This window comes from Haliotis rufescens, unplaced genomic scaffold, assembly GCF_023055435.1.
Source record: "Haliotis rufescens isolate VD_foot unplaced genomic scaffold, xgHalRufe1.0.p SCAF_16, whole genome shotgun sequence".
NCBI lineage: Eukaryota > Metazoa > Mollusca > Gastropoda > Lepetellida > Haliotidae > Haliotis > Haliotis rufescens.
In genome coordinates, this window is record NW_025963846.1 from 7122035 (window position 1) to 7194123 (window position 72089).

General features: G+C 39.9%; 1 protein-coding gene across 2 annotated transcripts; it reads left to right on the top strand.

Moving 5' to 3' along the window:
- The first annotated feature begins 8979 nt into the window (after positions 1–8979).
- On the top strand, positions 8980–58846 carry LOC124134055 (protein O-linked-mannose beta-1,2-N-acetylglucosaminyltransferase 1-like). Of its 2 annotated transcripts, none has more exons than XM_046498693.2 (26): positions 8980–9063; positions 11380–11525; positions 12539–12616; positions 13324–13365; positions 15787–15889; positions 16668–16726; positions 17126–17176; positions 17420–17501; positions 18123–18249; positions 18735–18804; positions 20239–20422; positions 21631–21740; positions 22552–22636; positions 24768–24894; positions 26441–26510; positions 27137–27235; positions 28695–28790; positions 29329–29405; positions 31069–31162; positions 31798–31847; positions 32149–32275; positions 34839–34971; positions 37662–37811; positions 45594–45758; positions 51598–51729; positions 52165–58846. In XM_046498693.2, exons 2-26 carry the CDS (start codon positions 11420–11422, stop codon positions 52271–52273), a joined length of 2526 nt encoding a protein of 841 aa, XP_046354649.1. In that variant the 5' UTR covers positions 8980–9063; positions 11380–11419; the 3' UTR covers positions 52274–58846. The 2 variants fall into 2 exon arrangements, with proteins under 2 accessions (XP_046354649.1, XP_046354639.1); XM_046498683.2 differs by having other exon boundaries at positions 8993–9063; positions 11385–11525.
- Positions 58847–72089: the final 13243 nt, after the last annotated feature.

Genomic DNA, 72089 nt, shown 5'->3' on the forward strand with positions numbered 1-72089 from the left:
TTTCCCCGAAAGAAGAGCTATTTGACATAAATAATATGAAGTCTGTTTTTATTATATGTATGTTTTCGTTAGTAGCATGTTATTGTCTCTCATAAATCGCTGTATGATTGGTCATGATCAAAATGTAAATATATATATGTTACGAACTTTATATTATATAGCTGTTTTATCATGAGAGAGACGTTCATAAAATAAGCTCTCTCTGTCTTTCTGTCTGTCGGTAGATACAGATAAACCAGATTATGATTGTGTTTATAAGTTGTATTTGAACTGTGCCCGGATGCTTGCGTTCTAAAACAAATCTTAGGAGCAGTTTTTTTGAGTGGTGTTGAACCTGAGACTATAAAACTATGGGATAATAAGTTCGTTTGCCCTCGGAGTTTATATTTGCATCCTTATCATATGAATAAAACTGCGATGGACCAATTTGTTATGAACTGAGTGAGTGAGTGTGGTTTTACGCCGCTTTTAGCAATATTTCAGCAATATCACGGCGGAGGACACCTGAAATGGGCTCCACGCGTTATACCCATGTCGGGAATCGAACCCGGGTCTTCGGCGTGACGAGCGAACGCTTTAACCACTAGGCTACCCGACGGCCCTCGTTATGCACTGTGATTCAAATATAGTTATATCACGTTGATAATAATATGGAAAGATAATATCACAATTCTGTCACATTAATGACAAATATATTATATTACGTTTAAATTTGTTATTAATATAAATATATCATAAACATTTTGTCAAAATACCTCATATTTTGGTACTCTGTCATTTGTGTAGGGATGTTCCACTTTAGACTCAGGTAAACAGGTAACAATTACTACTGCAATCAACATAAGCTAATCCCGGTTATAACAATGTCTTTCGTCACGATATGGCTGAAATACTGCCGATGTGACGTTAAATCTTAACTCACTCACTCTAACAATGTCTGACAATTGCGAGGTTACCTAGCGATCATTTACTATAGGTACTATAGCACCTGTGGAGAAGCGTCGCATTGGAATAATTAAGAAGTTGAAATCAATATGCAACCATGTCTTCAATGATATAACAGCTCCAACATTGTTTGTTGTTTAATTCCACACTCAACAATTTTCCAGCTGATATGACGACTGTCTGTCCAGAGGGACAACCAAATGTAGTATGTTGTTGGCAGTAAAGTTATCTGAGAGAGGCTTTTGATATTATGATTTTATGCTATATGACGGCGGTCTGTAAAAAATCGAATCTGGACCAGGCAATCCAGTGACTGACACCAGGAGCATCAATCCACACAATTGGGATACGAATTTAAGCATGTATCAACCAAGTCATCAAGTCTGACCACCCGATCCCATTTGTCGCTTCTTACATGTATCGGTTGTTAAAAACCCATTTTTCACGGGGAACAACTTCTAAAATCCACTTATAAAGATATTGTATAGAAATTGTTTATATCGTCAAAAACATATATTGTAAACCAACAAAAACGTTTTCTGACGTATTTATCATATACGAATTAGTGGTCGATTACGGCAATCGAATATTGGACCTGATTGTATTTAGTTGGTTGTGTACAAGTGTTGTATTAACATATAGTCCATGGTTGTATACTGACTGAATACTTCCCTCGGTCACAATACAAATTACCAGAAAATACAATTGAAGAGCTTAGAGCCATAAGGGCCAATGTCATGTGGAGTCTGTTTTGAGAAAAGTGATGAAAACAATATTATGCATGTTAATGAACCTTTGTTTTACCGATAAATTCCTAGACATTAACGCATTCTGACAGCAGAGATATAAATGTTTTTTTCAAAGTTTTTAATTTGTGTAAGGGTGGAAAGGGCTAATGTCTGTATTTTGGCGCTTTTTTACCCTCAGGCATTTGCATGGGATTATAATGTGAGATCGATAAACTACTACTAAAAGTACAAACACATACTTTTGAAATAATTTTAAATGATTTAAACGAATGCTAACTTTGTTAAAATAGTTGAAACATCATTATAGGTGTCCAAACTTTCAAAATCTCTCTCAGACAACCAGTCTCAACCACACACGGAAATGAGGGCTAAAACGGCTCAAATCTAGCAAAGTGACTTTGGCCCGTTTAGAACTTGACTTTGGCCCTTTTATAGAATTTTAAGTAGCTATATTTTAAAAACGCATCAATGAAAACATACAATATTTCTTCTACTATAGACAAGAACTCATAGATGTTATTTATGCAATACTATGCAAAAAGGGCCAAAGTGCATTTTGGCCCCTTTTAGCTCTAAGCTCTTCGATTGATTTATTTGACAGATTCTGTTCAGTAGTTAAACGCGATGACAAAGTAGGACGTGATGCCGAGTACTGGAGTGAGTCTCGCTGTCTTATGTTACCCCTTTACCCTGCATGTAGGGTACTGGTGTTATTATAATCACTAGGACTCTTGTCAATTGAAGAAAATAAAGAGAGTTTTACTACAGTAGAGTCCACCAATGTGTCAAACAAATCAGTGATATCTTTAGGCTGTTTGTATTGTGAGTGAGTGATCAATTGACTGAACAGTTCATGTATTTCAGAAATTTGGCTAATCTGTATACATCTGCATATAATCTGTACTGGCTTAACAGATCAATGAGTGAGTGAGTTTGGTTTAACGCGCTTTTAACAGTATTCCAGTTATATCGCGGCGTGTCAGCTTAAAGTGGGATGAAAGTGATGCAGGTCTCAGACGTTTACCACTTCGGCGAAACCCACGAAACAAACCTAGAAACATAATCGGGGCGTACCGGGATTCGAACCCACAATCATTGGTTTCTGGCGTGCCCAGCGAAACGCCGCGCCTTAGACGACTGGCTCTTAACAGACCAAGGGCGACTGTAAGATTATATGAATTATCAGTGTGATGACGTCAAGTGTAATGCTATTGATGTTAGACTAGGTAAGCAGGCAATTTACCGAATGTACTGATCTGACCTGACCTGATCTAAAAGTGATCGAGAGCCTGAATGATTGAGTTGTTTTTCGCCTCGTACATAGGTAGCTCGATAAGGTGAGGTGAGCTGAGGTAGGGTTTAACGTTCTAGATTATTGCACTTATATAGAGACGTGCATGTGCGTGTGCGTGTGTGTGCGTGCGCGACCGTGCGCACGTACTAATGCCGTTTTCATAGTGTACGCCCACTGAGTTACAATGCATCAGTTTATCAATACGTACTATCTTTCAATTCAACGTTTATTGCATGGTTTGTTTGTTGTTTATCGCTGAACTATCCTATCTATCTTACGGCGGTCTGTTATTGATCGAGTCTGGATCAGACAATCCACAATGACAACCAAGAAAATCAGGTATCGTCAACTTTGCTCCTGAAAACAGCATTTTTTGCAGGAAACACGTTTCTCATCAGTGTTCTTGATAACCCGGTTTGAATAGGTGATAGGGCAAGAGCGCACACGTATATCACTCTTGCACTCACATACAGTGACGCGAGCTGGTGAATGTCCTTTCATGAGATAGAACACGGCTACATGGATGTGGCCTTGACATTCAGGGCTATCTGATGACTGCACTCTTGTCTGACATTTTTGAAATGTATGCATATGTTTGCGAGGTCGATCGTAGATTACCGCCAATGTGGCGTTTCTCTTGTACAATACTTGAGTTATCAAAGGTTCTGTTATATACCTATGGAAACAAAGAGGAGAAACAATAATACACTCTTCAAAAAAAGAAACGCATAGTTAAAAAATAAGGATATTCATTAAGCGGATGTAAAAGTATATCTACACAGAATATGTGTGAACACAATCAAATGAAATTAGACTCAGTGATCGACAAAAGCATTGTCATTGTCAGCATTAATTCAGTTCAGTCACTGCACATGTGTAGCCACGGGGGGGTGTCATGGTCAGTACCTGGTCACACCACCTCTTGCAGCCGTCACTGCTCGACACCTCCTTGGCACAGATTGCACAAGTCGTCGGATTTTTTCGTAGGGAATTCTTCGCCATTCCTCATGTAAGGCGTTGGCGAGTTGTGCCAGTGTGTGGGGACGCTGGTGACGTTGACGGACGCGTCGATCAAGTTCGTCCCAAAAATGTTCAATCGGGTTGAGATCAGGCGATTTGGACGGCCATGGAAGGACATTGGTGTTCTCATTAACAAGGAAATTAACTGTTGCACGTGCTGTGTGGGGCCGAGCGTTGTCATGTTGGAACAGCTCCCTCTGGCGGTCCAAATCTGGGAGGAGGTGAGGACTCAGAAGTTGGTCTATGTATCGGTTTGCTGAAAGATTGCCCTGGACAACCACTAACTGTGATCTACCCGTGTAGGATATGGCTCTCCACACCATGACACTCCCTCCACCAAATCGTTCCGCCTGTCGAACGCAGTTCGGCGCAAAACGTTCATGTTCATGTCGCCGTTGGTATACACGTTGTCTTCCATCTGGTCGTTGAAGAAGAAAACGTGACTCATCGCTGAACCAAACGCGTCGCCAGTTCCTGAGATCCCATGCATGTACTCTGTTGCACCACCGGACACGTCGTTGACGGTGTAGACGTCGCAAGACAGGTCAAACTTTTGGTCGTCTCGCTCGAATTCCCACTTCCCTCAGACGATTTCTGATGGTTTGGTCGGAAATTCTTCGTATACCTGCAGTGTCCGTTGCTGTAGCAAATCGATTCCGAAGATGATGCAACCGGATGTACCGATCCTGAGCAGGGTGGTCACTCTTGGTCTTCCACTTCTGGGATGATCTTGAGTCGAATTAGTGCGGGTATATCGATCCCATAGTTGAGATATGTTGCTTTGGTGAACGTTGAAGTGTCTTGCAACGGCAGACTGGGACTCCCCTTCTTCCAAACGTCCAATAGCGATATTTCGGTCAGCTGCCATCTTCCCAAGGCAAGAGAGTTAACTGACTTTAAAAGTCCAGTTTCCACCCTTGCCGAACTAGGCTGGAATTACTGGGCTCGATCGGAGCGCCACCAGTGGCTATTACCAGTCATGTCCCTTTTAAGCCTCTCCTATGGACCAATCAGATTCCACCTCTCGTATCACTTGCGTTTGCTTCAAACAAAATGGTGGCGCCCGGTCAGGATGATATGATCGACAATCAAGATCTATATTCTGATAAAACGGGTTTTACATCGCGAAATGCATCAAATCACGTGAGCACCTTGATCAGAAACATGAAAACATTTGGAAAATAACTGCTGACAACGAGTTGGCGGTGAACATACTTTGCAAATCCTGCAATCGACCGAAATCTGTACGACAGTGTACGAACCGGATTTCGATTTCGGTGCGCCATTTTGATTGGACTATGCATAGACTCGTTAGTCCAGCCAAAATGTAACTCCATAATACTAGCCTAGTTCGGCAAGGGTAGAAACTGGACTTTAATAGTCAGTTTACTCTCTTGCCTCGGGAAGATGGTCAGCTGCAGTTAATCTTGGCATTTTTCGATCTCCGTTCACGTCAGAAAATTCGTAATGAACTGATGAATTTTGTACGGTCTTTTATAGTCAGTGTCTCTACTCTTGTTCCCAACATTTTGTACGTGCATTGTGCTGAAAACTTTTTCTGAAAGCAATTTACGTGCATCCTTTGCATTTTTGCTGATAAACGTTAACAAAAAACATTTTGAGATGTATTTGCGCGCAATGCACAACTAACATGACATGATTAACGGGAATCAAACATAAGAATTGTCTTTATGACGATTGCTGGGAAAAAAATCTAATTGGAATTCTCAAAACACCTATGCGTTTCTTTTTTTGAGTGTATTATTGCGTAAATATAATACTTTTTTTAATAAATCTATATTGCTGTGATATTTCAAACAACAGGAACTCGATGATAGCGTTTATATCATAATATATTGGTATAGAAAAAAATCACACCCCTCTATATGTATATTTTTAAACAAATATATTATGCTATACAAGCTATCATCGAGTTCCTGAGTTTCAAACTTAAATTTTGTTTGAAAAGGCGAAAAGACATATATTCTTTTTCTTGAGCGGGCATTTATCATCGTCATATGTTTATTTGCCGTAACATTACGTAATGACAGTTTCAGTTGGCGGTATCTGACCTGGAAGCACTATTTCCTGACGCAAAATTCCCATTAGATCGGGAAGCTTAATTTATGTATGTCAATAAATCCTAGGATTGCAGATTTTTCGTGTAATATATACACGGAAATCAAACATCAGCACTTGTCTGTTTCGAAATGTTCGTGCAAGAACATTTTTATCAGAGTTAACATAATCGTATGTTCTATTTTATATTATTTTATTCTGTATTTTATTTATGAGGTCGTTAATAAAGTTAAATAAACTTTGTACATACATTAAGTCTGTCATAACTCCAAAGGGAGGTGCTCATTTTATGTCGTTTTATGTTATGTTTTAGATGTAAATATGAGGAATGACTCAAACAATCTGTCTGTAATTTGAAGTTTTGTCTATGTTTTTTTTGTGAAATACCAACGTTGTACGGGATACGGGAAACATCAAAAGGGATTATGAATAATAAAAGCACTGCATGATGTATGTGTCTACTAAGTAATTAGATAATTTGTATTTTAACATTTAAGAAGAATGAAAGAGGAAGGAGTTTGTAAGATGAAAGGCCCATAAGCTATCACGGTAGAAAAACTGCTAAAAAATGTCCAGTCCAGATGATGATACTCCGTTCACCGAGGCTAGATTGTTTGAAAAAGCTGTTCTTCAAAAACAGAAGTCCATCTATGGGTCCACAACACTTTCATTGTGTGATGGACCAGGTGTGTGTAATCAACGATTACATTGTAAAACATGTGTTTAGATCCTATAAACACATACTTAAACACGTCCTAATGAATGTTTCGAAATTAGAGCAACGAGGTGGACTAAACAAGCCACGTCGATGACCTTGCGTCGGAATCGGCTTTATGACACTTATTAGAGGAAATACGACATTCGCTGTTTAGTATATTTCTCATAGAGAGTTGTGCTGCACGTGCTCTGTAACCACAATGTGGTATTTGGTCGTGCTTTAGGTTACTTTCAAAGCATGACATTTTTCGGTGAGGAAAAGATATATGCTAATTCGCCCCCAAATTCTAATGAAGTCATGGGCCCGTGAAGATCCGGGTTAGAAAAGGTCTTCAGCAACCAATGCTTGCCGTAAAAGGCGACTATGCTTGTTGTCAGAGGCGACTAACAGGATTGGGTGGTCAGGCTCGCCGACTTGGTTGATGCATGTCATCGTATCCCAATTGCGTGGATCGAGGCTCCTGATGTCAGTCACTGGATTGTCCGGACCAGATTCGATTATTTACAGACCGCCGTCATATAGCTGGAATATTGCTGAGTGCGGCGTTTAACAACAAACAAAATAACAAACATAAATCTTTGAGTCAACATTTAACGTTTTACCAAAGACGTATATAGACGTTTATGTACCTTTTTGGTTGCATCGACCTTGTTTCGGCAATATAGGGACGTTTTTTGAAGACTGAGCACATGATTGCAGGGAGGCATTGCAAACCAAAACTTGAAAACAGAATTGTACTCCATTCAGTTATCGATGTAAGTAGCGTTAGAACTCGTTTCCCCGAAGCCCTTCATAGTATCGTACATACCATTCAAAACGGACCAGACGGTTTGGTCATAGCGGCCAATTTGTGTGGTCAAAACGGAACAGTGAAGGATTGGATTGAAAATAACAAAACATCATAATTATGCTGTTATATACATTCACACAGTAACAAGAGGTTTCTTAAGTGTGGAAGCCTTTGGCCATTCTATCAGAAAGTGATACCACAGGCACTGTCTGGGGGCCTCTATACTAAACTCTTCAGCAAGCAACCCACTACCAAGTAGACATGAGAGGAAGTAGTAGTAGTAGTAGTAGTAGTAGTAGGAGCAGGAGCAGGAGCAGGAGCAGCAGCAGCAGCAACAGTTGTAGTAGTATTAGTAGTAGTAGTAGTAGTATAAGTAGTAGTAGTAGTAGTAGTAGTAGTGAATAATTAAAACATGACGACTAAAGTATAAATCAGTGACAGTTGCGTGATTTGTGAGTCAACAGATCAAGGCGTCAGTGTCAAACCTATCAATGTCAATACACCTGTCAGGTGAAGTGATGGGTGACAGGGTCCGTCTCAAAATACATTCGTCACTTGGATACGTACGTTTATCACACAATAGACGGCGTTGTCCATGCGACGAACCAGTCCTATTAACTTGATGTCACGGTCTGATGCAACTGAGGCCACCTAGCGAACAGTACCTAATTTAATCGCATACATCTGTTTTCATAAGCGTTTCACATAGTTACTTCATTAAGAAAGTAAACTTATCGATTGAATATATTTAAAATGATATTATGTTTTAAAGAAATTATAACCCTCGTGTTTCCGTATCGTAAGTTGTAATAATTGTATTATGCAAGCCTTTATTATTATTCCTAATATTAGATACTTACAATACAGAAACACACTCGACAAATAATCTCTATAATCTATCGTATCTTTTGTTTAACGAATACTCCGGGAACGCTGAAATGTAGTGCGTCTTCTCAATCGTACATTTCGCGCAGTATAATACTTTTGCCCATATGTCACCATTTTGGGTTTATTTCACGATTAGTATTTTGAAACTGACCCCATCGAACACAATGTCTCACTGCGCAGAGTATTTAGAAGTCAATCTTAATCGTATTAGCTACGCCTTGTTGATGAATGTATAAGATTTTAGATAATTGATTGCTCGACTATGTTCAATTGTTTTTAGCATTATAAGTACAAAACACATTTTCTTGCTTAAGCGCCCACGATAGAAATATCAAAGATCTACAACAAGGCTTCGGGATTTATAGAGTATAACAGTGCATGTAAGCGTGGCGAATATCAGAAACGGACCTGCAATCTTTGAATCTCAGAGACCTCTGGTTTCTGTTGAGTGTTCAGCCTCAATAATGTTTAGAGGTATGCAGTACAGTACAATTGACAGAGTTATTGCCCTTAGGAATGGCGACTCTTCCTTCGCTTTCTCCTCAGATGGACCTCAAGAGAACATTTACCCGAGTTTAAGGTATATATCTTGGTAATTTTACACAGCTGATGTTAGTTCCGATTGATATTGAAAAAAACAATTAATACTGGATAATTATATTGTGATCATTGATTGCTACAGGCTGAAATTATGCGAAACAGTCAAATCTGAAACCGTGAACCCATAAACTTCAAGATCAGCTGTGATTCTATCTTGTTTATTATTCCGAGATATAATCAGTTCAAATGGGAATTGTTTTAATTTACTTTCAATCGTTGAGCGTGCTGATATTTTGTCAGCTATTTTATCCCCTGATTTGAACTCTTTCATGTCTCTAAAGTAATGTGATAACCAGATAACACCACATAACAATATGTATGATACAGATACTGAGGGATGTTGTTTAACATATTCAGACATATTGGCCTCACACTCCGTCGCAGTGGTGACTCAGCATAACACCACTGCCACAGGCTAATTTGCATATCACTTGACCGGACTTTTCTCTTGTTTGTAAACAAACGCGCTTTTTCAGAAATCAGTATAGAACGGACTAATGCAAGTATTTGGAGGCACTTTACATATTGTTTTGCATAACTATATAGATATGCTACTACAACTGTGACAGTGAGTTGAATGACAATATATATTTATGCATTAAAGTGACCGTGTCGCTAGCTCTCCGTTGGGCTTCGATGACAGCACGTGGAGCCGTACAACCAATGTAAACATAGGATAACTACGCAAAAACAAGTAGATTTTTACGTATTTGCATACTTTCTCAATGAAAGTTAACCATTCTTTGACATTTGTTTATGAAAATGTGTAGACTTGTCAAACATGAAACGGATGAAAAGCGTATGCAATATCTTGAATGGACTGTGAAAGATGTGACGAATCGTCACATGGCGCTCGCCTGTGGCAGAGGTACTATGCTAGCTGGCTGCCGGCCGCATCGAACTCTGGGTAGGAGAGTGATATTGGCCTGTCACTTAGGAGATAAACATACTGTGTTTTCAATGTAGAGCTAGGTTACCTGGAGATTTAACCCCGCTAAATTGAATTTGGAACCGAACGCGCAGCATTATGACGTCATATCGCTCATTGTGACGCAGAGATATGACGTCACAGTAGTATATAGAAAAGCGCCAAAATTCCAAGCTCTCTCGTCTCCAAAACGTAAATACATTCCCTTTGTAGATTTCTATCGTGTTTTCAGCACGAAATGTATTGCCACACATCCTTTGAATATTGTAGTTACCGCATCTGTGCATTTTGTAACCTGTAATTGTAGATCTATAATTATTTAAATATGCCTACCGACAATGACTGAAAATAGTACTATTCTATGAATATTAGCTTCCGCGGTGATGCAGCCGTCAAACAAGCTGTTTCAATCAGAGGGGGTTTATTGTGATTTAATAGCCTCTGATTGACCAATCAGAATCGAGTGAATTCCAAATTCATGGTAGAATTCACCGTGTTTACAGGATGTTTTGTTTGAACATAAGGTATTGTTTTTACAAACACTTACCATGTATTTCATGGCTTAAATGTTATAGATCACATGTTAATCAGCATAATCACAGATCAGTTACCATGGTCAGTGTTTTACCATGTTCAAAATTTAATGTTGATTATGTTTTCGGGAGAAAGACATGAATAAAACTGTAGTACTTTGCACTTGAACATGTTTAACTTTACTTACGTCAATAAGAAGACAAAAACAGTGAATATATTTCATTGACAGGGATTATGTAAATTCTGTATCAGTGTCAGTAGTCTATGTTTGTTTGTCAACACCTGTTCATAGACATCTTCCCAAGGCAAGAAAGTTAACTGACTTTAAAAGTCCAGTTTCCACCCTTGCCGAACTAGGCTCGAATAAAAACATGAAAAGATTAGGAAATCCTGCAATGGACCGAAATCTGCATAACGGTTTACATACTTGATTTCGAATTCGTGGTAGAATGCAGTGTAAATCCTCAATCCACTGACTTTTCATGTGTCGATTGTTTCCTGTATTGACATGGTTCACAAGGCCTTCAAAAGGCCTTTATGCAGATGTTTGCCTTAAAAGGCCTTAAACTGAGTAATAGCTTGTAAAGACCTGGAATTCAGACAAAATGCCTTGAAAAGTTATGGAATTAAACAAAAATGTCATCTTGTTACATTTTCCATGAGTAATTGTTACCACCTATTGGTTAATATTATTAATACTATTTGGTTAATAATTTGCTGAAAGTGATTCCTTTGATATGATTACAATGACCTTGGTATATGCAAACAGCCTGAAAGAAGCCCTTGAAAAAGTTTAAATTTAGTACCTGATTGACTCTCCTACTTTGCTTCCAGTGTAGCATGAAATCAGAGGTGAGGAAGAAATTGTAACAAAATGGCCAAGAAGAGCAAGAGGAGATCTTCCAACAGCAGCAGCAGCCACGACACCCTCACCATGATGGTGCGGGGACTCCGACGACTTGTCATCAAGAAATTTGGAGGTGGGCTTTGTTTATTCAGAAATACTGTTTGAAGCGGTTTGAAAACCAGCTCACTCACCAACTCTGCATATAACGTTCTAAGTAGCAGATGCTCCTAATCAAACATCTCTATAGACATGACATAGACATGGCATATCACATGAGGAAACAGTTTAAAGGCACATGAGATAACTTAGCCTTATGATGACTGGTTGACTCAGTCTCGTTCTATACGCATTTGATATGTATACTGCAATAAGATTTCACAATTTAGTTGTGATTGTAATAAGATAATGGTAACCTTGGAACTAACTAGAGCTGTTATGATTCACTTGTGTATTCGGTGGATCGAACCGTATCCATTTCATGAAATGAATTCATTATTCATGGCCACTAGAATCGAATATTTATGAATATGCAAATCTTGTGCATTTACATTCCCTGTGCCTAAAAATACCCATAAGAACATATTATATACATATATTTCTTCAAAGACAACACTTTTATGATATATAATTTGACAGTAATGTGGTCACTGGTCATTGTCGCGTTTGAGCTATTACCTGGGAAAGTGCAGTATATAAATGTATAATATATTCATAATTAACAAACCATGTCAAATAATTTGTGTTGCTTTTGTTTCAATGAATATAACAAATAATACATCAACTGCTGACTTGTTATTGTATTTGTGAATTAATATTTGTATTCATTACCCTATATTCGTGATACAAATTGTATTCGCCTCAAAGTGTATTCGTTGCAGCCCTAGTACTTACCTGACCAATTTGTTTTGTCTGGTATAGAATGTCTTTCAGGAATCAATACAGAATGAACCATGAATTGATACATGGGTAGACGTATTGTGTATCATATTGTCCTGTTTAAGTTCGCAAAGCATAATGGCACCCCCAATCTGTGCCAAAAAACAGTGAGTCTCCTAGCCCCAAAATGTAATTTCTGTATATTTTAGTCTGCACTCAAGTAATTAATGGTTTTGTTTTTTGCATGACCCTTGTCAATACATGTTTCAGGGATGAGGAGGTTTCTGTTGATCGCAGTGTGTGTTGGAGTCATTCTGTACTGTGTCCAGGCTATACTGGCCGGATCTAGTAAGTTGCTTTTCCTTATCACCCATTAACAGAAAGGTATTTGTTGGGTACAGGTTTGTGTTCTTACTTGAACTCCTAGGGGGTGTCTGAGACAGAGTAGGTCCCCAGTATTTCATGCTTGTCGCAAGAACTGATGAGGATCGGCTGATTACACTGTACGTGTCACCTGGTTGATTATGTGCAATTGTCACTAGTCACTAGTTTGCCATATTTCTAAGCCCAGACACTTGATTATATACCCGCTCCTGTGATGAACTTTAAAATTGCTGTCTGTGGCTGAAAACAACATTCAACACATGCAACCCATGCTTGCCGTAAATGGCACCTATGCTTGTCATAAGAGGCGACTTAAGGGATCGGGTGGCCAGGCTCGCTGACTTGGTTCATGTATGTCATCGTATCCTAATTGCATGGATCGATGCGCATGATATCAATCACTGGATTGTCTGGTCCAGACAAAAAAAACAACATAGAACAACATTCCCTCACTCCAGCTTTGACACAAAACCGAGTAGTGTATCATGGTGTTTGTTTGTTGTTAAATATATCTGCTGAAGAAATCACTCACATCTTTTGAATCATAACCTATAGGCGTGTCAGTTTTACTTGCACAAAGTGGACGTTCAGAATGGCCTGGGAATTTCTGCAATGACTAAAGCATCATGTCATCATAACAGTTTAATATGACGGTATCTTTTCCTTTTCAGATAGACAAATATGGGATGTTCGGGGCTCATGGAACCTGTCAGGTAATCCTGTTTTCAACATGCAGTGTTTGAGTTTAGTATCAATGACAGGTTGATGCACCAAGAACCACAGCCTCATCTGAAGCTGTGAACCAAAACTTCCAAAACTCTGTGATAAAAAATATAGAAGTGTCAACAAGACTCAAACTGACTCCCACATTCTTTACAAGAATTATGCTGTGATGTACCCTAATGTTATACAAAATAACATTCTACTAAAAATGATTTCGTTTAGATTTCCTTTGCTGTATCAAATAATGTTTGACCGCCTCTGTGGTCTAGTGGTAGAGCATCTACCTGGAGAGCGAAAGGTCGGGGGTTCGATCCCCGGCCAGGTCTTACCAAAAGACATTAAAAGTTGGTACTTGTTGTTACCCTGCCTGGCGTTTGGTATTAGGGTCTAAAACAAGGACTGGTCGGTTCGGAGTCAGTATACTGTGTCTGAGTGGGGTATTCATGTTAACCTGCGGCATGGTTTCTCAGTCGGCTAGCACTATAAAAGTCCGGACTTGTACAAGCAGACACACACGGTCATGCACGTTGATATATAAGTGCAATATTCTTGAACGCAACATTAAACCCCATTTCACATCACCTCATATTATGTTCACACAGTTTTTGTGCAATATTAAATATGGTGATCAAAGCCTTATGATACCTACGTATCTTCAGCAAGTGATTACTGTTGGCGGAATTTTCACAGAGTATTTCATTGGTTCCTGGATTGCAGTCGTTACAAACGCTATTGAGATACTGTGGAAGTAATAGTACAGCTGTCACAGTAGTATAGCGATGGAATGAGGAGCTTGTTCCCACAATGTACACCTCCTTGTGTTATTCAACATGATAAAACCCAATCCTTGTTTCAGAGGCATTTCAGATTATTGTCTGACATAAATCATCTTCCCTAGACAATGGAGTTAACTGACTATAAAAGTTGCTGAACTAGGCTGGAATTTCGTAGGTGGAATGTAGCGCTGCCAGTGGCTGTTACGAGTTATTTCCCTTCTATGTCCCTCCTACTGACCAATCAGATTCCAGCTCTCATATCACTTGCATTTGCTGAAAAACAAAATGGCTGGCTCAACCAAGACGATCTGATTTGGTTAAAAACATAAAAATATTTGGAAAATATCTGTTGATTAGGAGATAAACATACTGTGATTTCAATGTAGAGCTAGGTTACCTGTAGATTTAACCCCGCTAAATTGTATTGGGAACCGAACGCGCAGCGTGAGGTTTCAAATGTTAAATTTAGCCCTATAAATCTACAGGTAACCTAGCTCTACATTGAAAACACAGTATGTTTATCTCCATTCTACCATGACTAAATAAAACGCGAACTCTTTGGTGTTAGCAAATATACTGAGTGAAGCGGCATGGGTTGAGTTCAGTGTTTTGAGTGGGTAATTATCGATCTAAATTACGGAATCACCGAACAAAATATGGTGCTGTATGTACTCAAGCAGTTTGTTTACACCGTAATACTTCACTCGAACATATGACAGGCATTGAAAGCATATAAGCACGGCAACTTGGTAAGCTAACATGAAGTGAGCATCCCTAAAGAAAACAAAGCAAGCTTTGCAAGGCTTTCGCTCTACATCGCGTGTCACCATTATGACGTCATATCGCAGATTGTGACGCAAAAGATATGACGTCACAGTCGTATATAGAAAAGCGCCAAAATTTCAAGCTCTCTGTTGTCTCCAAAACGTAAATACATTCCCTTTGTTGATTTCTGTCGTGTTTTTCTGCACGAAATGTATTGCCACACATCCTTTGAATATTGTAGTAACCGCATCTGTGCATTTTGTAACATGTAATTGTAGATATAGTTATTTAAATATGCCTACCGACAATGACTGAAAATAGTACTATTCTCTGAATATTAGCTTCCGCGGTGATGCGGCCGTCAAACCAGCTGTTTCAATCAGAGGGGGTTTATTGTGATTTAATAGCCTCTGATTGACCAATCAGAATCAAGTAAATTCCAAATTCATGGTAGAATGCCCATTTGACGGTACACATGCTCTGCAAATCCTGCAATCGACTGATATCTGCACGTCAGTTGCCATGTTGAACATGAACCGGATGGAAATTTCGTTATGTGATTTTGATTGGACTATGCATAGGTTTGTTAGTCCAGCCAAAGTGTAACTCCATAATTCCTGCCTAGTTTGGCAAGGGGGGAAACTGGACTATTATAGTAAGTTAACTCCCTTGCCTCGGGAAGATGGTTATAAATAGATTGCATACTCTGAATGTGTCAATATTTTTGATGGAATAGAGCAGTATTCATGTTGAGGATGACTGTTGGTCTGTATTCAGAGTATTTAACTTTTGTAAGATCAATATTTTAAAAATTTAGAAATAAATAGTGAAATCACCTGTGCACATGGTTACACAATGGTAATATTTCAGATTCTCGCTGTGGGGTTAAGTGTGAGAACAACCAGCTTGCATTCTATGTCCGGACCGGAGACGGCAACAAGGCAGGACCAACCATCTGCTTTGAGGGAGAAGTGTCAGTACTATACCATCTTACTTGGTGTTTTTTCTCAATTAGTCAGACATTAGCAGAGCTCCAGATAAGCTACGTATCTGCGTAAAATAGGCATAAAAAATGCAGAAATATGCAGTAAAATAAAATCCAAGCGTATCAAATACGCAACGAACATTACAGATTCGCTACAAAAATAAAACTTGTGCGTATCATCAAAATATTGTGCAGTAAACCTGCGTATTCGATTAGCAAATCAGCAACTTATTTTGAAATTATAAACGGACATTCCGTCAACCTTGCCAAACTCCATGATGACAGTTACGTCATGATCATTTGCCATCACACTTTCTTGTGGAAGTATCTTGGTATTTTTGAGTCCTATAAAGCTCTCGAACCCACACGACACCAGTTTGCAGGGACTAGATGAATAGTGTTTTTAAATATTTAACTTAAATACCCACATGTGTAAAAACTAGTGGGTAACAGAAATTTGAAAACCCTGATAGAATTACTGATACCCAATGATTTTAAAATGCATGGGTAAAATACCCACAACACCAAAAGCTTATCTGGAGCTCTGCATTAGATTTAATCTTACCCTACCTAAGTACATACATTTCTACAGAAAACTGTTACTTTAGATATGAGTATTATATGAGGTGACACAACCATGTTTATTGTTGCTCATGCTGTCAACCACTTGTTTGCCTTTGTCCATTGCCTGACAGTGGTGTAAAATAAGGATCTTCTAAATGAAGTATCAGTGTGTGTATGTGTATCATGTTTTATTTCTTTACAGCTTAATAAGCCCGGAAATGAAGAACTTCGGCAGGGGGTTGAACATCATCTCCATCAGTGGTACGAGTTGGAGTGTTGTGGTGGATGAGATGATGTGGAGAATGCTTTATTATTACTCGTTAAAGGCTATCTATCTGATTGACTGGTTGCCGTCTTATTACACTATACATGACCAGCATGTACAGAATATCATGACGTCATGTTTGAGGCGACATCACTTGCTTGTCACGTCCCCATTTACCCTGATCTCAAGATAGATCATATTGTCACATACATATATATACAGGTCCATTCAGCTCTTAACATCTCGTACATCCACTAGTGTCACCTGCAACTCATAATCCCACCGTTGTGGATGTTAAAATGTATGCGTTTTTGTTGTGCTAAAATAGACAAGATTGTTATTATATATACAACATTGTCACATTAGCTTTGCTCATATTTTGTTTTATGTTTCAGAGAAGACATTTGATGTGACAGATATTAAGACATTCGACACCTACGTTGAAGGTAAGAGCTACTGTGTTGCACGATATTAAAACATATATCTATTTGTCAAACATGATAGTAAGAGCATTTATTTATACAAATAGTGAATGTTTACACATGGAGCTTGTAATTGTCACGTTCATAGTGGAAAACACATACATGAACTTACACTTTGATGTTGTTGTATATGCTGGCTGTCCATGTCCTCCGAGAAGGTTGGACAAAGATGAGATATATTCAAGGTACTTACCTGAACTGTTTCAGATTCAGGGCTGATTAGGTTCCTCAAGAAGATGCCAGCGGAGACAGTCATCATCATGACCAGTTATGATGAAGTCTCCTCAAGGTGAGTTGTCCTTGGGATCAGTCAGTCTCCCTCAAGTGAGTTGTCCTTGGGATCAGTCACTCTCCCTCAAGTGAGTTGTCTCCTCAAGGAGAGTTGTCCTTGGGATCAGTAACTCTCCCTCAAGTGAGTAGTCCTTGGGATCAGTCACTCTCCCTCAAGTGAGTTGTCTCCTCAAGGAGAGTTGTCCTTGGGATCAGTAACTCTCCCTCAAGTGAGTAGTCCTTGGGATCAGTCACTCTCCCTCAAGTGAGTTGTCTCCTCAAGGAGAGTTGTCCTTGGGATCAGTCACTCTCCCTCAAGTGAGTTGTCTCAAGGTGAGATGTCCTTGGGATCAGTCAATCTCCCTCAAGTGAGTTGTCTCCTCAAGGTGAGATGTCCTTGGGATCAGTCACTCTCCCTCAAGTGAGTTGTCTCAAGGTGAGATGTCCTTGGGATTAGTAACAATCCTTCAAGTGAGTTCTCCCTCAACTGACTTGTCTTTTCATAGTAAGACTGTCTCCTGAAGGTGAATGTGTTTCCTTAAAGAGTCCTGTAGCTGAGAAAAAAGAGTCAACCATCTTGAAATAGTCTGTCAGAGCTTGTTACGTTTCAAGATCACAGTTGACCATTTTGTCTTTTCAGTCTGAAGGAAGATGGGAAAAGATGGCTGAAATATTTTGGGAGTTCTGGAGCTGACAACTTGCAGTTTCGTGATGGCTTCCTAATGATTGGCCAGAAGGGGCTGCAGGAGGGCCACGCCATTGAATATGTCAGTTGGTGTACAGTCTATTGGATTCATTTTCTAACACGCCAGAAACCTATAATCATGTGTACAAATCCTGGTTCTCCCTGATTATGTGTCTAGGTCTGTCAGAACATACCCATGCTTCAGGGTTTCACCAAAGTGGTAAACATCAGAGACCTGCATCACTTTGAGCTTTCCTTCCTCATTGAGGTGACACGCCGTGATATAACTGGAATACTGTTCAAACCAGCATTAAACCCCACTTACTGGCACCTGCCAACAAATTGTGGCAACATTTTCCAGTTTGTTTAAAGTATTGCAAGTTTTACCATGTCAGCATTCAGGCCATGGATCTATTTTCAAAAGCATAGTTTATTAGCTTGTGTTTTAGAAAGAGAAGTTTGTTTTCATTGATTGTTTGTTTTAGCCAATTGTTCTTTCTTGAAGACCCAGCTCTCTGTAATCCCCACAGAGTGTATGTATTTGTCATAGAAGTACATGTCTTGCAGGTTGTGAAGAGAAAGAACCATCAAGACTTCTCAGATGTGATGGAGAAAGCAGGTTGTTTTTCACTGCCAAGTAAGTAAACAGCTTGATGTGAATGAATTCCGTGTAAGACCTGTACCCAACTGTTCTTCTCATGTGCTGGTATACAGTTTCTGTGTAACTGAAACCCCTTCATTCTTTAGCAGTATGTGGAATTAAGGGAGTCCTTGGACTCCTTGAGACTTGCTCCTAGTTATTATCCCCCGCCACGAAGTGGAAGGGGGATACAGGAATGGGTGCCGTCCGTCCGTCTTTCCATCCGTTCGTCCGTCCGTCACACTTCGTTTCCGGAGCAGAACACAAAAACCATGAGAGATATCTTAACCACACTTGGCCCATAGATAGGTCTAGTGGTGAACTGGTGCCTTTTGATCGTTTGGGATTTAAAAAAAATTTTTTTTTCGAGTTTCCATGGCAACGACTTTGACTTTGACTGAAAATGGCAGCAGTCCTCATTTCCGGAGCACAGCTTGAAAACTGTATGATATTTTTTCACCAAACTTGGCACATAAGTGTGATCTGAGTGAAAAACTGAAACTGAAAGATTTCTTTGATGTGCGGAAAATGACTCAACTCATTCACTCCTTCAACTCACTGTCTTGGAGCTTAGTTTGAATATCAGTACAACGGGCTCTGTCATTCTGCTTGTCAATCTCAAAGTGCAACATGATTATCGTGATTATAAATAATTCCTTGTTTGTCAGCATCGTATCCATGCACGTTACCATGGTTACCAAACTGGTAAACATCTGCAAAACAATTATTCGTAGTACCCTGACTTGTCATGTTGTAACTGAAATGCTGTCCAAAGCCTTGACAAACACTGCACACTTGCAGCTTTGAAAATCATGCCAGTCCACTAGTCTGTGACTATTCAAATTTGCAGTGATCTGCACCATTTCTCAATGCTTCAATTTTCCTACCCATTGGAACTGAATAAATGTAAACATATCGAAAAGTTTTGTCTTGTTCAAATCAGCACTAGCTACAAACTGATGACGACCGATTAAGGTTTACACCAGTCTTCTGGACTAGTCTTAAAACAAATTTCAAAGCCTTTACTCACTAACTTGTGGTTTTGGCTTACCAAAGTGGTCAGCATCTGTGACCTGTTTCATATCGGACATCCAACATCATGATGTCACTGAAATACTCTCCCGTATGACCCTAGAAGATCCGGGGTAGAATAGGTCTTCAGCAACCCATTCTTGCCGTAAAAGGCGACAATGCTTGTCGTAAGAGGCGACTAACGGGATCCGGTGGTCAGGCTTGCTGACCTGGTTGATGCAGGTCATCGATCCAAATTGGGTTGATCGATGCTCATGATATCATGATATCACTGGATTGTCTGGTCCAGACTCGATTATTTACAGACCGCTGTCATATAGCTGGAATATTGCTGAGCGCGTCGTTAAACAACAAACCAACCAACCACAACACACTCACTGCCTCGATTGGTTGTTGCAGTGGGCCCAAAGCGAGACCTGCAGATGCTGTTGCCAAGGGTGATCCACCAGAAGGAGATGGAGCTGGGGCCAACCATGGCCAACTGTGGGGTGCCGGAGTCCTGCGGCCCACACTCCTTCCCTGTCAGCGTCTTCTCTGGGGAGGGCAACAAGGTCCAGCCAGAGATCTGCGTCAGTGGCCATCTGTAAGTATCTCGTCAGTCTCAGATAACCCGGTAACAAACTTACAAAATGGCTGATCAGATGTGATCAAACTGTGTTTGAAGTAACTTCCAGAGTGTTTTGTTATTAGGTTCGGTTGAGGTTAGGGAACTTTTCTTTCTTTGTGTTTTGGGCCGAAATTCAGGCTCATCATGTTTTTTTAAACTTTTTAATATTTATTTGTGAAACTTTGCGCACCCATTAGGCAAGTGCCATTTGCTTTTCAGAATTATTAACAGTTTTGCTTTTGCTTTCCTTAGCAATAACTTCCTTTGAGTTTACCGTTTGTTACAGATGCCAAACCCTCTTTCTCCATGAAACTTTGCAGGTGTATTAGGCTGGTTTGCTATGGACATGACAGTACTGATGCTGATTGATTTCACAGTATTTGTTTGTTTGTTTGTTGTTTAAGTCCCCACTCAGCAATATTCCAGGTATATGACAGTGGTCTGTAAATAATCGAGTCTAGACCAGACAATCCAGTGATTGATATCATGAGCATGGATCCCCAAAATTGGGATACGATGACATGCATCAACCACCCGATCCTGTTAGTTGCCTATTATGACAAGCATTGTTGCTTTTTACAGCATGCATGGGTTGCTGAAGACCTATTCTACCACGGGTGGCCCATTCGTACAAGGTGCCGCAATTAGCTATACAGAGTTGCGTCCCTTGGGCACGCCAGAAACCTATGATTGTGGGTTCCAATCCCGGTTCGCCCTGATTATGTTTCTAGGTTTGTCAGCACCATACCCGTGCTCGTGGGTTTCACTGAAGTGGTAAACGTCTGAAACCTGCATCACCTGGGGCTTTCCACCCACATTAATCTGACACGCCGTGATATAACTGGAATACTGTTAAAAGTTCAACCCAACTCACTTACTCACTCAATCACAGTTATGTTCAGGTTAGTCACTTACAATTGTCTGTATACAAGGATGAAGAAAGATGTAGATGACTTTGTCTTCATATCTCATTAGCAGGCATGTGATATTTCGTCTAATGTCAGAATTTTCGATCTTTTTGATGTTTCAATGTCGAACATGAGTCTCTGAATTTTCCAAGCCAAGAAGACATGTCTCATCAGTCTTTGTCGTCCTTCTTCAATCACATGCCTGCATCATGTCTCCTACAGTTTTGATATTTTACTTCTGTTCCAAATTGTGCATGTTAACTTTTATTCCTCCAGGATGATGACCGAGAATCTGAATAATGGAGGCCGTGGGTTTAACGTCCTCGTTGTTGACCCAGATAATGGTGTTCCTAAGATGATCTCACGAGTGGACACCTATACGTATGGTAAGACTGTCCATTTTTACAATGGTTACAGGGGGAAGAGTGTTAGATTGTCATGATTCTCACACTCTGATTGTACCTGGATGTTGGTGGACTAGGATGTAGCATTGCAGGACATATTTGCTGGGAATCACAGAACGGTTAAAGGGCTGTATATGTATTAGAATTATATTAGTATTAGACATTTTTCTCCCTAATGTAGCTATGTTTGGGAAACAACTAGTCTGAGATGAATTCTAGTGGTAACATTTCTAAACATGGTCTCAACTTGAAATTGAAAGGAGCACACAGTTTGGAATCCCAGATAATATCCTGACCTGTTGCAAGGCATCAAAGATTTGATAAACGCACAGACAGCAGTCAATTTTACAAATAGTATACTACTCTAAAGAAGTTAAGGAACACCCAATTCTTTCATATTACTGTAGTTAATCTGTGATGGTATGTGATCCTTGATAATTGCTCCAATGATCAGAGGTTTGTCGAGACCTGTTCAGAGGCTGATGTTCGGCCCCAAGTCTGTTGCAAATAAAAGTAAAAATTCCTACATTGAATAAAAAATATCATAATTCCTCATAAGAACATTAAAATAACCAAATTTTGAACAATGATTGAATATCTCAAGTTTGTACCAGTTTACTTGCCAAGGGTGCTAAGTTTGGATAAATCCCAGATAATACTTGAATCAAGGACTTTTCACCACATGAACATGGCCCATTGATCCTTGACTTTCACACTTCCTATCAAACACTCTGCTGGGAACCTGTGTTTGTCCCTGCTGTTGTTGACTCCTGTCTGCTTCTCTGTTATCCAGACAGCACAGACTTGGAGATACTACTGGAGTCCCTAGGAGACAGAGACATCATCATCTCACTCGTCGCAGACGATGGTGCCAAGAAGTAATGATGTGGAGAAATTATCTCTATCCTATTATTGTACATTGCAATGATGGGTTATCATATTAAAGTGCAATTTTCTCTGAACGGGATTTGTGTGGCACCAAAAATTTAAACTTGTTAAGACATGTGTCCTGGTTATTTTACTTGACTGTGAACTAACAGTGTAAATCCGGGCAATAAATCTTTTCAGGTATTGACATAGATCCAGAATCAGTCCTGGGGCTACATGCTCAAAGCGATCTTAACGCTACAACTATTGTAAGCCTATATTAAAGTATGGGAGTTACGATCATCTTAGCACTTTGTAGGCCCAGACTCCGGTTTTGACAGATTCCACATTATTTTGAATGTTGTGGAAGAAATGTAAACCAGCATCATTGAACGTGTCAATTTTGATAAACATGTTAAGGTCAGTTTTGTCATAAAGTCCACTGTATGAGGGATGTGCTGTCTTCAGTGACTGTACGGGATGAGGATGCTTGAAGTGCTGTTTGTAAGATGTATTTATGACTGTGGTGCAGGTCTCTTTATATATTATGGGTCAGAAAAGATCCTAGCACCTCATGCTTGTCTCCCTTGTGATATTCTGGGTCAGGAAAGATCCTCATACCTCATGCTTGTCTCCCTTTTGATATTCTGGGGCAGAAAAGATCCTCACACCTCATGCTTGTCTCCATTGTGATATTCTGGGTCAGAAAAGGTTCTCACACCTCATGCTTGTCTCCCTTGTGATATTCTGGGTCAGAAAAGATCCTCACACCTCATGCTTGTCTCCCTTGTGATATTCTGGGGCAGGAATGATCCTCACACCTCATGCTTGTCTCCCTTGTGATATTCTGGGTCAGAAAAGGTTCTCAAACCTAATGCTTGTCTCCCTTTTGATATTCTGGGTCAGAAAAGATCCTCACACCTCATGCTTGTCTCCCTTTAGATATTCTTGGTCAGAAAAGATCCTCACACCTCATGCTTGTCTCCCTTTAGATATTCTTGGTCAGAAAAGGTTCTCAAACCTCATGCTTGTCTCCCTTTAGATATTCTGGGTCAGAAAAGATCCTCACACCTCATGCTTGTCTCCCTTGTGATATTCTGGGTCAGAAAAGATCCTCACACCTCATGCTTGTCTCCCTTGTGATATTCTGGGGCAGGAATGATCCTCACACCTCATGCTTGTCTCCCTTGTGATATTCTGGGTCAGAAAAGATCCTCACACCTCATGCTTGTCTCCCTTGTGATATTCTGGGGCAGAAAAGATCCTCACACCTCATGCTTGTCTCCCTTTAGATATTCTGGGGCAGGAATGATCCTCACACCTCATGCTTGTCTCCCTTGTGATATTCTGGGGCAGAAAAGATCCTCACACCTCATGCTTGTCTCCCTTTAGATATTCTGGGGCAGAAAAGATCCTCACACCTCATGCTTGTCTCCCTTGTGATATTCTGGGGCAGAAAAGATCCTCACACCTCATGCTTGTCTCCCTTTAGATATTCTGGGGCAGGAATGATCCTCACACCTCATGCTTGTCTCCCTTGTGATATTCTGGGGCAGAAAAGATCCTCACACCTCATGCTTGTCTCCCTTTAGATATTCTGGGGCAGAAAAGATCCTCACACCTCATGCTTGTCTCCCTTTAGATATTCTGGGGCAGAAAAGATCCTCACACCTCATGCTTGTCTCCCTTGTGATATTCTGGGGCAGAAAAGATCCTCACACCTCATGCTTGTCTCCCTTTAGATATTCTGGGGCAGGAATGATCCTCACACCTCATGCTTGTCTCCCTTGTGATATTCTGGGGCAGAAAAGATCCTCACACCTCATGCTTGTCTCCCTTTAGATATTCTTGGTCAGAAAAGATCCTCACACCTCATGCTTGTCTCCCTTTAGATATTCTGGGTCAGAGAAGGTTCTCAAACCTCATGCTTGTCTCACTTTTGATATTCTTGGGCAGAAAAGATCCTCACATCTGGTGATTGTCTCCCTTTAGATATTCTTGGGCACTATAGACTCTCACACCTCATGCTTGTCTCCCAAAGACTATACCTGAACAGAATAAACCCCAAGTTTACAGGTTGCCATAGACTATTTATTACTGACTGCATCATGCAACATGAACTCATTCATTCCCTTATTCCAGGCTGGGTTATATGGCCCGGGAGTTGATGAACCAGCTGGGGAGCGGACTGATACAGAATCTCCGCTTCAGAGATGTCTGGTTCTTTGTAGGACAGAAGGGCATCGAGGGCTTCACCCAGATGGAGCAGGTAAGCACCCAGACAGTTGTAGCAGTCCACGTTACGGTATCAACCACTCCATGCTAATAGTCACTGCAAGAGTTCGTTCACTGTACTGTTATAGCAGTAGATTGTAATGTTCACTTGGATGATCTGAAACCTGACAATTGAAACAAATAATCCAAATGTCACCGTCTGTCTTAAAGTATTGGTTCTCAGGCAATGGTTTTTGAAAATATAGTGTGGGCAGGCAGTGTCTTTTTTGTTGTTGTTGTTAAAACTAGTATGTAACGAATAAACAGTTGTGTAATCAATAAACAATTGTGTACAATCAACCTGGGAAAGGGCCTCCCTACATAAATGTATTCCTTGATGAGTAAAATACTGGACTACAAGTTTGACTTGGAATATTTAAGGATTTTTTATATATATTTAAAAAAAATTGAAATTAAAACAAAACATGCAGCAAACTTTATGATGATGCGAGCGGTGGCTGAGAACCAAGACAATTATTTTTTTAGCCTAAGGTAGATGTGTCACTATAACATACTTAACAATATTACAGGTAGCGGTCACACTGTGAGTATGTGTTCTAAGGTTTAACATGTTTTTATGGAGGTGTATTATTAACCTTGGACTTGGCAATGTTCAGTTTGTTATCACTGTTAATCTATTATTTGTTTGTTACATGATTAATCAATTTGTTTTTTAACGTAAGCTTTTACTTTTGATTTTTTTTAGTTTTCTCTTTTCATTTTTCTAATCCAATGAAGATAGATCAGGAGGCAGGTAAAAAAATTGAAACTATTTTTTAATATTTTTTAAGAAGACTGGGTTGACATTACACTTTGATCAGATTAAGTTTGTTACATATTTTCTCTGTTTGGTCATGTTGAAAGGTTGTTGCTGTAGTTTTGAATATGGCCTGGGTTCTGTTCCCAACTTTGGTACAGTGACATCATCTCAGTGTACCTGGATGTGATGGGGGATTTTATTTCTCTTGTTTCTTGTCACTTCACTTTCAGGCATTTCTGCAGGTTTTTTTATTTAGAGTTAACTATGATTTCCTTCCACTGACTGTAACCTTGGAGAGTGTAATCACTAACTTTCACAACATTCCACGATGTGTAGCTTCACTGTGGGTAAATTCCATCAAGTGTCACCTTCTGCCATGTATAGCCACCCTGGAATAAAATATCTGACTTTAATGACGAAAATTTTAATGACATAGTATAACCTTCCTCTGACCACTTCCGTGGTCTAGTGGTAGAGTGTCCACCCGGAGAGCGGAAGGTCTTGGGTTTGGTCCCCAGCCGCGACGTTCCTAATGACGTTGAAAGATGGTACTTGTTGTTACCCTGTCTGGCGCTCGGCATTAAGGGGCTAAAACAAGGACTGGTCGGCTCAGAGTCAGTATACTGTGTCTGAGTGGGGTATTCATGTTAAACTGTGGCATAGTATCTCAGTGAGCTAGCACTATAAATCGGCATCAGTCCGGACTAGTACAAGCACATCACCTGCCACTGAGTGGTATATCCTTCTTTCCGTGTGTAATAGATGTGGTATCTATTTTCAGATCAGCTATGCAGGATTTGAGGGAGAATGGCCAAAGATTATAAAGAAATCATTCTGTGTTCCCAGAAAAAGTAAGATTTCAAGACTTTTTGTCCAATTGTATCACCGGTACCATGATTACTAGTATAGCAGTTAGTCGTCATTTTTTTTTCAGATTTGTGACCTGCTTGATGGCATGTCATCATACCCTGACTGCTCATATTATCAAACACTGGTTTGTCTGACCCCGACTGATTATTAAGAGGCCGCTGAAGACTAACATCTAGTCTCTGATGTGAACATATTTTACAGAAAAAAACTGTCGTAAATTTATCTTAATGAAATATATGAAGAAGGATACTAGAGAGTGCAGTAATCTAGACTTTCCCACTATTATAGACTTTCATTGGCTGTATTGGATATATTTGTTTTATTTGTATGACAACTAAGGCTGCTGTGATATAGCTTGCATATTGCTGGGTACTGCAGTAAGCAGTCACTCATTGAGTGAGTGAGTGAGTGAGTGAGTGAGTACGCTGCTTTTGGCAATATTCCAGCAATATCATGGCAGGGGACACCAGAAATGAGCTTCACACAATGTACCCATGTGTGAAATCGAACCAGGCCTTCGTTGTGACGAGTGAACACTTTGACCACTAAGCTACCCCACACCCCAATTGATTCACAGAACGCTTCTGACATGTGTTATTTCCTCCAGTTAAAGGTCAGAAGATTGTTCCTGATCCCGACGTGTACCGTAATGATGCAAGGAGGGAGTTTTGTAAGAAGTATGACGGCTATCCAGAGTTCTGTGATCGTAAGTGTCTAACTTCAGCACGTTGCAATTGTCTGAGTGTGTTGACAACATATCAATGACACGTTTTTTGGTCAAGTTATATCACATGAGTTATGAACAATTGTGAGTTAAATATTGGTGTTGTGTTTATAGGAGGACATGGGTGCTAACAATGTTCAGTATTTACTTGAGGAATGTGAGCATATATGCATTTGGAAATACATGCTTGGGAAAAAAAACCTACCTAGTGAAATGAATTATGGGCCTGTGGCCTTACATTACTGAAATAAATCTGTGTCTTTGTCTGTGAAAACGAACTTTTGTTTTGGAAAATGATCAGAGTTACCTCCCTTAACTTGTGTTAGGTGTTTTGATTCTTTGTAAATTCTTGAAGATGTGTTCAGGAAATGCTGTGAATATACGTATGCTTGATATGGCTTTGTAATGACAGTGGTTAGAAATTCCTTTGTATCAAATAAATAAATGTGATATTTTTTATATGATTATCCCCCGCCCCAACGAAGTTGGCGGGGGTTATAGAAATGGGTTCCGTCTGTGTGTGTGTGTGCGTGTGTGCGTGTGAGCGTGTGTGCGTGTGCGTGTGTGAGTGTGCGTGTGTGCGTGTGTGCGTCCCGAAATCGTTTCCAGAGCATAACTCAGAAACCGTTAAATATTTCTCTACGAAACTTTGCATGTCTATCAGACTCACGCTGAACTGGTGCCTTTTGCTATTTAGGAATTTTATAAATTTTTATTTTTTACGTTTCCATGGCAACAAGTTGGACTTAGGTTCTATAAGGGTGCTGTTCGATTCCGGAGCGTAACTCAAAAACCATTAAATACTTTCTTACAAAACTTTGCATGTTTACCAGACACATACTGAACTGGTGCCTTTTGCTATTTAGGAGTTTTACAAATTTTTATTTGTTACGTTTCCATGGCAACAAGTTGGACTTAGGTTCCACAGGGGTGGTGTTCGTTTCTAGAGCGTAACTCAAAAAACGTTAAATACTTTCTCACAAAACTTAGCATGTCTACCAGGCACATACTGAACTGAGGCCTTTTGATATATAGCACTTTTAGAAATTTTTATTGTCTATGTTTCCATGACAACAAGTTGGATTTAAGTTTTAATATAGGATTGGTTTACTTAAGGAGTATAACAAATAAACTGTTAAATATTTCCTTGCCAAACATTGCATGTCTATATATAAAGCGCATACTGAACTAGTGCCATTTGATATTAAGGAGTTTTAGAAATGTTTATTTTAGAATTTCCATTGCAGCTATTTTGACATCGGCTAAGAGAAATGTTGGGTCAGTTGCCTGGTTTGGGACCATAACATGTTAAAATGGGCGGGGGATATAGATGACTTTGTCAACTATACGCTTGTTTCATGTTGAATGTTGACATTCATGTGTTACATATGATTTTACAGTACATATCAGATTATGTTTCAGTATTTAACTTATCTTTCAGCTACCCATGTTGATGATTTCCTGAAGCCAGTGGGTGTTGTGGACAAAGCATTACAGAGCCATCGCATCTTCTCCACACCCATCATTGTGGTGCCAGGTGGGTACAGAATGCCTTCTCCACATTGGCTTGTTTTTAAATACAGTCTTGGGATAAAAATGTTGATACGTTATTGGGTGAAAGGTTTTTAAACAAAACAAATACATTTTGTACAAGGTGAGGTGAGGTGAGGTGAAATGGGGTCTAACGTCACGTCCAAGATTATTGCACTTATATAGCGACGTGCATGTGTGAGTGTGTGTGTGTGGCTGCTTGTACTAGTCCGGACTGATGCCGATTTATAGTGCTAGCTCACTGAGATACCATGCTGCAGTTTAACATGAATACCCCACTCAGACACAGTATACTGACTCCGAGCCGACCAGTCCTTGTTTTAGCCCCTTAATGCCGAGCGCCAGACAGTGTAACAACAAGTACCATCTTTTAACGTCTTTTGGTATGACGTAGCCGGGGATCGAACCTCGGACCTGCCGCTCTCCAGAATATTTCAAGATTGTAGATCCTCCTATTGATTCATATTTTGAAACTAAAGCATACTTTGAATCATATTTGCTAACTCAATCGGTTTGTTTGTCAGGGTTGAACCACAACGCTCTGGTGCGGACTCTGGAGACGACACTGATGCAGCCAGGGATGAAGCCAGACATGGTGGCTGTGAGTAAAACTGTACAGTAAGGCGGACAAAAATATAACAATTGGTTCTCACGCAGTGACGTTGGAAAATATAAAGCATGTTATGTAGGTGCAACTGTGATGCAAGACAAGTATGTATATCATGTTATGTTGGTGCAACTGTAATGCAAGACAAGCATGTACATGTTATGTAGGTGCAACTGTGATGCAAGACAAGTATGTATATCATTTTATGTTGGTGCAACTGTAATGCAAGACAAGCATGTACATGTTGTGTTGGTGCAACTGTAATGCAAGACAAGCATGTATATCATGTTATGTTGGTGCAACTGTAATGCAAGACAAGCATGTATATGTTATGTTTGTGCAACTGTGAAGCAAGACAAGCATGTACATGTTATGTTGGTTCAACTGTAATGCAAGACAAGCATGTATATCATGTTATGTTGGTGCAACTGTAATGCAAGACAAGCATGTTTATGTTATGTTGGTGCAACTGTGATGCAAGACAAGCATGTACATGTTATGTTGGTGCAACTGTAATGCAAGACTAGCATGTATATCATGTTATGTTGGTGCAACTGTAATGCAAGACAAGCATGTACATGTTATGTTGGTGCAACTGTGATGCAAGACAAGCATGTACATGTTATGTTGGTGCAACTGTAATGCAAGACTAGTGTGTATATCATGTTATGTTGGTGCAACTGTAATGCAAGACAAGCATGTACATGTTGTGTTGGTGCAACTGTGATGCAAGACAAGCATGTACATGTTATGTTGGTGCACTGTAATGCAAAACTAGCATGTATATCATGTTGTGTTGGTGCAACTGTGATGCAAGACAAGCATGTATATCATGTTATGTTGGTGCAACTGTAATGCAAGACAAGCATGTATATCATGTTATGTTGGTGCAACTGTAATGCAAGACAAGCGTGTATATCATGTTATGTTGGTGCAACTGTAATGCAAGACAAGCATGTATATCATGGTATGTTGGTGCAACTGTAATGTAAGGCAAGCGTGTATATCATGTTATGTTGGTGCAACTGTGATGCAAGACAAGCATGTATATCATGTTATGTTGGTGCAACTGTAATGCAAGACAAGCATGTATATCATGTTATGTTGGTGCAACTGTGATGCAAGACAAGCATGTATATCATGTTATGTTGGTGCAACTGTGATGCAAGACAAGCATGTATATCATGTTATGTTGGTGCAACTGTGATGCAAGACAAGCATGTATATGTTATGTTGGTGCAACTGTAATGCAAGACTAGCATGTATATCATGTTATGTTGGTGCAACTGTGATGCAAGACAAGCATGTATATCATGTTATGTTGGTGCAACTGTGATGCAAGGCAAGCATGTATATCATGTTATGTTGGTGCAACTGTAATGCAAGACAAGCATGTATATGTTATGTTGGAGCAACTGTAATGCAAGACAAGCATGTATATCATGTTGTGTTGGTGCAAGTGTTGACTGTCGGTATGCATGACGGTCTTGTTACAGGGGGCGTCAGGTAGCCTAGTGGTTAAAGCTGAAGACCCTGGTTTGATTCCGGACATGGGTACAATGTGTCAAGCCTGTTTCTGGTGTCCCCCGCTGTGATATTGCTGGAATATTGCTAAAAGCGGCGCAAAACCATACTCACTCACTCACTCTTGTTACAGGTCATGTGGGATGAGAAGTTTCCAGAGCACGGGGAATTGGCCGATTTGTTCGGCTTTAGAAATGCCAGTTTAAAAGGCAGTGTGCAGTATTTTGGTGAGTTGGACTGTCTTAAACAGGTGAATTTTTATAGTAAACGGGAGGAACAGTGTTCTGGTCTAAGTTGTATTTTACAAGTCAGTTACGGGTAAACAGAAGCACTGGTAATTATAATTTCAAATGATTCTTTAATTGTTGTGCATTGTTAACAAAGCATGTTTTATGAGCAAATTTGTTAATCTCAATTATGACAAACATGATGTATCCTCTCTCAAGAAAATTTGTTTGTAAAGAATTGAAGTCAACACCTTTTGCTTTTACGCTGGTATAATCTTAAAAAACTTGTAACTTTGTAAATCTGCATGGCGTAAACATGTGCGCCCCACTTTTGACATTTGTACCTCCAGAAAGGAAAAGACATTGAAGTCAATTCTTGTAAGTACATCTGTCACCTGTAACCTCACAGACCTGAATTTGAAGACAATTATACAAAATCAGTGAAATCGTTCAGCGCAACACAAGCCACACCCACGTTATTATCGCCCAATAAGGAAACAGTAGTATATATTTTCTTAACGTTCATGGAAACATAAACACCAAAATATTGCTTGGTTAGCCAGTCAAATGTCAAAGAATCACTTTTGCTTTTTGTTTATCGTCCATTTTTGAAATGAATGTTTTTTGTTTCACAGAACAAATGGCCAAAGCTCTGAGAAAAATAGATCTGGTCTATCCTGATTCTGTGAGTATAGCATTTAAGGATAGGATATTTGTCATATTAGTTGGTGTTCCAAGTACTAAATATATCTTTTAAACACATAAAGTGTTCCTCAAAATTCAGGGAAAAAAAATTGTCCACGGATTTTACAAAAAAAACCACCAGAAAATATTTCCTCTTGACCATCTAGGTGAGCTGAATAAAAATGTGTTGTAGGTACAAAATAGATTGTTGTCCTGAAGGGCTGACTGAAGAAACATCCTATTTAATACACCTAGCTGGGGTCTCCAATATTTGATTCATATGGATCTTGTTGTGCTTTCAGAGTCATGTGATCGTGCTAGAGGAAGAGCTGCTGTTAGCTCCCAACTTCCTACATTTTATGTCTCACTTCCTCCCCGTGCTGGATGCTGATGACAGCCTCATGGGCGTGTCAGCCTGGAACTATAACGGTGGGTAGCAATCAACATACAGCAGTGGGTGGGGTCAAAGTCAACATACAGCAGTGAGTGGGGTCATAGTCAACATACAGCAGTGGGTGGGTGGGTCATAGTCAACATACAGCAGTGGGTGGGTCATAGTCAACATACAGCAGTGGGTGGGTCATAGTCAACATACAGCAGTGGGTGGAGTCAACATACAGCAGTGGGTGGGGTCATAGTCAACATACAGCAGTGGGTGGAGTCAACATACAGCAGTGGGTGGGTGGGTCATAGTCAACATACAGCAGTGGGTGGGTCATAGTCAACATACAGCAGTGGGTGGGTCATAGTCAACATACAGCAGTGGGTGGAGTCAACATACAGCAGTGGGTGGGGTCATAGTCAACATACAGCAGTGGGTGGGTGGGTCATAGTCAACATACAGCAGTGGGTGGGTCATAGTCAACATACAGCAGCGAGTGGGGTCATAGTCAACATACAGCAGTGGGTGGGTGGGTCATAGTCAACATACAGCAGTGGGTGGGTGGGTCATAGTCAACATACAGCAGTGGGTGGGTGGGTCATAGTCAACATACAGCAGTGGGTGGGTGGGTCATAGTCAACATACAGCAGTGGGTGGGGTCAACATACAGCAGTGGGTGGGTCATAGTCAACATACAGCAGTGAGTAGGTGGGTCATAGTCAACATACAGCAGTGAGTGGGGTCATAGTCAACATACAGCAGTGGGTGGGGTCAACATACAGCAGTGGGTGGGTCATAGTCAACATACAGCAGTGGGTGGGGTCAACATACAGCAGTGGGTGGAGTCAACATACAGCAGTGGGTGGGGTGACAGTCAACATACAGAAGTGGATGGGGTCATCATACAGCAGTGGGTGGGGTCAACATACAGCAGTGGGTGGGTCATAGTCAACATACAGCAGTGGGTGGGTCAACATACAGCAGTGGGTGGAGTCAACATACAGCAGTGGATGGGGTCAACATGCAGCAGTGGGTGGGTCACAGTCAACATACAGCAGTGGGTGGGTCAACATACAGCAGTGGGTGGGGTCAACATACAGCAGTGGGTGGGTCAACATACAGCAGTGGGTGGGGTCAACATGCAGCAGTGGGTGGGTCACAGTCAACATACAGCAGTGGGTGGGGTCAACATACAGCAGTGGGTGGGGTCAACATACAGCAGTGGGTGGAGTCACAGTCAACATACAGCAGTGGGTGGGGTCAACATGCAGCAGTGGGTGGGTCACAGTCAACATACAGCAGTGGGTCATAGTCAACATACAGCAGTGGGTGGAGTCACAGTCAACATACAGCAGTGGGTGGGGTCAACATGCAGCAGTGGGTGGGTCACAGTCAACATAGAGCAGTGGGTCATAGTCAACATACAGCAGTGGGTGGGGTCAACATACAGCAGTGGGTGGGTCACAGTCAACATACAGCAGTGGGTGGGGTCAACATACAGCAGTGGGTGGGTCATAGTCAACATACAGCAGTGGGTGGGTCAACATACAGCAGTGGGTGGAGTCACAGTCAACATACAGCAGTGGGTGGGGTCAACATACAGCAGTGGGTGGAGTCACAGTCAACATACAGCAGTGGGTGGAGTCACAGTCAACATACAGCAGTGGGTGGAGTCACAGTCAACATGCAGAAGTGGGTGGGTCACAGTCAACATACAGAAGTGGGTGGAGTCACAGTCAACATACAGCAGTGGGTGGGTCACAGTCAACATACAGAAGTGGGTGGGGTCAACATACAGAAGTGGGTGGGGTCAGCATACAGCAGTGGGTGGGTCATAGTCAACATACAGCAGTGGGTGGGGTCAACATGCAGCAGTGGGTGGAGTCACAGTCAACATACAGCAGTGGGTGGAGTCACAGTCAACATACAGCAGTGGGTGGGGTCATAGTCAACATACAGCAGTGGGTGGGTCATAGTCAACATACAGCAGTGGGTGGGGTCACAGTCAATACATGGCAGTGGGTGGGGTCACAGTCAACACATGGCAGTGGGTGGGGTCACAGTCAACACATGGCAGTGGGTGGGGTCACAGTCAATATACAGCAGTGGGTGGGGCCACAGTCAACATACAGCAGTGGGTGGGTCATAGTCAACATACAGCAGTGGGTGGGGTCACAGTCAATACATGGCAGTGGGTGGGGTCACAGTCAATACATGGCAGTGGGTGGGGTCACAGTCAACACATGGCAGTGGGTGGGGTCACAGTCAACACATGGCAGTGGGTGGGGTCACAGTCAATATACAGCAGTGGGTGGGGTCACAGTCAATACATGGCAGTGGGTGGGGTCACAGTCAATACAAGGCAGTGGGTGGGGTCACATTCAACATACAGCAGTGGGTGGTGTCACAGTCAATACATGGCAGTGGGTGGGGTCACAGTCAACATAGAGCAGTGGGTGGGGTCACAGTCAAACACATGGCAGTGGGTGGGGTCACAACATTATTTACATCTACTAAACGTGGCAGTTTAAAAGCAAGCATTTTGCTCTTATGCCCTGCTTAATTGCAGACATTGCAGACATGAATAAATATATTTCTTATTGTTTTCAGGTTTTGAGAAGTTGTCGGGGAATAAGAATCTCATCTATAGGGTAGAGGAATTCCCTGGGCTTGGATTCCTTCTGAAAAGCAAACCATTTTTGAAAATACTCACGTCATCCATACACAAGTGTTGTAAAGACAGGTGAGAGTCTATGCTGATGTCATGTAAACAACAAATTCTGTATTGATCATGTGTATGCAGGACAGGAAGGTCCCCTGTATAACTACTGTCTTTGTGGTGTGTGCAGGACAGAAAGGTCCCCTGTATAACAACTGTCTGTGTGGTGTGTGCAGGACAGGAAGGTCCCCTGTATAACAACTGTCTGTGTGATGTGTGCAGGACAGGAAGGTCCCCTGTATAACAACTGTCTGTGTGATGTATGCAGGACAGGAAGGTCCCCTTTATAACAACTGTCTGTGTGATGTGTGCAGGACAGGAAGGTCCCCTGTATAACAACTGTCTGTGTGATGTGTGCAGGACAGGAAGGTCCCCTGTATAACTACTGTCTGTGTGATGTGTGCAGGACAGGAAGGTCCCCTGTATAACTACTGTCTGTGTGGTGTGTGCAGGACAGGAAGGTCCCCTGTATAACTACTGTCTGTGTGATGTATGCAGGACAGGAAGGTCCCCTGTATAACTACTGTCTGTGTGATGTGTGCAGGACAGGAAGGTCCCCTGTATAACAACTGTCTGTGTGATGTGTGCAGGACAGGAAGGTCCCCTGTATAACTACTGTCTGTGTGATGTATGCAGGACAGGAAGGTCCCCTGTATAACAACTGTCTGTGTGATGTGTGCAGGACAGGAAGGTCCCCTGTATAACAACTGTCTGTGAGATGCATGCAGGACAGGAAGGTCCCCTGTATAACAACTGTCTGTGTGATGCGTGCAGGACAGGGAAGTCCCCTGTATAACTACTGTCTGTGTGGTGTATGCAGGACAGGGAAGTCCCCTGTATAACAACTGTCTGTGTGATGTGTGCAGGACAGGGAAGTCCCCTGTATAACAACTGTCTGTGTGATGGGTGCAGGGCAGGAAGGTCCCCTGTATAACTACTGTCTGTGTGATGGGTGCAGGACAGGAAGGTCCCCTGTATAACAACTGTCTGTGTGATGTGTGCAGGACAGGAAGGTCCCCTGTATAACTACTGTCTGTGTGGTGTGTGCAGGACAAGAAGGTCCCCTGTATAACTACTGTCTGTGTGATGTGTGCAGGACAGGAAGGTCCCCTGTATAACAACTGTCTGTGTGATGTGTGCAGGACAGGAAGCTCCACTTTATAACAACTGTCTGTGTGATGTGTGCAGGACAGGAAGGCCCCCTTTATAACAACTGTCTGTGTGATGCGTGCAGGACAGGAAGGCCCCCTTTATAACAACTGTCTGTGTGATGCGTGCAGGACAGGAAGGTCCCCTGTATAACAGCTGTCTGTGAGATGCATGCAGGACAAGAAGGCCCCCCTGTATAACAACTGTCTGTGTGATGTGTGCAGGACAGGAAGGTCCCCTGTATAACAACTGTCTGTGTGATGCGTGCAGGACAGGAAGGTCCCCTGTATAACAACTGTCTGTGTGATGTGTGCAGGACAGGAAGGTCCCCTGTATACCTACTGTCTGTGTGATGCGTGCAGGACAGGATAGCCCCCTGTATAACAACTGTCTGTGAGATGCATGCAGGACAAGAAGGCCCCCCTGTATAACAACTGTCTGTGTGATGTGTGCAGGACAGGAAGGTCCCCTGTATAACAACTGTCTGTGTGATGTGTGCAGGACAGGAAGCTCCCCTGTATAACAACTGTCTGTGTGGTGTGTGCAGGACAGGAAGGTCCCCTGTATAACAACTGTCTGTGTGGTGTGTGCAGGACAGGAAGCTCCCCTGTATAACAACTGTCTGTGTGGTGTGTGCAGGACAGGAAGGTCCCCTTTATAACAACTGTCTGTGTGATGCGTGCAGGACAGGAAGGACCCCTGTATAACAACTGTCTGTGTGATGCGTGCAGGACAGGAAGGTCCCCTGTATAACAACTGTCTGTGTGATGCGTGCAGGACAGGAAGGTCCCCTGTATAACAACTGTCTGTGAGATGCATGCAGGACAAGAAGGCCCCCCTGTATAACAACTGTCTGTGTGATGTGTGCAGGACAGGAAGGTCCCCTGTATAACAACTGTCTGTGAGATACATGCAGGACAAGAAGGCCCCCCTGTATAACAACTGTCTGTGTGATGTGTGCAGGACAGGAAGGTCCCCTGTATACCTACTGTCTGTGTGATGTGTGCAGGACAGGAAGGCCCCCTGTATACCTACTGTCTGTGTGATGTGTACAGGACAGGAAGGTCCCCTGTATAACAACTGTCTGTGTGATGTGTGCAGGACAGGAAGGTCCCCTGTATAACAACTGTCTGTGTGGTGCGTGCAGGACAGGAAGGTCCCCTGTATAACAACTGTCTGTGTGATGCATGCAGGACAGGAAGGTCCCCTGTATAACAACTGTCTGTGAGATGCATGCAGGACAGGAAGGAAGGACCCCTGTATAACAACTGTCTGTGTGATGCATGCAGGACAAGAAGGTCCCCTGTATAACTACTGTCTGTGTGATGTGTGAAGGACAGGAAAGTCCCCTGTATAACAACTGTCTGTGTGATGCGTGCAGGACAGGAAGGTCCCCTTTATAACAACTGTCTGTGTGATGTGTGCAGGACAGGAAGGTCCCCTGTATAACAACTGTCTGTGTGGTGTGTGCAGGACAGGAACCTCCCTTGTTTAACTACTGTCTGTGTGGTGTGTGCAGGACAGGAAGCTCCCTTTTTTAACAACTGTCTGTGTGATATGTGCAGGGCTTGGGCAGGGTGGCGGCTGAGCGTGGACTACAAAGGAGAAATCCTTGTCCCAGACATGTCCCGGGTCTTCAGACAGCCGTATCAAGGAGCCGACACAAGTAAAGAGCTGGTGACACAGTTGTTTGGAAAACCCAGAACAACGCTTCTGTAAGTATATTCATTGTATGTACACTTATATAGAACAGATGTGAAACAGATCTGTATAAATTTGAAAGATAGTGTTACCTCTTGGAAGAAGAAGACACCAATGTTGTGATGATGTCTCATTTTTATCCCCCGGTATATGATGCGGTGGGATGGTTATCTCCCATTAGTTACAGATCCCATTTATCACACACCTCTATATTCCTTTGGTAACATAGGGTAGACCAGTCAGTGCCTGCAGCCATGACCTATGTTGTTTTAAGGTACAGTGATCCCTCGCTATTGTGCTCTTCGATAAAGCGCTACCTCGGTTACTACGCGCGGTAAGGCATGGCTCCCAAAATTTATGTACACTTTTAATACTGAGAGTTTTACACAGACATGATTGTATTGTTGTTCGTTGTTCATTTGCACATAACGCTTCTCATTGCATAATCAACCGTTTATTGCTGAATGGAGTTCTAATAATCTGTTTGAAAACATCTGCGGCAAGTCCTGGAAATATGATTGTTCTACTAGTTAACTTTTCACACTATACATCCTTTGATCTTAGAAACGCATGCATGCTATAAAAGAGAACCACAAGCGAGGTTTATAATTTTATTTAGTGGGCAATCCAATTTTAGGCGACACTGTCAACTCACATGTAGTTGCTGTCACAACGCGGCGGTCATTCCTTTTGATTCGGATCAAGTAACCGTATCAAACCAATAAATCTGGCTTGAATGTGTATCTATATTTGTATGAATGTGTATGAATGTACAGTGTAGGTGACAAATGGGATGCGTGACTTATGGGAGGATACCGGTGGGATATAGTCAATGGCTCTTCTGTTTCCGGAGAACAACTTGAAAATGTTGAAGACTTTTCATCCAAAGCTGGTCCATGTACTAACCATGTCCTGAAGTGGTGCCTTTTGCTCTTTAGGAATTTTTCAAAATTTGATTTTTCCCTGTTTCCATGGAAACAAGTTTGACTTAGCTGAATCGGAGGATGTTGTCGTTTGTGCAGCAAACTAAAAAGAACTAAAAAGAATTATTCAACATTTCTAATTCAAACTTGTAGTAATCAGGGGCTGAAGCGGTGCCTAATGCTATATTGGACTTTTAGAAGAAATTTTCTTTTTCTTGTTTCAGTTGCAATAAGTTTGACTTTGACTCTGTTCATAGTGGTGTGTTTGTCTGGACCATTTCTGTAAGAGTATTTGGTATTCTGTACACACACAAAGGCCAGGTTGTCAAATGCCTTTTGTTATTTAGGGATTTGTAGGATTGATATTTGTTCCATTTCCATGGCAACATGTTTAACTTTGACTCTGTTCATAGTAGTGTGTTTGTCCGGACCATATCTCTAAAAGTAACGGGTATTCTTTCATGAAACTGTGCACACACAAAGACCAGGGTGTCAACTGCCTTTTGCTATTTAGTGATTTTTAGAATTTATATTTGTTCCATTTCCATGGCAACAAGTTTGACTTTGACTCTGTTCATTTTGGTGTGCACCTGACATGGAAATACAAAGTTTCGGGTCCCAATTCCATGGTTTTGATTTTGACAGCTCAATAACTACTCTTGTATACGGGCAGACAGATTATATAGAAATTCTCTCATCAAGTTGTACTTAAAGTAACAGTCAGGTGATTTGTCATCTTCTGATGACTCTAATTTGTTTTTCCCATGACTGTACTGATGATGAAGACATAAGATGAATAGCAGCTTATCCTGATGTGACCGGACAGACAGACAACACTGTGAAAGCAATGATGTTGAAATTTCTGTGTGTCCAAAATCATGCGCACCATGGATTTAGATCAAACAATTCAGGCATATGATTTTGTCATCCTTTATATGTAAGCATCTGTAACTGTGGTACTTTGTTTTTGGCTTGGTTCTAAATTTCTGTGTCAAGTGCCAACATATTCTTCAAACATGACATTCACTCAATAAAATGGGAGCTTATAATAACGATAGGTCTTCACCAACCCATGCTTGTCGTAAAAAGCGACAAGCTTGTTGAAAGAGGCGACTAACGGGATCGGGTGGTCAGGCTCGCTGACTTGGTTGACGAATGTCATCGATCCCAATTGCGTGGATCTATGCTGATGATATTAATCACTGTATTGTCTGGTCCAGACTTGATTATTTAAAGACCGCAGTCATGTAGCTGGAATATTGCTGAGTGCGGCGATAAAAAACAAACCAACCAGCTTAAAACAAGTTATAAATAAAACCAAATTTATCTTTAAGTAAGTGCAATCAAACTAAGTTATTGCTAGTACTGATGAGTCATGTAAAATGTCTAAGTAATTTTTAAGTAATTTGACACTTACTAAGGGGGCATCAATTTGATTTGATGGATGCTCCCCTCAGTAAAACTATAACATTGTTCTTTATGCTTCTAAGTCATTAACTTCCATACTTTCTATTACTGATGTCAGTTCAGTAATATAAGTATACACTCAGTGTTCTAAAACATACATTTGTACAATGGGTTAAACATGATAATGCATTTGAATGTAATATATTACAAGGTCCTTTTGAGAACATTTTTTGGTTTGATAGTATGTCTTTTAAGGTTGAAAGCTGTCTTGTATTTCCATCCATTTCGGTTGACTTGTGTAATGAATGTTTGCCATAGGAGCCACAATAAGAAAATGCTGCAGCATCACCTTGACAATCCTGATTCAGAAACTGCCGGCTTGTTTTAGAAATGTATCAAGGAAAAGGTCCTCCAGTCTTGTGTGCAACAAGTCTATCAACTGTTAAGCTGAGCTCCATCCAAGTAGTGGCAGGTCACTCTAACAATCAAGCTCCTTCCCAGCATGTGACACCTTTGTTACACTCTCGGTAACATCGCTGCCATCAGTGTGAGCGTGGCCATTACAAGAATCTTGAAATTTGCCCTCTCATCCCAAATGTAGTCATGTTCATGCTTTTGTTTATGTGTTTGGGAATGCCATCATAGTTCATTTTGAAAAGGTTTACGACTGACCATGTTATCCAGATGAATTTACTTTGTTGTTTGTATGAATAAATTGGTTCGAGGTTGCAGACTAATGGAAAATCAACCAACTTCTCCCTTACATTCCTACTTTATCGATTACATGATAGTTTTAATGAAATAGAAATTCAAATTGACAAACAAAAAAAGAAATTTAGCAGGGGTAAGTGTATTAGGCAACACGACAGTTGTCACTTGTTTGTAAACATAACGGACAATCGGCTGCGAGTTCAACTCCAAGCATGGTTGTGGTCATCTATCACAGTAGGAGTTTTGACTGGTAGCGATAGTATAGAGAGCTCTGCAAATGGGATATTGCTGTGAGGAGCTTGGTACAACACTATACAAAGGCAGATAACTCTCAGTGATTTTGACACACTAATCTGTTCATAGGTCAATGACTTGGACCCGAGAAATGTAATAAGTCAATGGTAAAAGTCAGTAAGTCTAAAAGTTTCAAAATGACGAACCATAAGAATTCGATGCAAAGACATACGCAGCTCAGAATTTTAATTACGAGTTATAATGGCTATGCATTGTTGTACACTGAAAGGCAAAAGAAACGTCACTTCTGAAAATACTGATAAAAATTTAACAGACACTGGCAGTTACATGTTCTGTGGTCAATAAACTCCTTTAACGTTCTACTGCTTCTTTTTGTTGCCTTAAAGTCCATTTAACAATTGAGGTTAAAATGGAGTGCTTTGCCCAAACGCAGCCTACAAAAGTGCAATGGGACTCAGTTGCGAAAAGTCTTGTCAAAAACATGATGCATGTGCATATCGTGGATGGTATGGGTATAAAAGACACCCAAAACTGTTAAGCTGGCTTTCGTTTTTTCGATTCATCAGCCATGCCAAGATTATCAGGAAATGAGAGACAACAAGCGATTGGAAGACGCAAGCAGGCCAGAGTGCACAGGTCGTTGCAAATGCATTCAATGTCAACATTAGAACGATATATCGTTTGCAACATCGCCACAACACAGCCAACACCACCGACGACGGACCGTGTAGTGGTCGTCCTAGAGTCACCACTCCCAGACAAGACCGGTTCATGACACGCCAACATCTGCAAAACCGATTCTGAATGGCCACTGAAACAGCTCGGCAAACCATTTGCAACCACCAGCATGCCTCAGTGATCGTACAGTCCGACGTCGCCTAACTACCAACAACATCTCGTGCCACCGTCCTGCTTGTGTACCCATCCTATCCTGAGAGATTGTCACCAACAGGCCCAACTGCAATGGGCCAGGCAGCATCAAAATTGGCGTCAACAGCAATGGAGAAGAATCATCTTCACTCAAAGTTGCTACTGTGTTGAAATGTTATCTGTCTATGACTGGTGACAGACAGCCGTCTGAAACTCTGACTCTTATTGGCAACATGTTATTGAGGTTCGGATCTCCCGTGAAGGTCTGCCTATTTCACTCCTTTCAATCAGCTGCGAGTTAAATTGATAGTCTGGTAAACTTTGCAAAGTCAACACTTTAGGCTTGTTGCAGATGCCCAACAGATTACACAAACAGGCTATATTTTCTCACGCATCCTTCAAATGGTTTTTCAGAAAGAATTTTCAATGTTTAATTAAAAATATTTCAACAGCAACCAACTTGCTAACACTGTGGCCATATATATTTTTCGAGGGCAATATGGGGCGGTTGGGTAGCCTAGTGGTTAAAGAGTTAGCTCGTCACACTGAAGACCCGGGTTCGATTTCCGACATGGGTACAATGTGTGAAGCCCATTTCTGGTGTCCCCCGCTGTGATTTTGCTGGAATATTGCTAAAAGCTGCGTTAAACCATACTCACTCACTCACTCAAGGGCAATATCTCTACAAATTGAAAACATGACTTGTTCTTGCTTGTCTGGTAAGTAAATTTTATTGAGTATTAGAATTAAATGGCTAGTCCTTGGATGTTTACCCAGGTTATGCGTGACAGGGCAGGCCAGTACACACCTTTAGTTGTGGGGCAGTACGCCCCCATGCTCAATGGTTGGTGTGGGGAGGACCCGATACCAATCATCTACAGAGTTAACTAGTGGCCCCCGCTTGGAGAGCGCCGCCAATACAACTATCGGCCATCATACTGGACCAAGACACCGCCCAAAAGGGATTAGGTGCCTCTTTTGTAGGGTGGCGTCCAACCCCAATAGGGAGCTGCAAGTGGTCATATGGATGAAATGGGCCTCGAATATTCTGATTCCAAGTATTCTACCCTAAATAGGGTACATTGTGTTCTCCATACTCCTTCAGTGAGTTGGACCATTTCCCTGTCCCTGGCTCCCTCTGTGACTCCCTCCCCAGACCAGTCCTCGTCCTTTATGAGGCACAGGGATACAATCTGGCTGGAGGTGATGCAATGATCATCCTTCTGGATGGTGACGTGTCTGGACTCATTGAGGTGAACCTTTTTTTTCTGATTAGACACATTAGGAGTAGTGTACAGCACTGGTAAACTGTCATTGTTTGGTGAGGGTCATCTTCCTGAGGCAAGAGAGTTTACCAAAAAAGACTGTTAAAGTCCAGTTTCCACCCTTGCTGAAATCGGCAGGAATTTCTGGGTTCGATTGTAGCGCCACCAGTGGCTATTATGAGTTATCTCCCTTCTATGTCCCTCCTATTGACCAATCAGATTCCACATCTGATATCACTTGCATTTGCTTCAAACAAAATGGCAGCACCAAGTGATTACGATCTGATTGAAAATCAACATCTATATCGTAATAAAATAAAAAACTCTTACTTCGCGAAGTGCATCAAATCACGTGAGCACCTTGATTAAAAAAATGAAAAGATTTGGAAAATATCTGTTGACGCTATTTTGACAGTACTCATGCTTTGCAAATCCTGTTATTGACCAAAATCTGGACGGCAGTTTACGGACTGGATTTTGATTTTGTAACGTGAAATTTTGATTGGACTGTGCTTAGACTCGTTAGTCCAGCCAAAATATAACTCCATAATTCCAGCCTAGTTCGGCAAGGTTGGAAACTGGAGTTTTATAGTCAGTTAACTCCCTTGCCTCGGGAAGATGGGTTAGGGTCTGTATGCCAGTGTTTGTCCTGGCTGTACAAAAGAATTATGGGGGCTGTATCGTCCATCTCTCCTCTGACAGCAGACGCCCCAGCTGTTTGTACATGGAATGTTGCAGTGGGACACAATGTCATTGGGTCACAAGAGGATCCCATAATAGGTACTGCCACCCCAAATAACAACAGCAGTTTCCACCTCAGGAGCACTGCTTGTCTGCCTTGTGTACTCGTGTCTGAACCAACCAACCAACCCTCTCTCTGACAACCCTCCACCTCAGTCAGGCGGAACCAGGCAGGTGGTAGGCAGTGACTTGTGGCTGCTTTGTGTGAGGAAGCCATGGCATGGTGACACGCTATCACTCGTCGACCACCCAAACCAATTAAGTCACCTCTTCTTTCAAGCTATAGAGTTCTGGGTACCTTGGTCTCAAAGAGGTTTGATTGATTACATGGGTAATTGTAGTACATTTTTTTAAATACAGTTACAAATTACTAAACTGACTTTTCCAATGTAAGCGCATGTGGACCAAGTGATATTCAGAGGCCTTCAGTATTTGTTTGATGTCAGAATTGTGCAAACTGAAGGCCTGTAACATGTTGGAGGCATATAAGAGTGTGTCACAGAAAGATGGTTAATTTTCTGTCTGAGTGGGTTTTTCTGGGGAGAATATAGTGTATCCAATTAGATGTCTGTCTGTAAGCCAACTCCTCACTTGAAGGAGAAGCTCTGAATTTCTTCAGGCAAATAAGAATGAAGAGTTTAATCAGAGATGCCAAGCCATATGTCAACCCTCTTGTTTGTGATTAAAACTCCACTTAAAAGATACAGATGTTTTTTGTTCTGATCCAGATATCTTTGATTCAGTCTGACAACCCACATCAGACTGCTAATCAGTTCTCTGTTTTCAGACTTGGTTTTGTTATGAAACTCTAAGTACTCTCCTTATGATGCTTAGGTTATGTGTGACACAAGACAGTTTGAGATTAAACACAGTCAATTCAGATATGTTTTTGAAGTCTTCAGCTTGAGTGTTTATCCTTGAGGCATATTGACATTACGATGTCATTTCTCCAGGGCATTATTCCAAGTGTATGGCATCCGATTTGGACAAAGCTGTTTTGGAAATTATGCTTTATGTTTTCAATTTGTTTCAATCAAGGTATCATTTTGCTATTAAACGACCTTGCCTGAATTTTGTGCTAAGATGCCTTCAAACTCAAGTGAAACTTTTGGCAAACAAAGTTCAACAATATCATTGTAATTAACTCAGAGATTTGTCACTCAATAAAAAGTATTTAGTTATTAAGGTCTGACCATTTGATATTTGAGAAGGGAGTGCTCGGAATTGTGGCAAACAAATGTGTTACAGAATTTGTTACAGAATTTGTTTAATAAGATTATTTGGCATTATTTTAAAGACAGAATATATGTGATGTTGGACAGGTAGGTCATGTGGATGTCTTGAAAGTCATGTGGGCCCTCCAAATTGGTTACTTTTCCAGTCATTAGAGGGAAATATTAAAAGAAATTTTGTCTTATGCCACACTTTTATGGTGTGGAAAATTTCAGGCTTCGGTATGTTGAATAAAAAATAGTAACAAATGTGACACATTTTTGTTTCATTGGATGAATGATGTGAGTGTGTGTTTTGGCTGATAGATTCTTTAAATAATATTTTTAGAAAGTGTAGACTTAGTTTGATCCAGTGTAATGATATTGAAGGAACAAATTATCGTTGGTTGCAGGGACGGACCAACACCACTGACTGGGATGAGTAACTTGACAATGGTCTTGTACGAGCAGCAGCTGAACCACAACATCGCCAGCGGCGTCAGCTTCCCCATCACTGACCTCCAGCTCTGTGTACAGAAAGTCAAGGACTTTGACTTGAAAATCTCGCCAGATGAAAAGTAGGTTGTTGAAAAGCGTGAATGGACCAGTGAAGATCCGGGTTAGAATAGTTCTACTGCGACCCATGCTTGCTGTAAAAGGCAACTATGCTTGTCGAAAGAGGCGGCTGACGGGATCGGGTGTTCAGGCTCGCTGACTTGGTTGATCGATGTCATTGTATCCCAATTGTGTGGATCGATTCTCATGATGTCAATCACTGGATTGTCTGCTCCAGACTCGATTATTTACAGACCGCAGTCATATAGCTTGAATATTGCTGAGTGCGGCGTTAAACAACACAAACAAACAAATTACAAAAAAAGTGTGAATGAGGTGGGGTTGAAACATTCTGATCCGAATACGAAGGATGCATAACAGACAGACAGACAGACCAGAGAGACCAGACAGACTGCATGCAAGGCCTCTGGTCCAAGACACTAAATGTAGACTGGATCAGTGTCATGCATGCAATGTCCTATTACTATTTCGGAATGTCAAGATCATTTTTGTATGATATATGTTTAGCGTGAAGGAGTTTGAAACTTTTGATAAGTTCTTGTGAAGTCAGTGGACATCAGTGATGTAAACTTCACGACTGTAAGCGGGTAAACAGAGAGTACATCTAAACATTCTTTCCTTTCCTTAATATATTTAAATCAGATAATGTGTTTAACAGTATTAGCAGTGTTACTTCGTTCAGATTAATGTGTTTAGTAGTAACAGTGTTACTTCGTTCAGATTAATGTGTGTAGTAGTAACAGTGTTACTTCATTCAGTTTAATGTGTTACAGTAGTAACAGTGTTACTTCATTCAGGTTAATGTGTTACATTAGTAACAGTGTTACTTCATTCAGGTAAATGTGTTACAGTAGTAACAGTGTTACTTCATTCATGTTAATGTGTTTAGTAGTAACAGTGTTACTTCATTCAGTTAATTTAAGTAGCAACAGTGTTACTTCATTCAGGTAAATGTGTTACATTAGTAACAGTGATACTTCATTCAGGTTAATGTGTTACATTAGTAACAGTGTTACTTCATTCAGGTAAATGTGTTTAGTAGCAACAGTGTTACTTCATTCAGGTAAATGTGTTACATTAGTAACAGTGTTACTTCATTCAGGTTAATGTGTTACATTAGTAACAGTGTTACTTCATTCAGGTTAATGTGTTACATTAGTAACAGTGATACTTCATTCAGGTAAATGTGTTTAGTAGTAACAGTGTTACTTCATTCAGGTAAATGTGTTACATTAGTAACAGTGATACTTCATTCAGGTTAATGTGTTACATTAGTAACAGTGTTACTTCATTCAGGTAAATGTGTTTAGTAGCAACAGTGTTACTTCATTCAGGTAAATGTGTTACATTAGTAACAGTGTTACTTCATTCAGGTTAATGTGTTACATTAGTAACAGTGTTACTTCATTCAGGTAAATGTGTTTAGTAGCAACAGTGTTACTTCATTCAGGTAAATGTGTTACATTAGTAACAGTGTTACTTCATTCATGTTAATGTGTTACATTAGTAACAGTGTTACTTCATTCAGGTTAATGTGTTACATTAGTAACAGTGTTACTTCATTCAGGTTAATGTGTTACATTAGTAACAGTGTTACTTCATTCAGGTTAATGTGTTACATTAGAAACAGTGTTACTTCATTCATGTTAATGTGTTACATTAGTAACAGTGTTACTTCATTCAGGTTAATGTGTTACATTAGTAACAGTGTTACTTCATTCATGTTAATGTGTTACAGTAGTAACAGTGTTACTTCATTCAGTTTAATGTGTTACAGTAGTAACAGTGTTACTTCATTCATGTTAATGTGTTTAGTAGTAACAGTGTTACTTCATTCATGTTAATGTGTTACATTAGTAACAGTGTTACTTCATTCAGTTTAATGTGTTACAGTAGTAACAGTGTTACTTCATTCATGTTAATGTGTTTAGTAGTAACAGTGTTACTTCATTCAGTTAATTTAAGTAGCAACAGTGTTACTTCATTCAGGTAAATGTGTTACATTAGTAACAGTGATACTTCATTCAGGTTAATGTGTTACATTAGTAACAGTGTTACTTCATTCAGGTAAATGTGTTTAGTAGCAACAGTGTTACTTCATTCAGGTAAATGTGTTACATTAGTAACAGTGTTACTTCATTCAGGTTAATGTGTTACATTAGTAACAGTGTTACTTCATTCAGGTTAATGTGTTACATTAGTAACAGTGTTACTTCATTCAGGTAAATGTGTTTAGTAGTAACAGTGTTACTTCATTCAGGTAAATGTGTTACATTAGTAACAGTGATACTTCATTCAGGTTAATGTGTTACATTAGTAACAGTGTTACTTCATTCAGGTAAATGTGTTTAGTAGCAACAGTGTTACTTCATTCAGGTAAATGTGTTACATTAGTAACAGTGTTACTTCATTCAGGTTAATGTGTTACATTAGTAACAGTGTTACTTCATTCAGGTAAATGTGTTTAGTAGCAACAGTGTTACTTCATTCAGGTAAATGTGTTACATTAGTAACAGTGTTACTTCATTCATGTTAATGTGTTACATTAGTAACAGTGTTACTTCATTCAGGTTAATGTGTTACATTAGAAACAGTGTTACTTCATTCATGTTAATGTGTTACATTAGTAACAGTGTTACTTCATTCAGGTTAATGTGTTACATTAGTAACAGTGTTACTTCATTCATGTTAATGTGTTACAGTAGTAACAGTGTTACTTCATTCAGTTTAATGTGTTACAGTAGTAACAGTGTTACTTCATTCATGTTAATGTGTTTAGTAGTAACAGTGTTACTTCATTCATGTTAATGTGTTACATTAGTAACAGTGTTACTTCATTCAGTTTAATGTGTTACAGTAGTAACAGTGTTACTTCATTCATGTTAATGTGTTTAGTAGTAACAGTGTTACTTCATTCAGTTTAATGTGTTACTTTATTCAGTTTAATGTGTTACAGTAGTAACAGTGTTACTTCATTCAGTTTAATGTGTTACAGTAGTAACAGTGTTACTTCATTCATGTTAATGTGTTTAGTAGTAACAGTGTTACTTCATTCAGTTTAATGTGTTACAGTAGTAACAGTGTTACTTCATTCAGTTTAATGTGTTACAGTAGTAACAGTGTTACTTCATTCATGTTAATGTGTTTAGTAGTAACAGTGTTACTTCATTCAGTTTAATGTGTTACAGTAGTAACAGTGTTACTTCATTCAGTTTAATGTGTTACAGTAGTAACAGTGTTACTTCATTCATGTTAATGTGTTTAGTAGTAACAGTGTTACTTCATTCAGTTTAATGTGTTACAGTAGTAACAGTGTTACTTCATTCATGTTAATGTGTTTAGTAGTAACAGTGTTACTTCATTCAGTTAATTTAAGTAGCAACAGTGTTACTTCATTCAGGTTAATGTGTTCGGTAGTAACAGTGTTACTTTATTCAGGTTAATGTGTTTAGTAGTAACAGTGTTACTTCATTCAGGTTAATGTGTTTAGTAGTAACAGTGTTACTTCATTCAGGTTAATGTATTTAGAAGGAATAGTGTTACTTCATTCAGTTAATTTAAGTATCAACAGTGTTACTTCATTCAGGTTAATGTGTTTAGTAGTAACAGTGGTACTTCATTCAGGTTAATGTGTTTAGTAGTAACAGTGTTACTTCATTCAGTTAATTTAAGTAGCAACAGTGTTACTTCATTCAGGTTAATGTGTTACATTAGTAACAGTGATACTTCATTCATGTTAATGTGTTACAGTAGCAACAGTGTTACTTCATTCATGTTAATGTGTTTAGTAGCAACAGTGTTACTTCATTCAGGTTAATGTGTTTAGTAGTAACAGTGTTACTTCATTCAGGTTAATGTGTTCGGTAGTAACAGTGTTACTTTATTCAGGTTAATGTGTCACAGTAGTATCAGTGTTACTTCATTCAGGTTAATGTGTTTAGTAGTAACAGTGTTACTTCATTCATGTTAATGTGTTTAGTAGTAACAGTGTTACTTCATTCAGGTTAATGTGTTACATTAGTAACAGTGTAACTTCATTCAGGTTAATGTGTTACAGTAGTAACAGTGTTAATTCATTCAGGTTAATGTGTTACAGTAGTAACAGTGTTACTTCATTCAGGTTTATGTTTTACAGTAGTAACAGTGTTACTTCATTCAGGTTAATGTGTTACAGTAGTAACAGTCTTACTTCATTCAGGTTAATGTGTTACAGTATTAACAGTCTTACTTCATTCATGTTAATGTGTTTAGTAGTAACAGTGTTACTTCATTCAGGTTAATGTGTTACAGTAGTAACAGTGTTACTTTATTCAGGTTTATGTTTTACAGTAGTAACAGTGTTATATCATTTAGGTTAATGTGTTAAAGTAGTAACAGTGTTACTTCATTCAGGTTAATGTGTTAAGTAGTAACAGTGTTACTTCATTCAGTTTAATGTGTTTAGTAGTAACCATGGTAACAGTCTTACTTCATTCAGGTTAATGTGTTTAGTAGTAACAGTGTTACTTCATTCAGGTTAATGTGTTTAGTAGTAACAGTGTTACTTCATTCAGGTTAATGTGTTTAGTAGTAACAGTGTTACTTCATTCAGGTTAATGTGTTTAGTAGCAACAGTGTTACTTCATCCAGGTAAATGAGTTACATTAGTAACAGTGATACTTCATTCAGGTTAATGTGTTACATTAGTAACAGTGTTACTTCATTCAGGTAAATGTGTTTAGTAGTAACAGTGTTACTTCATTCAGGTAAATGTGTTACATTAGTAACAGTGTTACTTCATTCAGGTTAATGTGTTACATTAGTAACAGTGTTACTTCATTCAGGTTAATGTGTTACATTAGTAACAGTGTTACTTCATTCAGGTAAATGTGTTACATTAGTAACAGTGTTACTTCATTCAGGTTAATGTGTTACATTAGTAACAGTGTTACTTCATTCAGGTTAATGTGTTACAGTAGTAACAGTGTTACTTCATTCAGGTTAATGTGTTTAGTAGTAACAGTGATACTTCATTCAGGTTAATGTGTTTAGTAGTAACAGTGTTACTTCATTCAGGTTAATGTGTTTAGTAGTAACAGTGATACTTCATTCAGGTTAATGTGTTACATTAGTAACAGTGTTACTTCATTCAGGTAAATGTGTTACAGTAGTAACAGTGTTACTTCATTCAGGTTAATGTGTTACATTAGTAACAGTGTTACTTCATTCAGGTAAATGTGTTACATTAGTAACAGTGTTACTTCATTCATGTTAATGTGTTACATTAGTAACAGTGTTACTTCATTCAGGTTAATGTGTTACATTAGTAACAGTGTTACTTCATTCAGGTTAATGTGTTTAGTAGTAACAGTGATACTTCATTCAGGTTAATGTGTTTAGTAGTAACAGTGTTACTTCATTCAGGTTAATGTGTTTAGTAGTAACAGTGATACTTCATTCAGGTTAATGTGTTACATTAGTAACAGTGTTACTTCATTCAGGTTAATGTGTTTAGTAGTAACAGTGTTACTTCATTCAGGTTAATGTGTTTAGTAGTAACAGTGTTACTTCATTCAGGTTAATGTGTTTAGTAGTAACAGTGTTACTTCATTCAGTTTAATGTGTTTAGTAGTAACAGTGTTACTTCATTCAGGTTAATGTGTTACAGTAGTAACAGTGTTACTTCATTCATGTTAATGTGTTACAGTAGTAACAGTGTTACTTCATTCAGGTTAATGTGTTAAGTAGTAACAATGTTTCTTTAGTTTTGTTTCAAGAATATATCGTGAAATTAGTCTTAAATATGTTGTGTTGATGTTGGCTAGGCTGATCCTGCAATGACATTGTCTGCTTCTGTTACAGGCGGCCCCTGGTGGTATTCTATGCGCAGGACTCTCCCAGTGACTATGCCTTGTTACGGGAGCTGTGTCGCTGTTTCGGGTTGTTTGCTGCGGAGCACTACAAGCCTCGCAACCTACACCGCGGACTGTTGCGGTATAAACATGATTTGACAGCTTGGATCCAAATGTTTCATGTCTTGACCATTTTTATCTCAATACAAATGAATTTTTTTTTTAGTCAACGATAGGGAGTCTGTTATCAGGCTGCCTGTGTCTGTAATCATTTCTCGATTGTGAGTTATTTTTTTGCTGTGTTTAGAACAAGATGTACAACCATAGGAATCAGCTGTCACAAGTCATTATCTTTTTTGTGTGTCTCCTGATAAATTTTGGCAGAATGCATATTTATTTGACAGGTTGCAGGGAGTAGTTAAGTTTCATTCACACATTTTGCAGTTCTGTACCTCAAAATATTTGTTATTCCTTAGTAGTGTATTCCATTTTGACCAAAAAAATAATTTTCATATCATTTTTTTTTTTTTATTGGAAATATTCTTAAGGCTGTTGAATGTTTTGTTTTTGTTTTCAGATTTTTCTTTCAAGGCCATGATGTCTACTTGGTAGGATCTGCGACGGAGTACTTCAAACACAAACCGGCTCTTGTTTCCATGATTTCAAAGAATCTGCTGCAGAGCTGATTGACAGAACTTGCCTTTCTCTCAGGTTTGCACTGAGAGACTATACAGGTACAAATTTAAACATAAGGATCATATTTTTGCCACAACTGACTCAAACCTTTTCACATTCATGGCATACTTTGAGAAAGATCAAATTGCAACTGAAGATCAAATGTGATTGAAATCCCAGATGCTGGGAGGCAGGACTACTTGCTGATTCGGGAGATGTTACAGGAGCTCTATGATAGGTAGGCTGGAGGAGCTCCAGGACTGCTGCCTTTGATCAGCCTCCACTGGACACAGGGAGTGACATGTCAGACATCTTATCTGTTGATCCTGTTGGATTACCTGGCTTCATGCAGCAGGTTATTGTTGTACGGAGACGGTCTTGTCCACTTGAGGCGGTGTCCTGGAGGTGGAAGTAGTCTCTGTATGTTGGGATCACATCCAATGGGAGACGCACACACAGGATAGTGTCAACACTCCCTACATCTCCCAGACTCGAGTCCTTCATGAAGACATGTTAAATTAATGTGGGTATTAGAGATGCTATATGTTTAAGTGATATTTGAAACCTGTTGTATAAATGAAACAGGATTAACTCAAGGTTTTTCATCCCTTTCTTCTTTCTTATGTGATGCTTCAGTACAGGTGATAGTGCGTTTATCACTCACTGCCAACACTGCATTGAAAGAAAAAAGCACCGATCTATTCGTCAATCCTGTTTTTATTTTGAGACACGTTTTTAGATGCACTTTTCCACCAGCCTGAGGATGGTTATTAATGGTTTTGGAAATTCTGGCAGGTCTTGTATTTCATTGACCATATTTGATGTATTAAGTGTCTTGCTGTAACATTTACAACCTCTAAACGAAAGTATTCAATTGTAAAAAGATAATGGAAAATTTCCTTTTTGTCTGTGTTTTCAGTATTTATATGTTAGTATGTTAAGAAGTTCAACTTCAATAAAACAAGGTAGAATAGGTAGTCTCTTATAACTGCCAACCCATCGGAACTTTTATGTACCCTGGGCACTTATTACATTGAATAAGGTGATTTACTAGATGCTTATATATGTACGAAGAGAAGCATTACACCAGCCTATGTATAGTATAAGCCTACATAAGTTACTTTGGTTATTTCGGGCATATTTTGGACTGATGTAGAATCATATGGCCTCTGAATGACATCAATCAAAGAAAGAGATGTTGAACTTTATCTGTAGAAGAGTTGAGCATGGGTCTTAAACTGGATAGTTTAGGAAGGCTAAGGGAAAGGTTATTTTGGAAAGTACTTCATAAGAAATCAGTCTCCTTTCTGTTATAGATTTAGCAATGTTAAACTAAATGCACATTTGATACCGTATGAAAAACATCAAGACTTTAAAAGAGATTCAGATCTGATACTGTGATTATTGGGGGATTTTGTACACCTGGTGGATTTGTTACAGAAGATAATCAGGTACAGGTGTTGTTGTGAAATATTCAGATGAAAAGAGAAAATTGTGATTGAACTTTGTTTAAAGGACGTGTAGATCTGAATAAGTTACTTCAGAAATGACGTCACTGAATTCATCAGCCATGAAAGTACACTGCATTGAAATTGATGGTGAAAGAATTTAAACCAGATAATTTCCATACCATTTTTGTTTGTTCAAAGTTTGGGACTGACAAATATTGGGTGGGACTGGTAATTTGTATAGTTGCCACTCCACTGGGACTGGCAGTTTCAAAAGCCCGGCCTTGAAGTTTGAACATGGCTTGTCCTCAAGGGTAATGTCACCATATGATATTTCTTTTGTATGTTTGTGCCCGATCATTCAGATCATATTTATACAGAATATTATGCCATATTTGGATAATATTCAATACCAGCTGAAATTCAGTGTCTGATATCACCATGAAAACGCAATCCTTTGTATCAATATGAAAGTGTATCCTTGATCATGTTGGTTTTACTGAAAATGGTAGTAAATCTATCATTGAAAATGTCTAAGTCATGTCTTCCTCCAGCTGATACTGATGTGGAACTGTTTAACATTATCATACCCTATTTTGTATGAATATTATGGACACTGATTCAAGCTAATGTCCACAGAAGTATGTTTGTTTGAAGTGTTTCAGTCTTACCATTGTTTCATTTTGCTGTGTGATCAACTGTTTAAGATCACTGAAATTGTATTTTTTTCAACACTAGTCATTTTAAGCTTCAAATTGTGATGGAGAAAATGAGTTTAACAAGTAACTATGATTTGAGGTCTATAGTGGATCAATATTTCCTTTTCCTTGATGTTCCTTTTGCTATGTGGTGAATGTCATGTTGTCCTATTGTAACTGTGTGTTACATGATGTCAATAACTAGGATGTCATGTGTGCTAACTTATTCCTCAATGCCCAGCAAAGTAACAGGGCTTGATTTAATCATGAAACATGCGGGGTAGAATAGGTCTTCAGCAACCCATGCTTGCCGTAAGAGGCGACAATGCTTGTTGTAAGACGATACTAACAGGATCGCTTGGTCAGGCTTGCTGATTTGGTTGATGCATGTCATTGTATCCCAATTGCATAGATCGATGCTCTTGATGTCAATCACTGGACTCTATTATTTACAGACGGCCGTCATATAACTGGAATATTGCTGAGTGTGGTGTTAAACAACAAACAAACAAACAAACAAACAAACATATAAAGCATGTACTTGTGCAACCTGATATTTTTTTATACAGTGTACGTCAAGACTGTACAAAAATTGTGACTGACCTACTAAACATCTTTTGTACAGAATATCAATCTTTGAACCTGATGCACTTTAAATACCATAGTACATCATTATTTCCAGTGTTATGTGTAATTTGTCATTGTTCCTTGTGCTTGATGTCATCAAACTCTGGGTACTTTATGATTATGTTATACATCATACATTTTTGTGAATGCCAACCATGATTGAAAAGTTATCATGACAAGCTGTCTGAGGACAAGGAGCTGAAGAATCGCCTTGTAGCAGTGATGATGATATTGCCAATGACATTCAATTGTGGTTAAGTAGCTTCATTTACCACTGAACACCACATTTGGGTTATGAATACTACCAATTAATGACAATCATTTCGCAATTGCCATTGTTGCTTCATGTACCGAGAACTAAATAACATTGATAAGTGATCTGAGATTGTAATTTACGAATTACACACATTTTTGGTAAATAGCTACTGTTTAAAGTGCAACCTGGTTTAGTCTGGTGCAACATGCACTACGTGTAAGCTATATCTAGCTCCTTAAATCGACGCCTGTTAGCTGTTGAGTTGAGATTGCAGTGTGACTGGAATATGATGGCATTGTGGTTTGGGGGCGGTCGGGTAGCCTTGCGGTTAAAGCGTTCGCTCGTCACGCCGAAGACCTTGGTTCGATTCCCAACATGGGTACAATGTGTGAAGCCCATTTCTGGTGTCCCCCGCCGTGATATTGCTGGAATATTGCTAAAAGCAGCATAAAACCATACTCACTCACTCACTCACTCACTCACTCACTCACTCACTCACTCACTCACTCACTCACTCACTCACTCGTGGTTATGGCCATTGCACAGCAGCTCTATACAGTTACATACAATATGAATTTACAGGTGAACTCAATTTTTCTGTATCACTTTTGCTATAAATGTGTTTTTAACGAGATTTCAGTTTATTACAGTTGAATCATAAAGTTTTTTGTTTTATTTATTCACAGAACACGCTATGATGTGTTCCATGTTGTTATGGTGCTTTGTTTATGTACTCATCTGTATCCTTGCCGATATGTTCAGGAGATGTCATTGATGTACATAGAGTGTCATTATTATAAGCAGCAAGTGACTTTGTTCATGTTAGTTTCATTCTGGTAACTACATTGTAATTTGACATATGTCAGCTGTGGTTGTTCAACAGAAAGCATTTTGTTTCCTGTTGACAAGATAAAGAGGCATAGACATTAATAGGGTAATCCATAAGTTCATAAACTGCCTAATCTTTGATCTTGATGTACTGACTGATGTACTATTTGTTGTACTGACTAATGTTCTAATTGAGGAACTGACTGGCCTGTACTGACTGATGTACTAACTGTACTGTACCGATTGATGTACTGACTGTACTGTATTGACTGATGTACTAACTGTACTGTACTGTACTGACTGATGTGCTGACGGTGCTGTACTGATTGATGTACTGACTGTACTGTACTGACTGATGTGCTGACGGTGCTGTATTGATTGATGTACTGACTTTACTGTACTGATTGATGTACTGACTGTACTGTACTGACTGATGTGCTGACGGTGCTGTATTGATTGATGTACTGACTGTACTGATTGATGTACTGACTGTACTATACTGTACCAATTGATGTACTGACAATACTGTACTGATTGATTTACTAACTGTACTGTACTGTACTGATTGATGTGCTGACGGTGCTGTACTGATTGATGTACTGACTGTACTGTACTGATTGATGTACTGACTGCACTGTACTGATTGATGTACTGACTACTTTATTGATTGATGTACTGACTGTACTGTACTTATTGATGTACTGACTATACTGTACTGATTGATGTACTGACGGTGCTGTACTGTACTGATTGATGTACTGACTGTCCTGTACTGATTGATGTACTGACTACTGTATTGATTGATGTACTGACTGTACTGTACTGAATGATGTACTGACAATACTGTACTGATTGATGAACTGACTGTGCTTTTCTGATTGATGTACTGACGGTGCTTTACTGATTGATGTACTGACTGTACTGTACTGACTGATGTATTGACTGTGCTGTTCTGATTGATGTACTGACTGTACCCTACTGATTGATGTACTGATGGTGCTGTACTGATTGATGTACTGACTGTACTGTACTGATTGATGTACTGTTGGTGCTGTACTGACTGATGTACTGACTGTACTGTACTGACAGGCCTGTACTGATTGATGTACTGACGGTACTGTACTAATTGATGTACTGGCGGTGCTGTACTGATTGATGTACTGACTGGCCTGAACTGACTGGTCTGTACTGATTGATGTACTCACATCACTGTGAGTACTATGTACTCTGATTTATATATCTCGATAACTAAATTAATCAGTTAATTCAGAATGTAAATAATAAAGGCTGTGACATTATTAAATATGTTATACATCCTGTTGTTTCTGGATGCTACCATATCTACACCCAAAGGGGAGTACCATGAAAGGAATATTTGTGTTCTGTGTGGGTTATCATTTATTGAAATTGAAATTTCAGGTTTGAGGGAGTAAAGAAGGTAAGCCAGATCATTTCACAAAAATTGACATCTGATTGGCACCCTTCATTTAGATTGGGCAGTCAGTGTTTGCTCAGGGTTTCCCTGACGAGAACTTCTATGGATCAAGGGCTTGTTCACAATTCACGAAGACAAGTATAATATTGGAGTAGAAGATCTTTTTGATATTGATGTTTTAATATGACAAAGCACTATGTCAAACACAAGGTTCTGGAAAGTATGACTGTCATGATGATGGAATGGTTGTTCTGAAGTTTTTACCAGTGTGACGTATAGTCAAACACACTTACTTACATGTGTCACAATGCTTTAATATTTTCCTTGTCTAGATGTGTTTACTGCCTTATCAGTTACTTGAAATATTTTATGCACTTTTACCTTTGTTTGAGAAAGGTAGATCTGTCAGTTAGTATTTGATCTTTCTCATTTTCAAGAGATGAACATTTCTCTAATATTTTAACTAGTATAATATTCCAGATGTACAGGTTGGTTATTCCCAGAAGGTATTAAAAGACATGATGCCTGATAGATTAATGCTCCTGTTTAATGGACAAATCTACCGTTTTGTTAACATTTCGTATTCAAGAGTTAGCTTTATAGGAAGTTAACATCAAATCAACTTACTTTTTTGTATTTACTTCATGCTACTTAGCATGGTCAACAGAACTATCTGTAATTAATATTAACAGGTCAACAGGAAAGTTGGATAGGGTATTTGTTGATTGGTACTGTTGATGTCATGCACCAACCTTGTGTTTTGAAAGCATAATACATCTAGAGACTTATTTGTTATCCTGTTCAGGGAAGATACTTTATGCGAAATCCATATAGTCCACAATCTTGCTTTGAGGCAAGGTTGTTTTGGGTAAAACTAACTGTCCTAACTATTTATATAGTCTTGGTCTATGAGTATTTCTTATGATACCATTGCAGGGTGGAAAAATATTCCAGCTTTAATTTGAAGTCATTGGATCATGTTGTGTTTGTGAGTCAGTTGATATGTTCAATAAAGCATCAAACTTTGAAGTATCGTAAGTGTGATGAGCAGTTATGGCTAATTCAGACTGAAATGCTGTGAACATTCGTCATTGACAATTTATGTTATTGGCAAACAGCATTGAACTTCAAGCAAAGCATTGAGAGATCAACAATAAACACGATGAACTAAATGCTTTGATTAAACAGGATATACTTTTTGTGTATGTTTGATTGAACAGGATATACTGTTTGTGTATGTTCGATTTGCTTCTAAACTCCAACATGTCACATTAAATAATGTTATGTCATCAGATGTGGTTCTGTGCTTTTTCATACATCAGACTTGCGTTTTTCACCCTTGATTTGTTCAACTGGATACATATTTCCTGGACATGGTGTAGTTATTGTGGGAATACAGAACAAATTAAATGTGTTTCATAGAAGTTACATATTTCATAATTTTTGGTGTTCAGACCAATAAAAACTGTATCACATTATGAGGTTTGGTTTGTCCCTGAGTATTGTAGACAGTTTAGTCTGTGAGCAGAGCACCTGCAAGAGCAATAGGCCAGACTTGGGTAAGCAACAATGGTGGTCTTTGATATGCAGTAGATGTACCTGCATCTATATATTTGGTTTCAGAAATAGTGAAGAACAGAAAGAATTCCATAGCAACATTTCTTTTCTTGTTTTCAAGGTGGCCCAGTCCTCTTAGGCACTGCGATTCGCTATGCAGAGTTGCATCCCTTAGGCATGCCAGAAACCTATGATTGTGGGTTCCAATCCCGGTTCACCCCGATTATGTTTCTAGGTTTGTCAGCAGGATACCCTTGCTCGTGGGTTTCACCAAAGTGGTAAACATCTAAGACCTGCATCACTTTGGGCTTTCCTCCCACATTAAGCTGACACGCCGTGACATAACTGGAATACTGGTTGCATATACAGACCATGATATACAATTACCAAATAGCCTGTTGGAAGTTGGAATAATTTACACAGTGCACACTGTTTGGTCAATATTATATGGTAGTTTCTGCAGGTTGAATAATTCTTTGTAAATCTGCACAGAGACCCTCGAAGAACCGGGATAGAGTAGATCTTCAGCAACCCATGCTTGCCGTGAAAGTCGACTATGCTTGTCCTAAGAGATACTAACAGGATTGGGTGGCCAGGTTCACTGATTTGGTTGATGCATGTCATCGTATCCCAATTGGGTGGATAGATGTTCATGATGTCAACCACTGGACTGTCTGGTCCAGATTATTCACAGGACGCCATTATTTTAGTGCGGCATTAAACAACAAACATGGATTTCAATAATAACATCAGTGTTTATCGGTTTGGAATCCTCAGGATTCATTCCAGGAAATTGTTTTCTGAATATATAGGTCAATATTTGCACCGGACAGTGATAAGTCTATCAGGTTCCAATAAATATACTCTTTTCAATAGAGCTAAGTACTATTAACAGTAGAAAAAAACACTTGGGTATTAAGATATGTATATATTCAATATACCCTTACATTAGAGGGGATGGGATAGAATCATTTCATTTTGGCAGAAAACTACATAGGTTTGCGGTTAAATGTGTTTTCAGTAAATGTCTACATGTCTGGGTCAGTTTTCTGAATGTATGTAAGAACACTGTATATTATCCTTGGATTGTCTAGACAATATCAGTTGAGATTTGACAATGACGTGATATTTTATGTTCTGCTTAAATCAGGTTGTATTTCAAATTTTATTACTATAATGACATGACACAGCTTCATCTAATATCATATATTTTATCATTTTCTAAGGAAACAAGATATTTTTGTTCAGCTACAGATTAAAAAACAGATTAAAGCTATTTCTGGGATAATATATATTTATTATCCCCCGACACGAAGTGGAAGGGGGATATAGGAATGGGTGCCTTCCGTCAGTCCTTCCGTCCACTATCCGTCCGCCCATCCATCCGTCCATCACATTTCGTTTCCAGAGCAAATCTTGAAAACCATACCATATTTCTTCACCAAACTTGGCACATTGATAGGTCTAGTGGTGAACTGGTGCCTTTTGATAGTTTGGGTTTTTAATTTTTTTTTTTAAATTCGAGTTTCCATGGCAACGACTTTGACTTAGACTGAAATTATGAGTTATGCTCCGGAAACGAACCATACCCTCACAGAAGCTAAGTCCATCTTGTTGCCATGGAAACGTAAAAAATACAAATTTCTAAATAGCAAAAGGCACCAGTTCAGCATGTACTTGACAGACCTGCAAAGTTTCATGAAAAAATAATGAACGGTTTCTGAGTTATGGAAACGGACGGACGGACGGAGCCCGTTTCTATATCCCCCGCAAACTTTGTTGGGCGGGGGGTAATAAAGAAGTTGTTCGTCCATATGTCTCATCCTTACTCATTACAAATACAGTTACATATTCTATCATAAACTGCAGATGGCAAAACAACACCAGTAATATTTTTTTTTACTGCTGCAGTTAGGCCATTTACAAAAGGCCAAGTGAACATAGTTCACAGGAGCTAATGCACTGGACACAACCGGACATGTCATATTGGCGGGGGATTAGAGTATGTCATGCTTGTTTAATTTATTTTGCTTGGAGTTGTTGCAATTATACCATACCATGTAAGAAATTGAAGAGCTCTCAGATATACTTATACCTTGGGGTTTTGCAGTGTCTAGACTTTTGTGTGTAAGAGTGTCCATGTCCTCTGTGGGGAACTTAGAAGTTTGACTAAGGTTTTGGTCAGTTAGGCAATGTGAACGAGTGCATGAGGTTGTTGTTACAGAGATATCTCAGACCGAGTCAGTACATGTAAGAGGAAGTGACGACGGTTTGCCCATTTGACATGTGTTGCTGAAACTTGCTTCCAGGATCCGTGTTCCGGAAGTCTTTATTGGCCCCGATTAGGATCCTTTGTCAACACCATTACCACATGCTTGTGTGTTGCGTCCTCCACCTGTGACATCCTGGGCTCTTCTCACTCATCATTTGGGCGACCCATGAAGATCCGGGTTCGAATAGGTGTTCAGCAGCCCATGCTTTTCGTAAAAGGCAACTACGCTTGTCGTGAGCGGCGACTAACAGGATCGGGTGGTCAGGCTTGCTGACTTGGTTGATGCATGTCATCGTATCTCAATTGCGTGGATCGATGCTCATGATATTGATCACTGGATTGTCTGGTCCATATTCGATTATTTACAGACCGCCGTTATATATCTGGAATATTGCTGAGTGCGGCGTTAAACAAATATATTCGATTAAAACACTGAGAAGGACGTACATATGAAACACCTTAATATGTTGAAAGAGTGAAAATGGCCTTATGAATTCACAAAAATATTACGTCCAAATATCAATGAATAACCCATACACACTTAAAAAAAGAAACGCACAGGTAGTATGTAGTTCATTGAACCCGACTACAAAAAAATGTTTTTAGAAAATGTTGGTGGCCTGATATTCGACAAAAGGTGCGTCAAAACGCAGCCATTGTCGATTTGCAATGTCTTAAACGGCATTGTTTTTACACTTGTTCAAAAATGTCATGAAAGGAAAACAGTATAGTAAAATGCACGTGCAAGTTATGGCATTCGTAACTCGTGGCAGTGGCTATATAAAAAGGCAAACAAAAGCCAATAATTTGTCATTCAGTTGTCAACACTTTTCAAGTTCGAAAATGCCGAGACCCCTAGCCGATCGGAACATCTCCATAGTACGTATCCAAAGAGGGGAATCGCAGTCTTCTGTTGCACGCCACTTCAACGTCCACCACAGCACCAATCGCCGCCTTTGGGACCGATGCAAGCACACAGTTCAATTCCACTGCAGACCGTCCGAGAACCGGCCTACACCACGAGATCTGACTTGGTTGTGGTTCGGGGAAATTTGACAGCAAATCGCTACATGAATCAAATTCTCCAACCTCACTTTCTTCCAATCATTGACCGCCAGAGGGAGCTGTTTCAACAGGACAACGCTCCACCGCACACAGCTCGTGTCACGGTTGGCTACCTTCATAATGCCAACATCAACGTTTTGCTTTGGCCGCCAAGATCTCCAGCTCTCAACCCAATCGAACACCTCTGGGATAAACTCGATCGACGTGTACGTCAACGTCAGAACACGCTGCAGACACTCCCACAACTCCCAGGAAGAATAGCGAAGAATTCCGCAGGATAGAATTCGTACACTTATCCAGTCAGTGCCGAGGAGATGCAGAGCCGTGATTGCTGCCCGGGGCGGTCACACGAGATACTGAGTTCAGCGCAACCTTGTGGCCTTATGTGACAATGAACTTCATATATGTATCTATGATATTAAATATATCGACTTGATTAGGTACAGAAAAATTTACTAAAATTTACCTGTGCATTTCTTTTTTTGAAGAGCGTACGTGCGACTGACGGAGAGCTCCATAGAGTATGTCTCGCATAAGATCGATATACATGCTTGTACTTACATAAAGTGATCGAATTTGGATATACTATATTTGGAGCGAGGAACTGTTATATTTATCTGAAACAAATCAATATTTCCACAGAGTGGAATAACATGTTTTTGCACACTGAAATCAAACTTAATACCGGAATTACTGTCCCCCCTTTTTCGATGATATTTTTTCCCCACTAAGATCAGTAAAGAAACAAAATAAATTAAACGTATGGCTTTTTTCGTCAAATAACACTCACTTTTATCTTTATCTCATCACGTAATAAGTTGCGTCATTCGGGAAAATATAAACAACAGTTGGTGAAAGAAATATGTTCTTTGACAAGACATGAATATTTTCTATATTGGTTATATATTTTGTGATTTAATACCATATTTATCCGGAAATTCTTTTTTCACTGGAATAAGTCGTCTATCTGTCTTTTGACCGCCTCAGTGTTCTAGTGATAGAGCATCTTCCTGGTGAGCGGAAGGTCGGGGGTCATTCCAAAAGACGTTTAAAGATGGTACCTATTGTTACACTGGCTGGCGCTTGGCATTAATGGGCTAAATTAAGGACTGGTCGGCTCGAAGTCGGTAAACGTTGTCTGAGTGGGGTATTTATGTTAAGCTGCGGCATGGTATCTCAGTGGGTAAGCACTATACAATCGCGCGCGCTGATATTTGATCAGACCGCCTCAGTGGTCTAATGGTAGAGCGTCCGCCCGGAGAGCGGAAGGTCCGGGATTCGATCCCCGGCCGCGTCATACCAAAAGACGTTAAAAGATGGTACTTGTTGTTACCCTGTCTGGCGCTCGGCATGAAGGGTCTAAAACAAGGACTGGTCGGCTCGGAGTCAGTTTACTGTGTCTGAGTGGGGTATTCATGTTAAACTGCGGCATGGTATCTCAGTGAGCTAGCACTATAAATCGGCATCAGTCCGGACTAGTACAAGCAGCCACACAAACACACACACGTACATGCACGTCGCTATATAAGTGCAATAATCTTGGACGCGACGTTAAACCCCATTTCACCTCACCTCACCTATATTTGATCAATAGACACAATCACTGTTTTTCTGGGGTTGACATCTCTCAACAAGCGCCCCCTTACAGTCCTAATATTACAAAAAAATCTAAATAAGTATTTAGGATAACTAACACTTAAACTAGTTTTAGCATGTTTAGATTGCGCAGGGGGGGCACATAACTTGAGAAATAGCCCCTCTAGTGGTGGGTCGCTAAACATGACATCACGTCTCACAAGTTAGTAGTTTTACTGCTATTATGTATATATTGTCAACGTGTTAGTAGATACACACTTTGGGATTTCAATTTGTTCATATATACGATCAAAAAGAGTCTCTAAATGTTTTATCCGAGGCTCAAGTGTTTTACAGTGGATTCAACGTTTTGATGGTCATCGAGTGTAGCTGACATTATGTAAAAAGCTCTATGCACTGGCACGATATACCAAGAGAGGGATTATGAAAACCAATCCCCCGTTTATCCACAATATGTTTGTAATGGATATACAACTTCTATAACATTTTTGTAGCTGAAAACATGGCGACTGAGACAGCCCTTCCATCATATTTAACCGGACTAATTTGAAGAGCGGTCAGGTTCGTTGACTTGGTCGGTTATGCGTGATCTTATTTAAGAAATAGACGACGAGCAGCTCACCTTTTCGCGAACATCTGCTATCATCACTTTTCGATACAGATTCATAAACACTTACTCACGATAAAGTCGGACTCGTAAAATGGACTGATTGTGGAAATCGTTTTGTCGCTTATATTTATTCCAATATTAAGTTGACAGTCCTGAAAAACTTTCAAAGCAGCATTAAAACGTACTGAGCGACCCTATATTGACAAAAACGTACACCGAGGCCTATATACAAGGACAAGGACCATAGTGGTTAAGGATTGACTACATGTGACCCCCCTTCCCCCCCCCCCCCCCCCCCCCCAGTGTGGATGTGAGGAGGCACAATGAAGTTATCGGTACTGAGGTTTTTTTTGCTGTGACCTTCTTAACCAACCACTTGAAGCCAGATACATTATGTAATTGTTTGTTATTTTAGAATATGTATGTCACAAATAAACTGCCCTTACGTTCCACTGATCCCCAAGATTAACAGATGTGGTTTCAGTCCCTGCAACTGCGATTAAACGCATGTACACATGTCGGTGGAGAGGTGAGTGAACGCTAGATCCTTCACGGTTGTGGAAAAACACCGTTGTTGATCGCGTCAAGTTGACAGGAGATAAATTAAAAAATAAAAAGTTGAGAGGAGATGCCATCGGGATGAAATGGACCAGGGAGAGGAGAGAGGATCAGCGACAAGAAGTGTTTTGATGAAGAGTGTCATCGCCTGTCATATTCCCTCAGGACACCGGTTAGTGTCTCTACTGGACCACAGTGCCTTGATCGGAAACCACGGTGGCTTAGTGAGGACGGTTGAATGTCGTAGTTTGAATAGATGTCATTACAAGGTACATTTGTTGAAAAATAGTTGGGTTGATAATGATTGATTGAGTTTAATAGTGATTTAATTCAATCATATGTTTATTGTGTACTACTACTACTACTACTACTACTACTACTACTACTACTACTACTACTACTACTAGTTTACTACTACTACTACTGCATGACTACTGCTGCTGCTACTACTGCTACTACTACTACTACCTTACTACTATTACTACTACTCCTTCTACTACTACTGCTGCTTCTGGTGCTCCTGCTATTACTGCTACTGCTACTACTGTTACTACTACTACTGCTGCTACTGCTTCTGCAATCACTGATACTGCTACTGCTGTCACTACTACTGCTACTACTACTACTACTACTACTACTACTATTACTACTATTGCTACTACCCCTACCATTGTCTTATATAACACCTGAAGTTGCAGACCATAACGATGCAGAACACATACGACTGGGTCCTCTGTAAACAGAATGATCATACACGTCATGAAGCTGGCACGTACCATCCCCCATCTATGTAACAACAATTAGTAACAACATTGGAGTGTGAGAAGAAGCATGTTCTGGAATACAAATTCAAAATTTACCTGTGGAAAAGGAAACTTTTCACACGCTTTGGATTCCAAAGAAACAATTGCACGTTTCCAACTGTACCGTAATCATTTGTTTATGAGGCCCGTGAAGATCCGGGGTAGAATAGGTCTTCAGCAACTCATGCACAATTAAGATCTATTTATTGTCTTTGGTGGTTATTTATACAGAAATCCGCCTCTGTATCCGCCCATGCGAACACAGCTGCATGCTGTCTACCAGTACACCACACCTAGCGCGTTGACACGCATTGAACACGGTTACATGAGTTGGAGTTTTTAAAAAAATCCACAAGTCCTGCAATATTTAACTTTACTGTATGTTACTGAAACTCCACCAATGAGTAATACAATTTCATTTCTATCTTCAGGTAATTATTGTAATCACGCAGCGTTGATATGTCATCTATTGTTGATAATCACTTTCTGAGACGTGCCTGTACGAGCATAACCTGTAGCTGAAACTACGCATGCTAATATATTTGTAAATAAGTCCCGAAGCAAATCAGTATCATAATAGGGCTGTCTAGTGGATTGCGTGACCCTTACAGCGTGGCGTATGATTTCCTTCAGTCACGATGTTGGAATTCAGCCTAACAAAGCACCTCAGCAGAATCAGTCAAGTTATCATTGGCGACAATGTTTAAACCCGATGGATTGTTTTAAAAAAACCCAATAATTTGAGATTATTGTCATTGGTAGATTAGTTACGTTGTTGGAAAAACCTTTGAAGAATTAGCTTTGCGTGGCTTTGTTGTTGGAGGCAATCCAGCGTGTCTTGACAATCACCCTGAAGCTATACTAAATTTATTATACATGCACTGTACAAGTTAATGTGTGTCCATTGGTAAGTAATCAGTGGTCTATTGGGAGAGCGTCCGCCCGGAGAGCGAAAGATCCGCGGTTCGATCCCCGGCCACGTCATACCAAAAGACGTTAAAAAGTGGAACTTGTTGTTACCCTGTCTGGCGGTCGGCATTAAGAACTAAAACAAGGACTGGTCGGCTCGGAGTCAGTATACTGTGTCTGAGTGGGGTATTCATATTAAACTGCGGTATGGTATCTCAGTGAGCTAGCGCTTTAAATCGGCATCAGTCCGGACTAGTACAAGCAGCCATAGACACACGTGTATGCACGTCGCTATAAAAGTGCAATAATTCTGGACGCGACGTTAAACCCCATTTCACCTCACCTTACCTCCCTGGTAAGTTTATCTGAATAGTTCTTACAACATATTTGACAAATCAGGATATTCGGTTTTGGTGTGATGACTACTGTATCTCTTTTCCTATGGGCCTTGAGAAAGTATTTGTAATGTGTCAGGCTTTTTCAACTGAACTGGGGGCACGGGTGGCCCAGTCGTCTAAGGCGCCACGATTCGCTGTGCAGAGTCGCATCCCTTGGACACGCCAGAAACCTATGATTGTGGGTTCGAATCCCGGTTCGCCCCGATTATGTTTCTAGGTTTGTCAGCACCATACCCGTGCTCCTGGGTTTCACCGAAGTGGTAAACGTCTGATACCTGCATCACTTCGGGCTTTCCTCCCACATTAATCTGACACGCCGTGATATAACTGGAATACTGTTAAAAGCGGCGTTAAACCCAACTCACTCACTCAACTGAACTAGTTTGTATGTCTTTCTTTCACGAACGTTTCAAACGCTGGTGTCTCTTGCACGAGTCCGTTGGCATGAGGTGAGGTGAAATGGGGTATAACATCGCGTCGAAGGTTATTTCATGCACGTGTGTGTGACTACTTGTACTGGTCCGGACTGATGCTGATTTTATAGTGCTAGCACGCTGAGATACCATGCCGCAGTTTAACATGAATACCCAACTCAGACACATTATACTGACTTCGAGCGGACCAGTTTTTTTATGCCCTTAATGCCGAGCGCCAGACAGGGTAACAACAAGTAGCAACTTTAAATGTCTGTTGGTATGACGCGACCCGGGATCGAACCCCGGACCTTGCGCTCTCCGGGCAGACGTTCTACCACTAGACCACGGAGGCGGTCCCGTTAGCACGAGAGCTGTCTGATCGGAGATGGTGGGGCAGTGAGACCTGCATGCACTGACATGACAAGGTGTCACTTTGTTTTATACGATCTTGATTCATACATGTCTCTGTGCCACATGAATGGCGATATAATATCCCGTGACAATGTATATTAATTGAATTCTAAAATATCGTTATATACGATATCTGAAAATATATACATTCATTCATATTTCCTAATGATGGTCCAAACGGAGAATGGAGTTCAATACCTAACCACCTGTTCTCTATCACTGGATTGTCTGGTCCAGTCTCGATTTTATTACAGACCGCCGCCAAATAGTTTGCATATTGTTGACCGCGGCGTTAAATAAAAAACCCAAAACAAACAACTGTAATAATAAAACGCTTAATTTATGCCTATTCTAGATTTGGGTACAAATTAGTTAAGAAGTGTATATAGAGAACTTTGTTGACAAACTGTCCATCTAATGTCAACAATGATAGATCCTGGCATCCTTTTGTCTTACGTCGTTACACGACAGCGCGTCTATGATAATGTAACACACTATAGGAAGCGCAAAACAGGAAATAATGTTACGCAAACTCCACATAGTAACGATAGAAAATAACACGATAACCATACGTATTTACGTATATTTTTATGACTCAAATGACCGATGTTCTTTTCTTAAAAAAAATGTCAGGGGTAACATCTCTATTGATAAGGGAAAAGGCGGTTTATAAGGAACAGGGGTCATTCATCTTCAGACAATTGATTATCTTTTACATAGTTACTGGTCCCATGAGGGATGCATACAATAGTAAACATACAAAACATAAATACCCACTTCTTCACTATCAAAGGGTACGTTTCGAACTTTTATCAACAAAATAAAATCAACATTTTCTTCACAAAAATGTTTTGCAATGGTCTCTGATGTTTGACACGGTCAGATCTATGCTTCATGTAACAGAATATCGTCATCTGAACATAGGTCATGCATCTGTCTTTAGCTAAGGCGTTGTAGTACAGTAAAGTACGGTTATAACGAACTCAAAGGGACTACTAATCTTAGTTTGTTATAACCGTATTTCGTTATAAGCATATATACAGCATAACTACAGCATATAGTCGGGACCAAAAAAGTAAGTTCGTTATATCCGTAAGTTCGTAATAAGCGTGTTCGTTATAACCGCAGTTAACTGTAATTGATGAACACATGCTTGATTTAAAGGGTAGCCCTGCTTCACAGTGAGATATCCATTTCCCTTCATGCGACTCTTGCTCAAAAGTTGTTTGATCAGGGTTACAATATTCAAGGCCTCAGTAAAGCTTTGAAAGAGTTTTCTGGTGAACATGTGGAAGACATTTCCAAATTTTGGGGCATCAGTGACAAGAATGATGTCCGATGCAATTCCCTATTTTGTGTTTGTGACGGGTGCCCCCGGTGCAACAGGATACGCTCACCTTTTCGCGAACATCTGGTATTATCACTATTTGATAGTAATTCATAAACACATGCTTATGCTTACGAGCAATCGACTCACTTTCGGCAGAGATTTCTCATGAATATGGAAGGGATTTCGTTGCTTTTATTTAAATCATGTTATATTTAAATAATTGAGATCCATGAAGTTCCTTACAAAAAACATAAGGGATTGGCATTCAGGTTTTGACTGTTTACTCAATGTTGCAATACTTTTGAATATTTGCAAAAGATATTTTCAGAATATTATCTTCCCAGTGTGGGTGGTTGACATGAAATGTGTATTTAAACTCCCTCAAATCGTAATAATCAATAACCGTGAAAAATGTTAAGTGTATTTTTTATTATTTCAGGCATCAGTTGGCGGGCTGAAATTGAGACTTATTAGTTTCGCAAGTTTACTCTCTCTACTGTTTATATGAATACTTATGTACTGGACATATATTCAATAATTGGAAGAAGACATTGGTGATTTACACAATATCTTATCCTCAAGAATGTTGAAATGCAGTTAAATGACACGTAAACATCTCGAGTGTTGAGTTGGATCGACAGTAAGTACAGGAATGTAATGTGGTCGTATACATTACGATTCTTTAAATATCACCATCAGATGGTAAATGCCGATGTGATGTGTAATTATTTGAATGGAAGAAAGCCAACGAACCATATTCACCCAAATGTTATTGCCAAACACGATTTCTACATTCACTATTTTGCCTTTCACGCCCAATAGAATCTGGTTCGGCAGATAGTCGAACTGGTTGAAGCTTTCAGTTAACATGTCGGTAAATTATAATGCAAGCCTACCAAATATATAAGGAAGCGAATATATGGATGTCAACTTCTTTATTATGAGGAACACAACGTTTCGGAGTATATGCTTACTCCTTCATCAGGTAAATGAATGCCATGAGGCAGAGAACACATATGTAAGGACAACAAAATAAAAAGATAACAAAAGGTGGAAAATAACAAAGGGTAGAAACTAACAAGGGAAGCCAACAGATGATCGGCGTTGGTAGGTGATTAGCAATAGACAATGTAAACCAAAACTTTACAGTAATAGTATGGAAGCCAGTACTTAAGTTAACATAGATAAGAAATAGGTAATGGACACTGGGGAAACTGGAGGCCGGGGTAATTTGCACTGAAGGGTGAAAAAATGGACATAGCATATATTCTCTTCCTTATGTGAATCACTTTTAAATGCCTTTTAAGAACCTACCAAATATAGTTGTATGTTACCATCTGAAAATGATCCTATTTATTGTGTTTAAGTATGTATGTATGTATGTACGTACGTACGTATGAAGAGATGTTATGAAGAAATTGATTTATCTCAGAGATGAAAATGAAATATTAAACGACCTTTCCATATCATAACCCCCAAAAGGTAACTCGGAAAACAAATTACATCAGACGTCAGAGACGGTCAAACGACGTTATCGAAGATGCACATGAAGTCATGGCAGGCAACAATATGAGATCTCGGCAGATATTACCAAAGACAACCTAAATCCTCGTGGACAAACATGTGCCACCATAGACGACAGACACATGCTATCACCATGAACAAATATTTGCTATGGCTGTAGTTAAACCAGTGACATCACTACCGGCTGGGATTGATTAACAAATGCGAAGAACAGATCATGTCAAAGCCGAACAGGCAGTCTGTGAGACATATCAACTTCCAGGGATTCACTCTAAGTTTGTGTCAACACACTCTCCCTCTCGCCAACTCACACTCTTGCAAGTCAGAGATAGTACCCATCACCGACGCTTAACACCGTCTCGTCGCGCAAACTCGCAAACTTAATGGTGAAGACTCAAGATCGATCCAGTAATGGTCATCTCAAACGTGGCAGCTGCTCTGTAAAGTAACTGGACACATCTCTATTGGGGCTGTTGGGACCGCTATATCCATAACCCTGATTCCTTTCAGAAGTGCCTTGGTGAAACAAAAAGGGTCAACGATAAGTTATAGGCAATAATGTGAAGATGTAAGTGTCGCTCACGGAGTGTTTGAGAAGGAAGCCAGACACGAACTGCCTAGAAATGACATGTTAGGTGTTTACCGACAGGCTACATGAGTTTGCGCTATCGCCACAGCCTCCGCGGACCTTTGAACAGATTATTACATACCCCTTCACTCAAATTCGCTGTATTACGAGCGAGCCTGTGACGTTTTAATAGGTGTCTGGCAATATTTGCCATTCTGTGTAATGTTTGAAGCGGCCAGGAGATATGATATCTGGAGAGAAAAGTACTTCAGAACTAACTTGTCATACATTTCAACAATCAACAGTTTTTCAATCCTGTGGCATTTACACAAGGAGTCTTCCTTAGGTCAGCACGTCAGTAGTGGCATGCGATCTAGTGTAGAAGATGACTTCACTGCAGCATATTCCTATCATGACACTGAGATTGTCTAACGGTTTAAGTTTCATCTACTGAAGAACCACGGGAAAGTTTAGTTCTACACGACCAAGCATAAAACTGAATACTGTCGGTGGCTGTG

Bases quoted from the DNA above. Each gene is read 5' to 3' on its own strand.
- LOC124134055 (XM_046498693.2), top strand. From the start codon at position 11,420: ATGGCCAAGAAGAGCAAGAGGAGATCTTCCAACAGCAGCAGCAGCCAC. The intron at 18,250-18,734 runs GTCAGTTGGTGT...CATGTCTTGCAG, and splicing joins AGGGCCACGCCATTGAATAT to GTTGTGAAGAGAAAGAACCA. The intron at 29,406-31,068 runs GTGAGTAAAACT...CTCTTGTTACAG, and splicing joins TGAAGCCAGACATGGTGGCT to GTCATGTGGGATGAGAAGTT.